This window comes from Erinaceus europaeus, chromosome 8 (genome assembly GCF_950295315.1).
Source record: "Erinaceus europaeus chromosome 8, mEriEur2.1, whole genome shotgun sequence".
Taxonomy (NCBI): domain Eukaryota; kingdom Metazoa; phylum Chordata; class Mammalia; order Eulipotyphla; family Erinaceidae; genus Erinaceus; species Erinaceus europaeus.
The window spans coordinates 102,709,487-102,781,575 of record NC_080169.1 but is presented as its reverse complement, the minus strand read 5'-3'; the positions used below and the strand labels follow the sequence as shown (position 1 = coordinate 102,781,575).

Here is a 72,089-nt window from a genome sequence, read left to right as displayed (position 1 = left end):
TATATATTCATCTTCCCGGGGCAGCTCAGGGGGGTGGGGGGGGGTGATGGGACACAGTTTTTTGGTGGTGGGAATGGTGTTTATGTACACTCCTATTAAAGTGTAGTCATATAAATCACTATTTAATTAATATGAGAGGGGAACATTGATTGTATGTCTCAAACTTTTAAAGCACAGACTGAGTCTTTTTAATATATAGGCTGAGTCTTTGATATGTTGACTCTCTCAAAAGCCTAGATCATGGAGAACAGAAGCAACCAGTGGCACAGCTGTATACAAATAATGTAAAAGGACATAAATTATGGTGGTGTTGTGTAAGATACAGCAAATCCTAACAAAGGGATTTTTCATAGTTAACCCAATTACCGAATAATGTGATTATAACAATAACTATCTATTGTCTTCTTGAACCTTAAGAAAACAGGAACCTCACACTTCCACTATAGAACCTATATTTCACCAAGTCCTGGAACCTTAGGGTGGGGCGCACTTTCCTACATGCTTCTCTCAATTCATACCAAATAATATTGTATCTGCCAATCCCAACCTAATCAATGCAATGAGTGCCACCTCAGCATGCTTCACTTCAGACTGTGTCCAGAGACTTCAGGTGTGCAATGACAACCCTTCAGCTTCATTACTCGGGTGAGGACTTTCATTTCATAGTATTCTCTAATTCCATTCCAGGTGGTTCACTTCATAACAAAGTCCCAAAACCTAGATATAGACCAGGTCCTGTGAGATAGAGCATATATTCACATGTATCCATAAATTAGAGCGAAATCTCTACCTGAAAGCAACAGTACACAATAGTCTGCAGTGAGTACCCCCCAACACTTCATCTGCACTATTCCAGCCTTTAGGTTCATGATTGATCAATAATTTATTTGGTTTTGTATGTTAACTCTTTTTTCAGCCACCAGGTTCCAGATGCTAACATGAGGCCAACCAGACTTCCTTAGACAGATGACCCCACCAATGTGTCCTGGAGCTCCACTTCCCCAGAGCCCCAACCTACTAGGGAAAGAGAGAGACAAGCTGGGAGTATGGATCCACCAGTCAACACCCATGTTCGGCGGGGAAGCAACTACTGAAGCCAACTACTGAAGCAACTACTGAACCTTCCACCTTCTGCATCCCACAATGACCTTGGGTCCGTATTCCCAGAGGGATAAAGAATAATAAAGCTATCAGGGGAGGGTATGGGATATGGAGAGCTGGTAGTGGGAATTGTGTGGAGTTGTGCCCCTCTTATCCTACAGTTTTATTAATGTCTCCTTTTTTAAATAAATAAAAAATAATAAGAAGAAGAAATTCAAAGTAGAAGCAGCCCACTGAAGCCAATGCATCATCTCCTGGAGGTGGAGGAGGGGCATGCTGGTGGAAACCTGGCCACCAAATTCACCTCTGGAGACCCCTGCACCCACTTCAGGAATGACTCCCAAGCTAGGGCCTCTGCTCCTTCTCTGGAAGGGCAGAGTTCTGCAGTATGGCATGTTTCAGCACCCAGAATCCTTCCTTCCCCAGGAGTCCAAAAACATAAATGGCAGTGCTGCAACTTAGTTCTATCTAGCAGATGGTGGGTTTCTTGCAGCTGTGCTTGTATCTTTGCTCAGATAGATATACAACCTCCCACATCTGCAGGTCTTCACTAATCTCCCTCCAAAGAGAGAGACAGAAAGATGCTATAGACCAGGAGTGCACAGGTTTGTGCAAGACAACAGACTCCAGCCCAGGCCCTGGGAAATGGAAGAACAACATTACAAAGGAATCACCCTTGGGCCTCAAGGAAAGCAATTGAAAAATCTAGAAACCCTGGCACTTGGAGCACTAAATCCAGGGTCTTCTTTTTTCTCTATTTCTGTTTTATTGAAGGGGGGAATAATGGTTTACAACTTTATAGGTACAACCTCTCATCTCTCATTATAGGTGTCTACAGGACACTCTCCTCTCCCTTAGCCTAGATCCTTCTCCATGATCATGAGCAAAACCCACACGTCTCTCCACCCCACCTCTTTCCTGCCTTCTCCAGAGCATTTTGCTTTGGTGCAATGCATCATGTCCAGTCCAAGTTTCACCTTAGGTTTTCCCTTACTGTCCTTGCTTCTTAAGTCTTACCTATGAGTGAGATCATTCTGTATTCATCCTTCTCTTTCTAAATCATCTCACTCAATATGGCACCACCAAGTTCCATCCAAGATATAGCCAATAAAATGAATTCATTATTTTTAACAGCTGCATAGTATTCCATGGTGTATATATAACACAACTTTCTTAGCCACTCATCTATTGTCCAACATCTGGGTTACTTCCATGTTTGGGCCACTACAAATTATGCTGCTATGGAAATAGGTATGCTTAAGTCTCTTCAGATAGGTGTATTTGTTTCCTTTGGATATACCCCCAAAAGGGAAATTGCCAGAAAAAAAGAGAACCAGGGAGAACCCACATGTAGTCCTCTTCTTTCTTTAGGCTGAACTGGGGGGATGTTTCTAAGCCTTCTAGCACATAGGCTGAATCCAAAATGGTTCTGTATCCTAGGTCAGTTGAGTGTCTTAAACACCCATTTCTCAGGGGCCATAACCTCCCTTTGTGACCCACTGGGAGCTCCTTGGCAGCCTAGCTGCACCCAAAAAGAAATCCAGATGTGGGTCAACAAATAGCTCACTTGGATAATCCTCTGCTTTTACATATATAAGGGCCAGATTTGAATCCAGTTTCCACAGCATAGAAGAAAATTTACAGTGCCGTGATCTCTTTAACTTGTTCTCCCTTTGACTCTACCTAAAAAATAAAAATAAATAAATAAATAAATAAAAAACAGAAAGATGTAAGGAAGGAAGGAAGGAAAGAAGGAAGGAAGGAAAGAAGGGAGGAAAGAAGGAAGGAAGGAAAGACTAATTCCAGAAGTTATAATTTAAATCAGAAGACCAGTCTGGGCTCTCAGAGAATGGAATTTCCCCGAACCTATTTCATTAGCACCACCAACTCCCATCCACCAGCCCACCCCAGTACCTCCAACTGGGCTGGAAAGACAGGCAAATAGTCAAACAATGTCACCCGGCCCCAATGAAGTTTCAAAGGGTGCTTTCTGCCTGACCATGGAGGGCCTCCAAGGTCCTCAAGGACCACAGAGAATGAGAAATTGAAGAAAGAGAGTGGAATTTTTCCACCCTGCCAGAAGAGTGAAGGTTTGGGGACTCCAAGGCCACCTGTAGTCCCCTGTCTCCATGCCTCTCTAGGCCTGTTCCTTCTGTTTATTAGGTAAATGTGCCCAAGCCAGGAAAGAAATCAAGGGCTGCTTAGCTTTCTCCAGCAGCCCTGTCAATCGTTCAGAGGAAGACAGTTCCCGCCACACAGCTCAGGAAATAGGCCCCAGAGGGTCTCCGGATAGCTCCCTCCCACGAATGTATTTACACAACACAGCCCTGTTCTTCACATTCCACCAGCATCCCAGCTTCCCACAGGGCCCAGGAGGAGGCTTTATCACCTGGGAAGACTCTCAGAGCTGCACTACCAAGTCTCTTCTGGCTCATCACAGTTGACAGATTGTTGGGCTGCACAGAGTCGTCTCAGTGGCTGGCAGAAGGCTCTCTAGCAGTTGAGAGCAAGCTGGGACACAGATTCCCTTCAGGATGTCCTCTGAGTCCCCCACACACACCCTACCTCCTACCACCACCATTACCACCCTAGTTCTGCCTAGCAGAAGTTTCCTGGTTCCTCTCAAGATGGAAGGGAAAGACTCAAGCTCAGATGGCTGTAATCTTGACAAAGAACAATTCTCTTAGGACTGTGGGGGCTGGAAAAGGTACTAGGAGGCATCAAGGCCAAGTCTGAATGAATGGTGAGAGAGGGTTCCCGGGCTGAAGAGGTAGTTTGTAGATCATCCATTGCACACATAGAAAAACTGAGGTCCAGAGGAAAGTAGTGGGAGTAGAACATAGTCATTAAGATTAATGGGCCTGGGGAAAGTATACAAACACCATGAACTATAAACCCCATCTATCTGACCTAGGGCCCATGTCCAGTCACACTTAACACAGCTACCTTTTGTCCTGATCCAGCTTTCTAGCTCTATTTTTCAACTCTGACACTATCTTCCTGTTGGTATGCATGAGACCCTTTCTGTTTCATTTGGTTTAAATCCCCCCTGCTTAACACTATTCTATTTACATAACCACTTCATTCTATTTATATAACCGCTGTTAACAAGCACCTCCCTCCAGGGCATTGGTTCAATCCCCACTGTTTCATGATATGTTTTTGCTCCACCCCCCCTCCTTGTCACACCCTGATCCTCTCCTTGTCACACTCTGATTGTCACCAGTCACTTTTCTCTCCACCCTCTCTATGTCACACCCTGTTTCCACCCTACTTGGCAAGTATATATAAAGACAGCATTGTGAGTTTTAGAGTACTTTACCTTGAGTTTAGCTTAGCTCGTCTTAGATTGTGCTGCGTCCTGCATGAATAAAGAGATACTGCCTACAGCTCAACTGTGAGTCCCTGGTCGTCTGTTACCTGCCCCTGAAGCCAGCCCAGCGAAAACAACCTAACCCGTCGAAAACGACATCTTCCCAGACAGCACTTTTATCCCACTTGCAAGTTAGCTGTCGGGCTCAGGCAAAAATTGATAAAGTCATGGTCCCCTTGGGATATACCTAAAATAGACCTTCTTCCAAAATAGAAACCCCAAGTTTCATCTACTTTATTCTTACCTTTAGGTTTCTGATTATTAAACAATTTGTTCTGCTTTACATCTTAATGATTTTCAGCCATAAAGTTGTAGATGCTACCATAACACCAATGTGAATTCCTAGGGCAGATGACCTCACCAATGTATTCTGGAACCCCACCTCTTCAGCTTATTTCTATCTTTCACCGCTAGGGAAAGATAGAAATAAGCTGGGGGAATCTTCATCTGCATTATTCCAGCCTTTAGGTTCATGATTGTTCAACAATTTGTTCTTCTTTATATCTTAACTCTTTTTTCAGCCACCAGGTTCCAGATGCTATGACCATGATGCCAACTGGACTTCCATGGACAGATGACCCCACCATGTGTCTGTTCCCCTAGAGCCCTGCCTCACTAGGGAAAGAGAGATACAGGATGGGAGTATGGGTCAACCTGCCAATAATGCCCATGTTCAGTGGGGAAGCAATTACAGAAGCCAGACCTTCCACCTTCTGCATCCCATAATGTCCCTGGGTCCATACTCCCATGAGGGTTAAAGAATAGGAAAGCTATCAGGAGAGGGGATGAGATGCAGAGTTCTGGTGGTGGGAATTGTGTGGAGTTGTACCCCTCTTATCTTATGGTTTCTGTCAGTGTTTCCTCTTTATAAATAAAATTTTTAAAAAAATAAACAGCAAAAAAAAAAAAGAAGAAAAGAAAAGAAATAGGCTGGTGGGTATGGATTGTCCTGTCAATGCCCATGTCTAGTGGAGAAGCAATTGCAGAAGCTAGAACTCCCACCTTCTGCACCCCATAAAGATATTTGGTCCATAGTCCCAGAGGGATAATGAATAAGGAACCTAATGGAGGGGATGGAATATGAAACTCTGTTGGTGTGAATTATGTGTAATTGTGCCACTCTTATTCCACAATCTTGTAAATCATTGATAAATCACTAATTATTAAAAAGAACTAATGGGCATAGGAGGTAGCTCAGAAGTAGAAAACAGGACTAGCAAGCCTAAGGTCCCAAGTTCAGACCAGAACATTGTATGTGCCAGAATGATTCTCTCTCTCTCTCTCTCTCTCTGTCTGTCTCTTTCTCTTTCTCTCTCTCTCTCTCCCCCTCCCCCTCCCCCTCTCCCTTTCCCTCTCCCTCTCCCTCCCCCCCCCTCCAACTAGTAAATAAATTGTTTTAAAATAAAGATAATAATAGTTTGGGAATCCATCTGAATGTGTTCACAATCCTAGCTCTGCCATTGGCTTGCTCTGTAATTTTTTTACTACACTAGTCTTTTCTCATATTTAAAGTGCACACCATAACATTTACTTTATGTTAGACTCACATGGGAGAATAAAGTAAAGCATAATTACTAACAATTGTTGTCATGATTAGAATCAATTTGGCCAAATCATGCAGAGACTACATCTTTGACTAGGACTCAAATTCAGGTTATTTTTTGTTCTTGTTGTTTTGTTTTTAGTTTCTAGATCTGTGTGCGGCCTCAAGTGGTCAAAGCATCTTCACAGCTAAAGTGGCATTCTGTGAAGTTTAGAATCTTATTCACATACAGTGACTTAAAGAAATAAGAGTTTGTTTTACCCTATAACTAAAGCCATATGTAAACAGCACAGTACTAGTAAGAGTGTCCTGTGGCTCCTAATTTTCTTCCATCTGAGTTCTGGGATTCCACCATAAAGAACACACCATAGCTGCTGCTGCTCCAGCCACCAGGAGTAGGAAGAGGCAATGAGGCCCCCCTTCCAACTGAGTCAGTGCCCTATCAAACAAATACCTACAGTTGTACCAGGAGCATAGACTAATGTCCTCCCCACTCCTGAAACCTCAGTCTTGCTAAGACCAAGAATAATAAATGCAGAAGGAGCTGCCTAGGTAGACCCTGCATTGTTCACAGCTTTCCTCTCCACATAAGAATTCAGAGATTTGATCCTGTGACCTTGTAAGTCAAATTATGTCTCTTCTTCTCCAAGTTCTCCAAAGGTGACTCCTTTGTCTCACAGTAAAAGCCAAAGTCCTTTACCCTGAACAGCTTAGCCCTAGTCAATTTCACTTGGTACTTCTTTGTCTATGAGATTTTTAAATCTCAGACACTCTGCCATTTATGATGGGTTTCTTTTTATTTCTTTATTGGAGGATTAGTGATATACAGTTGATAGTAAATATAATAGCTTGTACATGTATAATATTTCTCACAACATAGTATTTCCACACAACAATACAACCCTCACTAGGTCCTCTGCCATCCTATTTGAGGACCTGACCTGCTGGGAAATTGTGCAGATGAGGTCACATCCACCATGTTGTCCCCTCAGGATATAGTCCATTCCCACAAGAGCTGTAATTCTAATCCTGGAGTGCCTTGTTCCACCATGTTGTCCCCTCAGGGCATTGTCAATTCCCATGAGAGTTGAAACAATATTCCCAGAATGCCTTTCCCAACAAGTCCTGTCCCGACTCATCACTTCCAGTTTTTGCCCTATGAAGCCCTCCTGCTTCCGCCTCTCTCTCTCTTGCCCACTTTTCACCTCGGTGACTGGACGCAGGGAAGAGTGCTGCACATAGTAGGGGGTGGCCATTTTGCTAGCTCCACGTGGCCCGAACTTCTGAGCTTCCACCCAGCTCTGAGGTGCCCTCGTGAATAAAGATTTGTGCTCCCTCTCTGCTCCGGATCTCCTCTCTCTCCTACACATCAGAGCCCGACACTGAACTATCCCCCCCAACCCCCACCTCAGAGTCTTTTCTTTGGGGCAATACAACTCAAGATCAAGTTCTGCTTAGTGTGAGTGGAATCATCCCATATTCATCCTTCTGTTTATGGTTTATTTCACTTAACACAATTTATTTTTTTTTATTTATAAAAAGGAAATTTTTTCAAGCTCCATCCAAGATGGGTTGAAAACAGTGAAACCACCATTTTATTGGTGGTTTTTCTGTTTTATATTTAATTATTTATTTATTTTCCCTTTTGTTGCTCTTGTTTTATTGTTGTGGTTACTATTGTTGTCATTGTTGTTGCATAGGACAGACAGAAATGGAAAGAGGAGGGAAAGACAGAGGGGGAGAGACAGACAGACACCTGCAGACCTGTTTCACCACCTGTGAAGCAATTTCCCTGGAGGTGGGGGGGGGCTCCAACCTGGATTCTTACTCTGATCCCTGCGCTTTGCAACAGTGCACTTAACTAGCTGTGCTACTGCCCAACCCAAAACCACCATTTTAATACCCTAGTAGTATTTCATTGTGCATATATACCACAAATTGTTCAGTCACTGATCTGTTGTTGGACACATGGGTTGCTTCCAAGCTTTGGCTATTACAAATTGTGCTGCTATGAACATAGCTATACAATTTTTTGTATGGATATGCTTGGTTCCTTAAGATATATCCTCAGAAAAGGAATTGCAAGGTCATAGGGTATGTCTAGCCTTCTGAGAGTTCTCCAAACTCCACTCTGGGGAGTCAACAGTAACAGTGGGTTAAGGGCACATGGAGCAAGGACCTTAGGAATCCTGGTTCAACCGCCCCGGCTCCCCATCTGCAGGGGAGTCACTTCACAGGCTGTGAGGCAGATCTGCAGGGGTCTATCTTTCTCTCCCACTCTCTATCTTTCCCTCCTCTCTCCATTTCTCTCTGTCCTATCCAACAACAAAAACATCAGTAACAACAGCAATAATAGCTAGAACAATAAAACAACAAGGGCAACAAAAGGGAAAAAAAACTGCTCCCCACAGAGGTTAGACCAACTTACATTCACACCAACAGTGGAGGAGGGTTCCTTTGACCCCACAACCTCTACAGCATTTGTTGCTGCTACCTTTTCTGATGTATGACATTCTCACGGGAGCGGAAGTGGTATCTCATTGTTGTCTTTATTTGCATTTCTTTCACAAGCAATGACTTGGAGAGTTTCTTTCATAAGTGTGTGAGCCTTTCACATGTGTCCTGTGGTGAATATTCGGTTCATATACTCTCCCCATTTTTGACTGGGTCATTTGTTTTCTTGTGATTGAGTTTGGCAAGCTCTTTATATATTTTGGTTATTAAACTTTTGTCTGATGTATGGCATGTAAAGAACTTCTCCCATTCTGTGAGGGGTCTCTTGGTTTGGGTTTCTTTTGCTGTGAAGAAGCTTTTTAATTTTATGTAGTCCCATTGGTTTATTCTTGACTTAGTCTTCCTTATAATTGGATTTGTTTCACTGAAGATGTCTTAAAATTTTTACGTAAAAGAGTTCTGCCAATATTTTCCTCTAAATATCTGATAGCTTCTTGTCTAACATCCAAGTCCTTGATAACTTGGAATTTACTTTTGTGTTTGGTGAAATGTAGTGGTTCAGTTTCATTCTTCTGCATGTTTCAACCCATTTTTTCCAGCACCATTTGTTGAAGACACTCCCTTTCTCCATTTAGTAGTCTGGGCACCTTTGTCAAAGATTAGATGTCCATAGGTATGAAGGCTTACCTCTGGGCTCTCAATTCTATCCCACTGGTCAATGTGTCTGTTCAGGTTCCATTATCAAGCAGTTTTGATGACAATGGCCCTATAATACAATTTGAGATCTGGGAGTGTGATGCCTCCAGTTCTGTTCTTTCTTCTCAAGATTGGTTTGGCAATTCTAGGTCTTTTCTGGTTCCAGATAAACATTTGTAGCATTTGTTCTATTCTCCTAAAAATGTCGTTGGAATCTTGATGGAGATTGAATTAAATTTTTATATGGCTCTGGATAGTATATTCATTTTGATGATGTTAATTCTTCCAACCCATGAACATGGAATATATTTCTACTTCTTTATGTCTTTTCAATTTCCCTGAGTAGTGAGTCATAACTTTTAGTATACAAGTCTTTCACTTTTTTGGTTAGATATTTTATTGCTTTTGTGGCTATAGTAAAAGGAGTTGATTTCTGGATTTCAATTTCTTCTAAGTTAGTGTTTGCATAGAGGAATGCCACTGACTTTTGAATGTTAATTTTGTAGCCTGACCTCTTACTGTACTGCCTGATGATTTCCAAAATCTTCTTACTGGATTCTTTAGGTTTTTCTATGAATACTATCATGTCATCTGCAAATAGGGAGAGTTTAGATTCTTCTCTTCCAATTTCTATCCCTTTAATTCCTTGCTCCTGCCTGATTGCTATGGCAAGAACTTCCAACACTATGTTGAATAGTAATGGTGATAGTGGGCAACCCTGTCTGGTATCTGATCTAAGGGGAAATAATTCCAGTTTTTCACCATTGAGTATGATGTTGACTGTAGGTCTACTATATATAAACTCCAGTATCTTCTGGAATTTCCCATCAACTCCCATTTTTTTTGTAGTGTTTTTATCATGAAGGGATGTTGTATGTGGTATTTTGTCAAAGACTTTCTCTGCATCTATTGATATGGTCTTTGGTCTTGCTTTTATTGATGTGGTGGATCACGTTGATTGATTTAAGTATATTAAACCCACCTTGCATCCATGGGATCAACCCCACTTGGTCATGGTGAACAATCTTTTTAATATACTGCTGTATCCACTTGATTAGAAGTTTGTTGAATATTTTATCATCTATGTTTATCGGAGATATTGGTCTGTAGTTTTCTTTTTTGGTTGTGTCCCTGTCTGCTTTTGGTGTCAAAGGGATATTTGCTTCATAGAAGCTGGAAGAGAGTATTCCAGTGCCTTCAATCTTCTGGAAGACTTTTAAAAGCAGAAGTATTAGTTGTTCTTTGAAGTTTGTAGAATTCATCTGTAAAACCGTCTGGTCCAGGACTTTCATTTTTGGCAAGGTTTTTGATAACTGTTTCAATTTCATTAGCTGAGATGGGCCTCTTCATGTATTCTGGTTCCTTTTTACTTAATTTTGGAAGTTCATAGCTATCTTGGAAACCATCCATTTCTTCCAGGTTCTCTAGCTTGGTGCCATATAGTTGTTTATGGAAACCTCACATGATATGTTTAATTTCTGTGGTGTCTGCTGTAATGTCTCCTCTTTCGTTTACAATCTTATTTATTTGGGTCTTCTTCCTTTTTTTGTTTTGTGAGTCTGGCTAAAGTATGGTCGATTTTGTTCACTCTTTCGAAGAACCAACATTAACTTTTGTTGATCTTTTGTATGGTTTTCTTATTTTCAACATTGTTCATTTCTGCCCTAACTTTAGTTATTTCTGTCTTTCTGGTTTCTTTAGGATTCTTTTGTTGTTCTTCTAGGTCTTTAAGATGTGCAATCAGGCTGTATATTTGTGCTTTTTCTTCTTTCCTTATGTGTGCTTGTATGACTATGAACATCCCTCTCAGTACTGCCTTAGCTGTGTCCCAAATATTTTGATAGCTATGTCTTCATTTTCATTGAACTCTTGAAACATTTTGAATTCTTCCTTTTTGACCCAGTAGTTATTAAGTAGTGCACTGTTGAGCTTCCAAAATTTGGGACTATCACTAATATTTCATTGATTTTTAAGTGTTAGTTTAATTCCACTATGGGCTGAAAAGATGCTTGGGATGATTTCAGTGCTTTTGAATTTGCTGGTGCTGTCTTTGTGGCCTAACATATAGTCTATCCTTGAGAATGACTCATGTGGACTTGAGTAAAATGTGTATTCCAGTTTCTTGGGATGAATGACTCTGAAAATGTCCAATAGGTCTAGCTTATCAATCTCTTCATTTAGCTCCCTCATGTCTTTATTGATTTTCTGCCTGGATAATCTGTCAAGTTGAGATATTGGGGTGTCAAAGTCCCCTACTCTGACTGTGTTACTGTTAATATATTGATGTAGCTCTTTCAGTAGACATTTGATGTATTTAGATGGCTTCTCATTGGGTGCATAGATGTTAATAATTTTTAAGTCCTCTTGGTTGACTGATCCTCTGAGCATTAAGTAATGTCCATCCCTATATTTTAAATTTTATTTATTTTAAAGTCTATCATGTCAGATATGAGGATATCTGTCCCTGCCCTTTTTTGTGGGCCATTGGCTTGTATGATAGTTTTCCATCCTTTCACTTTGAGTCTGTGTTTGTCTTGTTGAGTTAGGTGGGTTTCCTGTAGACGGCATATTGGTGGGTTATATTTTCTGTTCCATCTTCCTATTCTGTGCCTTTTAATAAGTGAATTCAGGCCATTGACATTTATTGATATCAAAGATTGAAGATATTGTAACACCATTCTTGTAGAGTTTTAGAGTGTTCTAATATGTGGCATATTTATGGTGGTCTGACTGTTTATATAAGACCTTTCAGAACTTCTTGAGCCTTTGAGTCTTTGATGTTGTCTAGACTACAGAAGTTCTCGGCTATTATGTTCTGAAGAATGTTTTCTTCCCCTCCCTCTCTTTTGTCCTCTAGTAAGCCAATAATGCGTATATTATTTCTTTTAAAGTCATCCCATAGGGCTCTGTTGTTGTTTTCAGTATCTCTTAATCTCTTTTTGAGATCTCTTACTTCTTTTTTAGTTTTCCCTAATTCATCCTCAATCTTGCTAGTTCTGTCTTCAGCCTCATTTATTCTATTCTCTCTACCCCTCTACTGTTTTCTGGAATTCATCTATTTTGTTACCCTGTTCTGATACTGTTTTAGCTTGTTCAGCTAGTTGTGTTCTTAGCTAAGCTATTTCAGCTTTCAGCTCTCTAATACCCTTGATATAATTAGTGTTTTCTTCTAGAGTCTCACTTGTTGTTTCTGCATTTCTGATGACAATTCTTTCAAACTCTTTACTCACTCCTGTGACTCTTTCCTTAAGTAGTTCCTCTTTATTTCATTTTGAGAGTTCATAGGTATCTAGGAAATTGTCCATTTCTTCCAGGTTCTCTAACTTTGTGGCATATAGTTGTTCATATAACCCTCGCATGATATGTTGAATTTCTGTGGTGACTGTTGTGATATCTCCTCTTTTGTTTACAATCGGATTTATTTGGGTCTTCTCCCTTTTTGTTTTGTGAGTCTGACAAAAGTTTTGTTGATATTTTTCTTTACTCTTTGTAAGAACCAGCATTTACTTTTGTTGATCTTTTGTATGGTTTTCTTATTTCAATGTTATTTCTTTCTGCCCTAACTTGTTATTTCAGTCTTCTTGTTGCTTTAGAGTTCCTTTGTTCTTCTTCTTCTAGGTGTTTAAGGTGTGAAATATGTTGTTTATTTGAACTTTTTCTTGTTTCCTAATGTGTGCTTGTATGGCTATGAATTTCCCTCTCAGTACTGCTTTGGCTCTGTCCCAAATATTTTGATAGCTCATATCTTCATTTCCATTGAACTCTCAAAACATTTTTGATTTCTTCCTTTATTTCCTCTTTGACCCAGTAGTTTTTAAGTAGTGTACTGTTTAGTTTCAGTCATTTGGCAATCTTACTAATTTTTTATTGTTAAATGTTAATTTAATTCCACTATGATCTAAGCAGTTGCTTGGGATGATTTCAATGCTGTTTAATTTGCTAACACTGTCTTTGTAGCCTAACATATGGTCTATCCTTGAAAATTACCCATGTGTACTTAAACAGAATGTGTATTCCAGTTTCTTGGGGTGAGTGTCTCTGAAAATGTCCAATAGTTCTAGTTTGTCTTTCTCTTCTTTTTTAGCTCCTTTTTTATTGATTTTCTGCCTGGGTGATCTGTCAAGCTAGAAAAGTTGGAATATTAAATCCCCTACTATTACTGTGTTGCTGTTGCTATATTGGTGTAGCTCTTTCAGTAGATATTTCATGTATTTAGATAGTCTCTCATTTGGGTGTATAGATGTTGGTAATCACTAAGTCCTCTGTATTTACTGATCCTCTGAGTGCTAAGTAATGTCCATCCCTATCTTTTGTATTTTATTTATTTTAAGGTCTATCGTATCTGATATGACAACAGCTGTTCCTGTCTTCTTTTGTGGCCCATTTCTTTGTATGATAGTTTTCCATCCCTTAACTTTGAGTCTGCATATGTTTTGTTGAATTAGGTGGGATTTCTGGAGACAACACATGATTGGGTTGTGTTTTCTGATCCATGGTCTTACTATGTGCCTTATAATAGGTAAATTCCAGCATTGACATTTACTGATATCATAGATTGATTTTAATGCCATCATTTAAAAATTTATAGTGTTTTGATATATGGCATGTTTACAGTGATCTGATTGTTTATAGGAGAACTTTCAGAGCAGGGCAGGTTTGTTGGAAGTTGATTCATTCAACTGTTGCTTGTCTGAGAAGGTTTTTATGCCTCCATCTAGTCTGACTGATAGTCTAGCAGTAGTCTTGGTTGAAAACCTTTTTCACTGAGAGCTTGATATATATCTTGTCATTCTCTTCTGGTCTTTAGGGTTTGTGTGGAGAAATCTGCTGCTAATCTTGTGGCTTTTCCTCTGTAAGTGACTCTTTTGTTTTTCTCTTGCAGCCTTCAGAATCCTTTCTTTTTTAAATTTTTATTTATAAAATGGAAATATTGACAAAACCGTAGGATAAGAGGGCCACTGCTCCACACCAGAACTCCGTATACAATCCCTTCCCTTGATAGCTTTCCTACTCTTTATCCCTCTGGGAGTTTGACCCAGGATCATTATGGGGTGCATAAGGTGGAAAGTCTGGCTTCTGTTATTGATTCCCTGCTGAGCATGGGTGTTGGCAGGTTGACCCATACTCCCAGCCTGTCTCTCTCTTTCCCTAGTGGGGTAGGTATCTGGGGAGGTGGGGCTCTAGGACACAGAATCCTTTCTTAATCCTTACTCCTTTTCATTCTAAATATGATATGTCTTGATGTCTTTAAGTTTGGGTTAATTCTGTCTGGGACCCTCTGCGCTTCTTGAACCTTTATGTCTTTTATGTTGTCTAACTAGGGAAGTTCTTATCTGTTATGTACTATACAATGCTTTCTTCCCCTCCCTCTCTTTCTTTCTCTGCTAGGCCTATAATGCATATATTATTTCTTCTGAAGTCTTCCTATGTCTCTGTTGTTTTTGGTACCTCTTAATCTCTTCTTGAGATCTCTTACTGCTCTCTTAGTTTTCTCTAATTCATCCTTAGTCTTGCTAATTCTGTTTTACCTCAAAAGAGTTAATATTTCCTTTCAGAGTCTCATTTGCTGTTTCCCTATTTCTGATGACATTTCTTTCAAATTCAATCTTAACTCCTGTGACTAATGTCTCAATTACTGTTTGGATGTTGTTCTCATTCTTATGTGCTACCTTTGGGGGGCTTTCAGCTGGGCTTTTGTCCTGGTTAATTTTTCCATTTTTTTTGTTTGTTTAACCATTGTATATTGTGTGTTATAAGATGTCTTTCTTTGTACTTTTCAATCCACTGATCACTCTTGCCTGAATTGACTCATGTCTAAGTGAGGTAAAGAATTCACAATTGTGGAAATAAAAGTTTTTTCAATGTTATTTCAGTCACTGAGTTGAAGCACAGTGGCTGTTAAAACCTCTTTTGTTCTTTTTCTTCCCTTAGGCAATGGTAGCCTGAGAGCTTTTTACCTATAAGTAGGTTTTATTTTTTAGCTTAACCACTCACTCCTGATGAAGAGATAAAGCAGAGTGGAAGAGAGATAGCACAGTGGTTATGCAAAGAGACCCCCACACCTGAATGATCCAAAGCCCCAGGCTCAATTCAGCTTTTCTGCCAGCAACCTGGACCAACCCAGGCAGCACTACTTAGCCCAGTAAATTTCTAAACAATTCCCATTTATAGTCTGTGGTTTTTGAGGCAATTATTCAACGTGTTCTCATCAGGAGAACAATGTGGAAAGGCTCCCACTATACAGTCCCACCTCTAGACCACATGTATGTAGATCTTCTCCTGAGTTTCCCAATCAGTTTTCTGCCCCCCCCCCCCAATGTCAGCTCAGGGTCTCCCTGCTGCTGCTTCAGCCTCCAAGGGGCAGTAGCAATAGTGACACACAACTATATTTTGTGAGCCTTAGGGAAGTCCTCTCCTCCCTTTAGCAGTCTTTCTATTGGTAAAACAGACTGGAGGTGGCTCCTCAACTGGAAAACTGCTGTACTGTTACCCTTATGATGTTTTTGGCCTCTCCTATCTTTACACAGTTCTGAAGGTCAAACTCAGGGCCTCAGGCATGCAAGCCATGAGGTCTACCACCAAACCCCCTCTCAGACCTCCCCTAGGTACCTCTTTAGTTTCCCTTCCACTTTCCCTGTCACCCTGAATACATATACTACCATTGTGTCTTTGCTAGTTCTCAGACATGTCAGGTATACAGTTCAAGCTTAGGGCCTTTGAACTCACTGTTCTGCTTGGAATGCTCTTACACACACACACACACGTGTGCACATGTGCACATGTGCCAATTGGTCCCAACCATGAGACAAATGAAGATATATATATGATTTAATATTGATTTAAAAAATTATAAGATAATAAGGGTATAATTCCACACCTTCCTCATCAACCCACCAATAGATTCTGTGTCCCCATTGCCTCCATTGGAGACTGCATTAGTTCTTCCAAGATCACAGATATAGTTTGACTATTATTTCTATAACTATCTATCTATATTTTATATTTTTCCTGTGGTTCTGCCCTCTCTTCCTTTCAAAGTCATACCTACTACTTCTCCTATCCCCCCCTTCTCTCTCCAGGTCCTGATAGAATTGGAGTTCACAGTCCTTCCACTAACATTTCTTCCCTATGGAAGTATGGACCAAAGTTCTTTATGGGGTACAGAAAGTAGGAATTTTGGATTAATTCTCAGGTAGACATGGACAGTGGCAAGTGTATCCATACCCCCAGCCTGTTTGTGTATTACTCTAGTGGTGTAGGACACTGAAGAGGTAAGGTTCTGGGACACACTGGTAAGGTCAACCACATGAGACTGATTCTGACCACTGCACTGAAAATTGTCACCACCTCAGCATTCTCATCTCTGTCACCCTGCTCTATCTAGCCATAGTATGTCTACTAACTTATCATGTTCTATAGTTATTTTTACTTGTATTTAGTAAGTGTGCCATTGTGTCCTGTGATTTATTCTTGGCTTGTGTTTGTTTATTTATCACAAAGGCAGGGCTTTGGGTCTGCTTCCTTTATAGTTGCTCTCCCAGCACCTACAACAGAACCTGAAACACAGAGACAAATGTCTAATTTTGCTGAATAATTATAATATTAATGTAGCTCTGTCTTGGGAGAAATCAAAATCGCCCATTAGGAAAAACAACTGACAAGGAAAGAATAGATGAGTAATCTGCCAGAAAGACAGAAGTATCCATATAAAAACCAAGTCAGACAAAGGGAAGTCTGAGAAAAGACACTGAAAATTAACAATCTTGTTCCTCAGTGCATCTTTCCCAACTAGATAAATAAAGACCTTATCCTCTTGTTTGTTTGCTACCAGGGTTATTACTGGGGCTTGGTGCCTGTTCAATGAATTCACCACTCTTTGTGGCCATTCCCCCATCCCTTTTTTATTATTTGATAAAGACAGAGAGAAAATGAAAGGGAAGAGAATGTTAGAGAGGAAGAGAGGGAGGGACCAGGTAGTGACACACCTAGTTAAGCACTCACATTACAGTGCACAAGGACTCGGGTTCAAACCCCTAGTCCCCACCTGCAGGGGGAAAGCTTCACAAGTGGTAAAGCTGGTCTGCAGATGTCTCTCTGTCTCTCTCCCTATCTCCTCCTCTCTCAATTTTTCTCTGCCCCTGTCCAGTAATAAAAATAAAATAACCTGAATTCCCTGGGCAGACAAACTCACCAATGTATCCTGGAGCCCTGCTTCCCCAGAGCTCTGTTCCACTAGGGAAAGAGACAGGCTGGGAGTATGGATCAACCTGTCAACACCCATGTCCAGCAGAGAAGCAATTACAGAAGCCAGACCTTCTACCTTCTGCACCCGATAATGATGATGAGTCCATACTCCCAGGAAGATAAAGAATAGGAAATCTTCCAGTGGAGGGGATGGGATATGGAACCCTGGTGGTGGGAAATGTGTAGAATTTCTCTTATCCTATGATTTTATGGATATTTTCTGTTTTTTATTTTATAAATAAAATTTAAAAAAGAAAAAACTAATAAGATAAAAATATTTTTAAAAGAGAGAGAGGGAGGAGGAGAGAAAGAGACACCTATAGCACCGCTTCATGACTCATGAAGCTTCCCTTCTGAAGGTGGTGACCAGGGCCTTGAACTGGGGTCCTTGCAAATGGTAACATGTGCACCCAACCCACTGCACCACTGGCCCCCCTTCACCTGTTTTATAGACACATGTTGACTATATCCACTTAATGGATGTTGAAATGAGTACCTAGGCAAGGGCTGTCCAATGCTTCCCACAGCCCTGCAAAATGACTCATCACTTAGCATAACTCTAATGCCTAAAAGAAAGATGGCTTATACTCCAGACCTGCCTCTGCTGCGATAATGGATCATGTTTTCCACCTATGACTTTCTGTTGACTCTGTCCCTCCACCAGAGTTGCTCTCCCCAGGGGCACCTTTCAAAATAAGGCCACCACCGTGCTGGTGAAAGCAGGAGAAAGGGCTCAATATGGTTCAAGCAACGTTCCCTCCCATTCTACACCTTGACAGCACCATACATGGGAAACTGAGGTGACAAGGGAATAAGTTCTCTTTTCCCTAAATCAACTGGAAATGCGTTTTTCTTTCTCCTGCTGGATAATTTGGAAATGATTTTTAAAATGCTATGCAAGAGAACGGTCTTTTCTTCTTTCATCAAGCCAAGAAATAAGCCCTGTTTCCCAGGGCCTGATGAATGTTACATCTGACCTTTTGCAAAGTTTCTTGTCAGGTTAATTTATGACACTTCCAGACTCTAATGTATCAGGCGGTGGCTGTTTATGTATTTGATGAAGTATGCTTTGTCCAAAGTTGATATGTTTTACCAGAACTTCTGTAACTCACTCCCTCCTTCTCTCTCTCTCTCTCTCTCTCTCTCTCTCTCTCTCCCTCTCTCCTACTTTAATTTTGAGCTTGGGTATTTAATCAATCTTGCTGGAAAAAAAACATGAATATATTTATGAATCCTCAGTCCCTAAGTTGTCATGCATGCTGTATTAGCTTATTACTGTGTCTCCAAGATAATTCCTCCTTCTCATCTCCCTACACCTGTGCTTTTGAGTCAGGGAGATCTCAGATCAACTAAAATTACTTTTAATGTTTGGTTTACTACAAGAACTGCTTTGAGGGTTTCTGCCTTAAACAGGTGTATCTTGCATCCTGATTGCCTTTGCCTTTGTTCTGAAAGAGAAATCTAGTGAACCAGACTTGAGCCCTCTGAGAATTTGCTTCATCCCAGGAATATAGCTAAACTTAATGAACATGTAGGTACATTGATGAAGGAGATGAAATCACATCTGAATCATGTGGGATGTGGGGGAGAGGAATGATAAAGGTGCTTTACCCTTTGAAGGTGTGTCAAATGTTAATTACACAGAAGTTCTGAAACAGACATGTTAGTCTTTCTTCTTCATAGTAAAGAACAGTACATGGCACACAGTAGGTGCTTCATTTTCATTGAAAGAAAAGATGTTGAGATAGCAAGGGAAGAGGGAGAAATAGGAAAACTATGTTCTCTTATTAGCTGCCAGTCCCTGTTCAGGGCACCATATGCCGGGCTGAGCTAGCTCATGGGTGGTAGAGAGATGACCAGGGACTCATGGCTGATCTCGGAAGCAGTATCTCGTTTATTAATCAGATACATCACCTTTTACGCATCTCTTCACCAGAAGTGGCAAGGGAAAGGAAAATGACTAGGAGAGGGGGTGGAGCAAAAAAAAGAGCTCAAACAGAACATAGAAAACTTCCATCTAACCAGTGGGGATTAAACCAATACCCTGCAGGCAGGGCGGGACCCAGGTAAAACAGTGATTATGTAAATAGACCACATCGTAAGTAATACAATCGAACCTAATGTGATGATCAAAACAGAAGGTCTTATAAGCAGAATTTAGAAGCATACCAACAATTAGCTTCAAATATTTTTTCAATTTTGTATTTATTTATTTATTTATTTACTTATTAGATAGAGACAGAAAACTGAGAGGGCAGGGGAGATAGAGACGGGAGAGACAGAGTAGCACCTGCAGATCTGCTTCACCACTCGTGCAGCTTTTCCCTTGCAGGTGGGGACCAGGGGCTTAAATCCGGGTCCTTCACACTGTAATGTGTGCATGTAACCAGGTGTGCCACTGCCTGGTCCTAGCTTCAAATCTTTTAACAGAGGTGTCAGGACAAGAGTTTGAGTCCAGGGAGTGAAGAGGGTTTTGGGTTCTTGATGTATGATGATCGAAAAGATCCTATGTTGTGGGTGAGTGAGAGTGGTCTGCAGACACTTAACACAGGGAGACTGAAATCATATTCAACTGTCAATAGCTGTACTGTAAATTATTAACTCCCTCCCACACATACACACATAATAAAATTGGGGGAGAGGAAGAAAAAGAAGAGTTTATGCCTGTAAAATGATTTTTAAATTATATTTAATAGAGGACCAGAAGACTAGTAGAACTTCCTAAAACATCCCTCCCTTGGAAGCTGTGCTCAAAACACTCCCCCCAGCCTTCTTTGTGCTATCTAACCGATCATTTATGAGCAGGTTCAGATCAGAAGTGTCCGTTGCATTTTAGGTGGATTTATTACAACAGTGAAGACAGGATACAGTTGGTGGTCAGGGGGGATAGATAGCATAATAGTTATAAAAGAGACTGTCATGCCTGAGACTCCAATGACCCAGGTTCAATCCCCTGCTCCACAATAAACCAGAGCTGAGCTGTGCTCTGGAAAGAGAAAGAGAGAGAGAGAGAGAGAAATAGAGTTGGTGGTTTAGGAGTATGGATCAACCTGTCAACGCCCATGTCCAGCAGAAAAGCAATTACAGAAGCCAGACCTCCCACCTGCACCACATAAAGATCATTGGTCCATACTCCCAGAGAGATAAAAAGTAGGGAAGCTTCCAATGAAGGGGGTGGGATACAGGATTCTGGTGGTTGGAATTATATGGAATTGTGCCCCTCTTATCCCAAAATCCTGTTGATCATTATTGAATCAATAATAATAATAATCCAGCTGAGATAGCAAGAGAACATGGACTATAAGGAAACCAACTAAGAGAGTTACGTGGTTTTCTCCAGAAAGAGGCTGGTACCTGGATAAATGCCAAGTGGAAAGGGCTAGCTGAGTTCATCCAAGGTCAAGAGTCAGCCAAGTAAGTGCAGTGCAAGCATCCAGAGAGAACTAGACAGAACCAGAAAGAGCAAGAAAACAGAGCAAGCAAAGCCAAGAGCTCATGATCTCTGCTGTCATTTGGTCTACAAGTTTCAAATTAAGGAATAAAGGATGACTGGAGAGGTAGTGAATAGGACTTACATGCATGAGACCCCTGGGTCCAATCCCCAGGACCACATGTGATATAAAATGTGGTATGTGTTTACTCTTTTTCACTCTCCTAGAACAAATAAACAAATCATACAAAATACCTAATAGACTGTTTTTGTTTTCTGGCCATTTTTATTATCATTTACATATAGCCCAACTTCTTTGTCCTCCCAAGGAGAAAAATGGAAGCAAGACAGAGCCTCCATTCATTCCACCCACTATTAGAAGCTGCTTGTGCAGAATCACAGTTGTATTCCAGGGCTCTGGAGCATATGAGGCTCACTCAGAGAAAAGGAGCCAGGTGTCACCTCTGTCGTGTGGTGTGAAGGGCACAGGGAAAGCAGCACAGCCTCCCTACCCCATGCCTTCTGTCAGGGGCTGCACCAATGCCACAGTGCCTGAAACATCCCTATTATTCACAGCCTAGGTTTACTAGAGAGAAATACTAATAAAATGCAAGTTATGCCAGAAGAGAGTCATGTAGCTTGGGTGGTTCAGAAACTTGAGAGTCAGCTCAGGCTAGATTCAGATCCCAGCTCTCTCACTCTGTAGCACTGCAATACTAACAAACTGCTTAGAATTTCAAAGACCACATCTTTACCTACAAAGACATGAATTCTACCAATCTTGTAAACTTGTCCTAAAGTTAAAATGACCAATGGGTAGAGAGTAACAAACACTGAGGTTAACACAGTGTGATCTGTGAAGGTATGGTAGCAAAAGCATAGACAAGAAGAGTTAAGTCATGGGTTTAGTCCCTACCTTTTATTAGTGAGTTATGTGAGTTATGTGACCTTGATATAGTCACTTTATATCTCTGAGCTTCCATTTCCAAAGGGGTTTGACAGTTCAATATTACTCATTCATTCAGCATTTATGACTGAGCTTCTAATATTTGCCAGGTGATGTTCATCTGATTGCATAAACAATAAATAGATGAATATGTAATTGAAGTAAGGATCAGGAATAAGTAGGGAACTGAAATGCTGTCGTATTGGAGCTTGAGAGGTGGCTTGGTGGTAGAGGGCATGGTTTGCATAAGTGAATCTGTGAATTTGAACCAGCACCACAAAATAAAGGCAAAAATAAATAGAATGTAATAAATCATGGAGTAGTGCTCTACTCCCTTCTCTCTCTCTCTCTCCCTCTCCCTCTCCCTCTCCTTCTCCCTCTCCCTCCCTCTCCCTCTCCCTCTCCCTCCCTCTCTCTCTCTCTCTCTCTCTCTCTCACACACACACACACACACACACACACACGGCACTGCTGACTTCATAGAAAGAGTTAGGATAGAGGGAATATTTCTTAACTTGTTCTATGAGGTCAGCAGTGTTTTAATATCAAAACCTTACAATAAAGGAAAACCACAATCATTAACATAAATGTCAAATACTCAATACTAAAAAGACAAACCTAGCTATCCATAAAAAAAAATTACACACAACAGCCAAGTGGTATTTATTCCAGGTTTTCAGGTTTGGTCCAATATTTAAATCAATTAATGTAAACATCAAGAGATTAAAAAAGAAAAGGTATATGATAATACCAACAGATGCAACAAAAAAAAAGCAATAGACAAAATCTAACACCCATTTGGCTTACAAACATTCAACAAACTAGGAACAGAGAATTACTTCCTTGATTAAAAAATGTAAACCCCTTCAACTAATATGATACTAATTTCATTTTAAAAAATGGATGGTTTCCCACCACCACCCAAGACCAAGAGGAAGGAAAGGATCTCTCATTTCACCTCAACTAAATAGTATCATTTCGACAATTCTTGCGAATAAAGTAAGACTAGAAAAAGCATACTAAATGTGTACAAATGAAGAAAGGAAAAAATAAAATTTCTTGTTTGAGACTTATGACATGATTGCCATGGGAAAAGTCCTAAAGAACTGACAAATTGGAGGGCCAGTGAAATAGCTTAGTGCGTTGCTTTGCCATGTGCATGACCCAACTTTGAGCCCAGCCCCCAACTGCTCTGAAGAAAGCTTTGTTGTTGTGGTCTCTTTCCCATTCTCTGCCCCTCTACCTCTCTGCCTCTGTCTCTCGCTAAGAAGAAGGAGACAGATTACTAACAATAGAGTGTGGTGGAAGTGGAGGTGAGTTGACTATAGCCAATTGCAATATATTTTCTTTTATCTGAACATCATGCTCTTTCATAGCAGCACAATAGCCAAATATCAGTAGCAACCTAGGTGTCCAACAACACAAGAGTGGCTGAGAGAGTTGTGGTCTACATACACAATAGAATACTACTCAGTTATTAAAAATAATGAATTCACCTCATCTTGGATAGAGTTGAAGGAATCATGTTCAGTGACATAAACCAGAAAGAAAGGGACAGATAAAAAAAGAAAGGAAAACTTGGACACAAAGTAGACTTGGACTAGGTTTGATATATTGCACCAAAGTAAAGGACTCTGAGGTGGGGGGTTGGGGCTCTCAGGTCTTGGTGCATAATATTGAAGGAGGACTTAGGCTAGGGGGTCAGAGTGTTTTGCAGAAAACTTACACATGTGGCAACAAACATATTTACTGTAAGCCATTAGTGTCCTCAATAAAAATATTTAAAATCAGAAAAAATTAAAAAGACTAAAATCATATCGGAGGCAATACAAACTAAAAAAAAATAATGATGCAAACTAAAAAAAAAAGCCAATACAAACTATTGCAATACAAAGCCAATACAAACTAAAAAAAAAAGTCTTGCCATAAAAATAATACAAAGAAATGACCAGTTTCAAGTGAATCTCAGCAAGGAATGTTTTCATCTTTCCATTACTGATCTGAGGACTTCATCCCAGGAAGAAGCAATCCAGAAAACCAAGGACAGACAGCCAACAGGAAGTTGGCTGAAGAATGTCATTTCCTGTAGAAACTTCCACATTTATAGCATATGATACAAGCAGAAGACACCAAATCCATGCTCCCAGAACTCTGAAAAGAGGTCAGCTTACTGTTCCTTAACAACTAGAGACAGACAGGCCCAGAGGGAGAAGAGTGAGATTCTTGCCTGTCAGTTCTGTTTAGAAGATGGAGCACAGAAAGAGAAGTCAATGCCTCCCCTCCTTTACTGCTACTGTGATCCCCCTGGAATACAACCTGTAAACTATGTTATGGGAGGTGACACATTAGAAACTGATCTATTTTAGTCATGATAGGGCTGAAAACAACAATCTGGATAAATAAAAGTGCCACCAAAGTCATCATCCATGTCATACGACATTGTCTCCTCTGTGCTAGAGTTCCCTGCTCTCTTCCAAAATGCATACTGCAAAAGTCAGCGTGTCAGATTAAAACATAGAAAAGGGGAGGGGGCCACACTGTAGGGTCCAAAAAAGGTTTTGAATGAGTAAAGTTAAGGTGTTCCATCTGTCTGAAGATCCAATTTATAGGATAAGTTTACTTATGATTTAATGACACAACAGTTACTGACAGGTATTCGTAGCTGACAATCTGTAACACATTAATACAAGTTGCTAATTAGTCATAAAAATGAGGAGATGTGTTGTTAAGCCTTGAAAAAAGGTAGTATTAAAAACTCTGGAACCAATAAACAAAAAGAAAAAAGGTTAATGTAGAAAACCTAATTGTTTTTCCCAGATGTCAGCACTGAACAATTAGAAGTGGAAATTTTTTTTTTAAAATATTTATTTTATTTATTTATTCCCTTTTGTTGCCCTTGTTGTTTTATTGTTGTATTTATTATTGTTGTTGTCATTGTTAGATAGGACAGAGAGAAATGGAGAGAGGAGGGGAAGACAGAGAGGAGGAGAGAAAGACAGACACCTGCAGACCTGCTTCACCGCCTGTGAAGCGACTCCCCTGCAGGTGGGGAGCCGGGGTTCGAACCGGGATCCTTATGCCGGTCCTTGTGCTTTGTGCCACCTGCACTTAACCCGCTGCACTACAGCCCGACTCCCTAGAAGTGGAAATTTAAAATGCAGTACTATCTACATAAGATATAAAAATCTGGAATGCTTAAGTTTAAATCCAACAAACTAAGGGCAAAGATAAGTAAGAAAAACTATGAGAGTTTGATAAAAATTAATGGAAAGGGACCACGTGATAGCACTGCTAGTTAAGCACACACATTACAGCATGCAAGGACCCAGGTTCAAGCCCCTGGTCCTCACCTGCAGGGAGAAAGCTTCACGAGTGGTGAAACAGGGCTGCTGGAGTCTCTCTGTCTTTCTCCCTCCACTCCAAATTTCTATCTCTATGCAATAATAAATCAATAAAAATATTTTTAAATCTACATAAAGGCAGAAATAGGGAACCGGGCAGTAGCACAGTGCGTTAAGCACACATGGTACAAAGAGCAAGGACTGGCTCAAGGATCCTGGTTCGAACCCCCGGCTACCCCCCTGCAGGGAAGTTGCCTCACAAGTGATGAAACAGGTCTTCAGGTGTCTTTCTCTCCCCCTCTCTATCTTCTCCTCTTCTCTTGATTTCTCTCTGTCCTATCCAACAATGACAACAAGAACAACAATAACAATAACAATGATAAACAACAAGGACAACAGAAGGGGAAAAAATAGTCTCCAGGAGCAGCGGATTCATAATGCAGGCAACAAGCCCCAACAATAACCCTAGAGGAAAAAAATAAAATAAAATAGGGAGAAATAGTCCATGTTCAAATATAAGAAGACTTAATATTGCTCCTATATAAATTTTTCCCAGCTTAATCTATAGATTTTATGGAATCCAATACAATCTCAAGCAAGATATTTTGCATATATCAACAAAATGAGTCTACAGTCTGTACAGGAAAATTAAAGATACAGAATAGCCAGCACAATCCTAAGAGATAAAAAAAGTCAAAAGAAAACTATTACCTGACTTGAAGACAACTCTAAAGGAATAATAATCAATGCAGCATGACACTTAAAACGTGTTCTATCCCAAGAATAGATCAATCGGGTATAGCCAAGTTCAGAAATAGACACACAGAAATACAGGCCACTGATCTTTAATAAAGGTACAAAGGAAATTCAGTGAGGAAATATAAGTCTTTTCAACAAATAGACCTATTCTGAGACAATTTGAGATTCTTATACAAAAACTCAATCTAGATACATACCATCTACCTTTCACAAAAATTATCTCAATAGGAACCATAATTCTAAGTGTAAAAATGACAACAGAAAACAACATAGTTGACTTTGAACTTGGAGATGAGCTTTTAGAGACAACTTCGAAAGGACAATACTTGGAAGAAAAAAGATGATTAAATTAGACTCTATTAAAATTTTAAAAACACACACACAAAAATAACTTCTGCTCTACAAAGAACATTGTTAAGAAATGAAAAGGCAAGCCACAGACTGGTAGGATGTTTTCCCAAGACACATATCTGATAAGCAACTGCATCACAAATATCAAAAGAACACTTAAAACTCAACAGTAAAAAAACAAACAACCCAATTTAAAAATGGGCAAAGGTTGTAAACAGCCATATTTCCAAGAGAGATACACAGGTGTAAAACAAGCATATTAATAAAGGCTCAACATCATGTGCCCTTAGAGGATGGCAAGTTAGACCAACAGTGAGATTTCTCTAGACCTCTACAAGAATGGCTAAAATCTAGAAGCCAGACAGCACCAAATTCGAGAGAATCCAGAGTAACAAAGAATCTTATCCAATGTTTGTGGGAATGTACAATGGTGCAGCCACTTTGGACAGTAGTTTGACAGTTTGTTGCAAATCTAACTTATTTTCGCCATAATATCTGACAATTTCACTCCAAGGCATTTATCCAGGGAAATTCAAAACTCATCATGTTTCCATCCTCCGAAGGGAGGCTGTACAACATACTCTATGTTCTGCCTGAGGAAGATGGGTTCTGAAATTGGAGCAGCTTAGAACGTCCCTACCCATGACAACACAATGTGAGCTCAGATCTACAGGGATGCAGAGGTCACTTAGGCTCCTAAGCTGAATATGGGCCCCAGATCATAAGAAATCAGTGGGGTTTACAGTCAACAATGTTTATACCCCTTTCCCATATTTGGGAGCTACTCTCTTCCCTGATCCAGCTTTCTGGTCCTTTTTCCAGCCATGACATCATCTCCCCAGACAATAACTTGGGTCCATCTGCATATCAGATTTCAGGCTCAAGAAAAAAATAAATAAAGGGCGGAAAAAAAGAAAAAACTTGTATAGCCACAGGCCCTTTGGAATATAACTAAAATATGCCTACTAGCTACCTACAAAACAGAAATGCTCCCAGCTCTTCATCTGAACTACTCCAGCCTTCAGGTTCATGATTAGTCAACAATTTGTTTGGCTATATATGTTAAGTCTCTTTTCAGCCACCAAGTTCCAGATGCTACCATTATGCCAAACAGACTTACCTGGGCAGACGACCCAACCAGTGTGTCCTGGAGCTCTGCTTCCCCAGAACCCCACCTCACTAGGGAAAGAAAGAGATAGGTTGGGAGTATAGACTGACCTGTCAACACCCACGTTCAGTGGGGAAGCAATTACAGAAGCCAGACCTTCTACCTTCTGCACCCCATAATGATCCTTGGTTCATACTCCCAGAGGTGGTGGGAACTGTGTGGAGTTTGTACCTCTCTTATCCTATGGTTTGTCAGTGTTTCCTTTTTAATAGATAAAATTAAATAAAAAAACTCATCATGCAAAGTCTGAGTGAGCAGACTTGCAGCAGCTTTATCGCAACTACCAAAACCCAGATATATGAATGGATAAGTAAACTGCATTCCATGTTGTGGAATGTTATTCAGTAATTAAAAATAATAATACTTAAAAAGCCATGGACAGACATGGAGGAAACTCAAATGCATATTGCTAAGTAATAGATGTTATTCCAAGCCTGACTAACATCTGATATTCAGGTGGACCCAAGTTGTTGTCTGAGGAGATGATAGTTGGAAAAAGGGCTAGAAAGCTGGAGATGTCACACTCAGGAAAAAACTAGTATAGTCATGGGACCTTTGGAATATAACTAAAATAGGCCTACTAGCGATCTACAAAAGAGACTCCAATCTTCATCTGCAATACTCCAGCCTTTAGGTTCATGATTAGTCAACAATTTATTTGGCTTTATATATAAACTCCTTTTTCAGCCACTAGGTTTGAGATGCTACCATGATACCAACCAGACTTCCCTGGGCAGACCTTGGAGCCCTGCTTCCCCAGAGCCCTGCCCCACTAGGAAAGAGAGAGGCAGGCTGGGAGTATGGATCAACCTGTCAATGCCCATGTTCAGCAGCAATTACAGAAGCCAGACCTTCCACCTTCTGCACCCCATAATGACCCTGGGTTATTTGACCAGAAGGTTAAAGAACAGGAATGCTATCAGGGGAGGGGATGGGATACAGAGTTCTGGTGATTGGGAATTGTGTAGAGTTATATCCCTCTTATCCTATGGTTTTGTCAGTGTTTCCTTTTTATAAAAATTTTAAAAAATAAAAGAAGCTACTCTGAAAAAGACTGTATTCAGTGTGATTACAACTACACGACATTCTAGAATATGAAACAACTACAGAGACATTAAAATTATCAATGATTGCCAGGACTCTGAGGCAAGGAAGAAGGAACAAGTAGGTGAAGCACAGAGTGGTTAGGGCAGTGAAACTATTCCATGTTTTGGTATGATGATACATGGCATATGTTGCATTTGCCAAAGTCCATAAAACTGTGTAATTCAAATATCAAATATTAGTAGAAATCATGGACTTGCATACAGTTTTATTTATCAGTATATGTTCCTTATCTGCACCAAATATAGCATAGAGTATTAGTAATAAGGGAAAACTGAACCTGGAAGATGGCTTAGGAAGTAGAGGACATACCTTAAGCCATGTGTGGAATCCTGACTTCAATTCTTATAGCACATTATTTTAAAAAGCAGAAAAAACTATGGGGGTGAGACATATGGAAAAATCTCTGAACTATCTACTAAATTCTTTGAATCTAGAACTACACCAGAGAATATTCTAATATCTAAATCACTTAGACAACAAAAGTGTCCTCTTCATACTGTATGCTCATGCCAGATCGGTTGTCTTTTCTTCCCTGAGGGAAATCTAATGACGCACCCTCCTCATCTTGAATATCACCAGATACCATGTGGGAAATAATGTAGAAAACTCTCAAGGGCCCATAACACTTTCCTTCAGTATGGATGGGGGGGGTGCCACTTCTGATCTATGTTACTATGAACACATGATTCCCTTATACCTGCTTTCAAGGGAGTCAGGAATGAATGCTTTTATTTCATTCCTTTTTTAGAGAGGAAGAGAGGGAGGGAGGGAAAGGAGTGAAAGAGAAGGAGGAGAAGGACAGAGAGAGAGAGAGAGACCATGGCACTACTTTCATGAAGCCCCCTTCAGTGTTATTCTCAGTGCTCTATTATGGTGTTAAGTCTTCAACCCAGGGCTTGGACATGGTAAAGTGCACACTCTACCTAGTGAACTATAACCCATCCCCTTTTCAGATTTTTTTATTCATGGACATAAACTCTGTTAGACCACATACTCAGAAAAATAAAATACTGAATACCAGTCATTGCTTCTAATAACTACCATTCCCAGCTTGTTACTCTTTTTCCCTAGTTCAGCATCTTCACAAGGACATAGGACAAGACATTTGTATACAAAGGACATCAGGACCCATGTGTAAGAAGACACTGACTGCTCAGAGAGAGGGATTCTCTGAGTCCATTAATCCTGGTCAGGGATTGCTCTACTTGCTTAATTACTTCTTCACTTTGAAGTCCCTCCTGAAAAGTCTAGCTCTTCTCTGAAGCCTTCCCTTGGCTTCCTACCCTCCGTTTCAGTTTACAAGAGGGAAAAAGTCCAAAGAAAGACAGAAGCTGAGAAGTGTGTGTATTTAAAGAAGTCTGTGTAGGTAAGAAGATCAAGGACCTCGGTGCCAGATTTCACTCTGCTGAGGATTGCTCAGCAAGTGGCCTGACCTGTCTCTTCACCGGCTGCCACAGAAGCAGATGGCAGGCTACAAAAGGCACATTCTCTGTAAAGAATGATAAAGACTTGTTCTGTGCATGGGAGCCAAGAATGCCTTGAGCATTCTAAAGCTGAGAGAAGTGGAAGAAAAGGCATTGATGAGGGTTGTTTGGTGTACATATGGCAAAATTAACTTCAACTAGATTAAACAAAGATAGAAAGAGAGAGAGAGAGAGAGAGAGAGAGAGAGAGAGAGAGAGGAGGTGGCCTACTTCACCAGGAAGTCCTCAGAGTAAGGGACTTGTTTAAGGATTGATCTGAACAACATTATTTGATCTTTCTCTTATCTCATTTTTTTCTTCTTTACTTTTCTTTCTCAAGTCACTAGCCTCTATATGGTACAAAAAGGACTATCTGAACTTGTAAATTTAATAAATTAAATATATGTCAGAAGAAAATAAGAGAGAAAGTGCTTTTTACTACTCGTAATAGTACTAGGATGGGGATTGGGCAGTGGTACACCCGGTAGAGTGCACACATCACCCAAGCCTAAGGACCCAGGTTTAAGCCTCCACCTACAGGAAGAAGTGTCACAAGCAGTGAAGCAGTGCTGCGGTTCTGCAGGCATCTCTCTTTCTGTGTCCTTCTTTATCTCCCCTTCCCTCTCGATTTCCCTTTGTCTCTATCACAAAGAAGAGTAGGGAGAAAAAAATGGCTGCTGAGATTCATTCTACAGGCACAGAGCCCCAGTGACAACCATGGTGGAAAGAAAAAAAATGTACTAGGAGGATACTTATTATTGGTTCAGCAAGATCATGTGGCCATCTCTTAACCAACACCATGGGTGCTGTGTTCTGATTGGATCAACATAGATTAGGCTTCTTATTAGAAAAGATGTTTCTGTTTCTTTAAGAGGGAGATGGAAATTCACTAATGCTCCATGTACCAGAGCCTAGCACAGTAGAGATATAGACTCAAACTTGAGCACACACGCTCACACACCTCTCTTCCCAATAGTCTTTTCACCTACACACAGCCTATCTTGACAATGGGTTATGGTTCCAGGATAATCTGAGTATCTAGAAAATAGAATGGTTCCTCCTGCAGCCCTACTTCCATCCACTATGAAGATGGGGCTTGTGCTGAATGCTCTTCCTGCCAGTACTTGTTTAGTCACCTTCGTAAGATGTAAACATCACCCACCCCATGCTCCACGGAGAGCTCATGAGCTTCTTAAGGAAAGTGCTTTTTCTGCATTTTTCTTTGTTTCTTATTTCATGGCTCAGGCATAGTCATTCAACCAGTGCTGAGTGAATGTCTAGATATCTGGGTATAAGGATAGACACAATAGGTAGTTTCTAAGAAAGCAAAAGCCATGCTCACTCCCTGACTCCAGTGTCTTTACACTTTGTCAAAGCCAAAAAGAATGCCTATATTTACAAATAAAAGCAGCAACAAGTGTAAACTTGTTCTGCTTCATCTGAATGACACAGTGAACCAAGAAAGCTAAGTAATCCAGTCAGGTTTTCCACAGGTAGGGAGTTCACTTGGAAACCTGTTTTTGCTTTTTACTCATGATGCTCAAATCCTAATCATCCTCAGCAATGTGACCCTCAAATGAAAGGGACACATGGTGGATGCGGAGAGCATCTTGGATCAGAGTGTCCTGTGGTGCTTTGAGCCTCCATTAGTACAGAGGAACAACCTCTAGGGGTCTCATTGTTCCCCTTGCTTAGAGAAGACTGTGAGTGCCTCCCTGTCCTGGCCACTGGTGTTCCCACACACTCTAACTATCTTCCATCTGGGAAAAAAGAATGTCTCCGTCTGCAGAGAGCACAAGTCCACCAATCCTTCCTCTGCTGACATATGCAGACTGCATATTAGCATGGTAATGTCTTGTGCCATTAGTGAGTAACGTGCTGAATAATTAGGCTATGAAAACCTAACGGCAGAGTTTTTTGTTGTTGTTGCTGTTTTATTAGCAATATTCCATCCTATTGTGTTAATTTCATCTTGTGTCAGCTGGCTTTCTGAGTAAACAATGATCACAGGCAGACATCATTTCCCAGCACATTGTGCTGTTGTGGGTGACTTTACAGACCAGAAAATGGCTTAAGTTGCCTTTTGTCTTGCAGTCTCTAACTTCTGTTGATGTCACAATATCTTTAATCCCTGGTTCCTTATGGCTCTAGAATATTCCTTTTCATTTTGTCAGTGTGTGTCTGCCCCTGCCTGTCTGTGCTCAATCTATTTCCACATCCATCCTCATTTTTCTTCTTTTGCCTTTCTCCTCTGCATGCCTACCTGTAATGACATTGCACATGGCCATAACCTTAGTCTAATCAATGTATTTTCACATTTATCTTGCAGTTTCTCCCAGCCCACTGTATGTTTTTTTTTCTTTCCTGCACATCTTCCTTCATCTATTACACTTTCTTCCCCAATTCATCTGCTTTGCTTCCCCACTTTGCTATATTGCCATCACTCTTACTTCTTCCCCCTCCTCGCATTCCTCATTCTACTTAGCTCCTAAAATGCTATCTCTCAGCCTCTTGCCATCCCCCACCCAACTCATTCTCTCCTTCCTGCTCGCTGAGATTCCTGGCTGACAGACGATTAATATTTGGCCCAGCCATATTGAAAAGTTTAATGCTTTTTCTGTGATATCCCTTCAGTCATCAAACATCTGCAAGTTTCTCCCAGAGCTAAGAAAAAGTTATGTTACTGAAGATGTCATGGTTGTTCAAGTTACTAAAGCAGCTTCCAATTTCCTGAAAAAGATGGTGGAAGAAGATATTGGTGGTGCTTGCCTGAGTCACCACACAGGATAGATAATGATGGGAGGTGTGTTATGCTGATTGCCAGCCCTTCCTATATACCTTTATCCCTGAGACCAGGAGAGTGTGAACCTGGATTTCTCCAGGGCAAGATAATGTTTACCGGCTCTACTCAAATATCCAGGCCAAAGAATTAGAACAATGAGGTAATAGCTGCTTTAAAAAGAGAGAGATGGCCAAATGCCAGTAACTCAGGATTCAATTTATGCATCCATAGAAGACCAATAACTTGGCAGGCTGCCATCTGGGGCAGCAGTTTGAGACAAGCCAAAGCAATCCATGGTTTTCATAATTAACTCACAGAGTACAACGTAGTTACTGTCTCTTCTAAGGAACATAAATATTATCCCTTTTATTTCACCTACCCTTGACTCCTCGTCATTCAGCCACATTACTGCACCCCTCTTCTACAATTTTCCACAGATACATAGCTTTCTGACATCTTTGAAAAAATCATCTGGCTTAGCAGATGAGATTTTAACCCTCCAGAGCTTGCATGACTGGTGTGAAAAAGAGACCCAACAGAAATAGAAAAAGTTTTTAAAAGGCACCAAGAGTAAAACAAAGCTGGGGTTTTGTGACTTGATTGTGTTCCTAAAACTAAGCAGTAAAACCTCAAAAGAGGAGGTGAAAATGGAAAAAGAAAGGGCCAAGGAGGTACTTCAGTAGAGGATATGCCTTGGTATGTGAGGCCCTGGACTGAATCTCTAGCAGCACATAGAATAGTAGTGGAGCAATGGTCTGCCTATCTATATATCTATCTCTATATCTCTCCCTCACTCCCTCCCTCTTTCTCTCTCCTTTTCTCTTTCTGTCTCTCACATTCATGTGTGTATAAGTACATATATACAAATAAAATTTAATAAACAAAATAAGGGACCAGGCAGTTGTGTACCTGGTTAAGTGAACATAATACAGTGCACAAGGACCTGGGTTCAAGCCCCTGATCCTCACCTGCAGAGTAAAGCTTCACAAGTGGTAAAGTAGATCTGCAGGTGTCTCTCAGTCTCTTTCCTTCTCTATCTCCTCCTTTCAACTTCTCTCTGTCTCTATGCAATATAAATAAATTTTTAAAATCGAAAACCAAAAGAAACAAAAGAACATTTATAACAAGTTAAAGAATAGTGGTAGAACAATGGATAAAGCATTGGACTCTCAAGCATGAAGTCCTGAGTTCCTTTTCCAGCAACACATGTACCAGAATGATGCTCTGGTCCTCTTCATCTCTCTTCCCTTATCTCTCTCATTAACAAATAAATAAAATCTTTTAAGAAACAAAGAATAACTTTTATGATGATCTTTAGAAAATGTAGGCTAAGCAATAGAATAGGAATAGGTGGCTATTAGACTGTGTGAAATGAGCTACACATATAATTTTACTCCAAAAGAGAAATACTTCATGTACTTGCAATAAGGTGATGGTGATTTAAGTCAGGGCTTGAGTTCAAAGCACAAAGCTAGTTAGGCAGATGATCCGGGATCACCAAAGACACAACCCTGCAAATGTGAATAGTAATACCTCCTAGGTAGCAGGAGATTTCTGGGTGTTCCCAGAAGCCATGCTGGAGCTGACACCTACCAACCATCTTCCCAGAACTGGACTGCTAAGACCATCATGTTCAGTTGGACACAAAACAAACTATAAATCAGATATAGAATGGCCATCCCTCACTTCTGTCACATCTTCTTTTAGTGGACAGCTTTCACCACCAGTCCACACTGGACACACCTGCTAACTACTGCACTAGCTAAAATCATCAGCCAAGGAAGGCATTTCCCTGCATTCAGCACATCAGCATTCAGCATCTCTACACTGGACAGTGCCTGAGGCAGCAAAGGAAGAAACCTAAAAAGGCCAGCCAGGAAAATATAATCACTCTCCTTAGTCAGCCATGAGGCTTCTGACTCTTTCTCTTGATTCAATGTTTCTTGCCCAGGGTTTATTCAGGACCACTGTGTCTAGGAGCCTATAAAGATTTACTGCCTTACACTAACACATTAAAAAGAGAAAGAAAGCCCCCTGTTTGTCCACTGTGTATAATAATAACTTCCTCCTCCCTCCAAGAAGCTGATTGCATTTGACAACAACTTCAAACTCTTCTCCATCCTCTTTCATTTGGTGACTAAAAGAGCAGGCCCTAGAGTCCAGCTGTCTGGACTGAGTTCCCCCACAGAGTGTCTGTGTAAGCCTGAGTGAGTTACATAACCTTCTCGGACTTCAGATCTCTCTTCTACAAAGCATGGTTGATTATAGTATCTCTACCTCATCAAGCTAGTGAAGACTAAAAACTGAAATTTTACCAACCACTTAGTACAGTGGCAGGCATACAAAATTACTCCATAAAAATGCTAATCAGACAAACAGAGCCAGTTTTTTCTTTGTTATCGTTACTCATAGTTATATGGTCATAGTTGGTTGCAGGTGATTGAATATGCACCTGCCCCAGAGTCTTTGCATTTGTTACTTCCTCTGATGAAGAACCTTCCCCCAAAATATCCATGTAACTTGTTCACTTCCTGTGAGTTGCTGATTAGGCTTTCCTTGACCACACCCCCTTAAAACAGCACGTTTGTCTCTGATATGTCTCACTTCCACTCCTGCTTCATTTTTCTTTACCAAGATATATCAGACATACTAATATTACTTTCACGTTTTATTTACTTTTTTCCCTTATAGAATCTAAGCTCCATAAATACCATGGCTGTTGTTCACGTCTGTATCCTTAGAGTCATTCAACAGTACTAGGCATGTCACAGATGCTCAAAACAGCTTACTGAATATACTGTCATTGTCACTGTTATAACCATGGATGTTTACTGGAGTCATTTTCTTTCTATCTTACACAGAAATAAACTGAGGCATAAAAATTGCAGCCCACCTATAAAAATGCAAAGGTAGAAAAGCTCAGAAAATAATGAATTGAAAACCAACCCTTCAAGCTATTTCAATTGTTCGACCCACAGGCAGGTGTGGTATTCAAGACACAGCCTTAGGGAAAGTTCCTCTTATGTTGAGGAGAGTGCAGAGTAATAATAATGCATCTCTTCTGCACCCACACAGATGCAGCCTGGGACTCTAGAGACTGATGGTGGGTGGCTAATCCTTAAATTTCCCTTGGTCCCATTGACATCCTGAGAGGCACACTGAAGAATTGTCTCATAAGTTGGCAAGATAGTTCACCTAGACAGTGTGCCTGCTTTGTCATTTGTGCAGCCCTGGTTGGAGTCCGGCCCCCCTGCAGTGGAAGAAGCTTTGGAGTTTCAGTATCTTTTCCCCTCCCCCTCTATCTCTCTGTGTCTTCCCAAAAAAAAAATATATATATATATATAAAGTTGATTGGGAATATTGAAACACAGATAACTCCATGAAATGTCTATCTCACAAGATTAGGACATAGCTCCCCCAGTATGGTCATGTGCTTTTCTAAGTATATTTGTGTCTTTCTAAGGTCATGTGCCTTTCTATGTATATTTGAATCGCAGCATAGGAGTCCCATGGATGGTGGTGAGGTGCTGACATCTCTCCCCTCACTTTCTCTGTAATGTTATTCCTTTCTCCTCTATCTTTCCCTCTCTCTTTTGAGTAAAATTTGTGAAGTAAACTGGTCCTAGGAAGTCACTCAGTAGTGTCACACATGAATGAGGTCCTGAGTTCATTCCTTAATGCTACAACTCAAAAATAACAATAATATTTTGATCAAAGAACTTCATTATATCTCTACACTGGGCTGAGTAAAGTTGTGTGACCAGTGTTTAGATATCCCAGGGTTCATCTCATCTTCTCCTACAGGAGAATGTCTCTATCTTGTCCATGAGCCTCATTATAGTCCATATGAACTCTAAGAAGAGTTAGTGGATGTGAGAGCCAAACTCTTATTTCAGCCAGCAGGTTCTCAATTGAAAAACATAGGGTAAGGGTAATACTGAATCTCATGCAAAGAGTGTGGTTCCAAATTACCTAAGTCTTCAACTTGACCTATTTATATAAGTCCTTGTTTCGGAGCCAAAGATGAGAGAGTACATGGGATAGGCCTCCTCTCAAACTGTGGGAGAAAGTTTTGATAATAGCATGCAGTCAACATGGAAACTCCTCAAGTTATAACTTTCCCAGTGAAGAAGGGAATAACTGGAAGATGGAAGATTCTAAGATTGGGTTGTAAAGTTTTTTCTTTCTAAACATTCTGCCAGGGAAGCTCAGCATAGAACAGGTAAGGAAAGATGATAAGAAGCCCTGATTCTGCTATGGGGGGGAGGGACTTTAAAACCAAGCTCAGGGGTCCAGAGAGAGTTCATCAGTTACAGTGCACGTCGTACCATGCAAGAGTCCCTCAGTTTATATTCAACAATTTCTTTTTTGTTTCATTTTTTATTTGTGATGAACAACGGATTACAAAATTATAAGATTACAGGGTATAGTTCCACACCACACCCACCATCAAAGCTCGGTGTCTGCACCCTCCCATCTTCCAGTGATAATCACCATAATTCTCACATGTCTTAGAAATAGTGTGCTTGCTTCTGGGCGATTTTGTTTGTTTGTTGTTGTTTTTTTGTTGTTGTTGTTTTTAATATTTATTTATTCCCTTTTGTCGCCCTTGTTTTATTGTTGTAGTTATTATTGTTATTGTTATTGATGTCATCGTTGTTGGATAGGACAGAGAGAAATGGAGAGAGGAGGGGAAGACAGACAGGGAAATAGAAAGATAGACACCTGCAGACCTGCTTCACGGCCTGTGAAGTGACTCCCCTGCAGGTGGGGATCTGGGGGCTCAAACTGGGATCCTTACGCCGGTCCTTGCACTTTACGCCACCTGTGCCTAACCCACTACGGTACTGCCCAACTCCCCGTTTTTTGTTCATGTGTATCAGTTCTCTAGATTCCTCATATGAGTGAAACTATCTGGAAGTTATCTTTCAACTCTTTACTTATTTTGCTAAGCATAATTACCTCTAGTTCCGTTCATTTTGTTTCAAATGGTACAATATTTTATTTTTATTACAGAGTAGTATTCCATGGAGTATATTTATTACAGAGTAGTATTCCATGGAGTATGTATCCCTACTAGCTATCTTCAAAATGGAGACCCCAAATCTTCATCTGCAATATTCCAGCCTTTAGGTTCATGATTAGTCAACAATTTATTCAGCTTTATGTTAACTCTTTTTTCAGGTTCCAGATGCTAGCATGATGCCAACCAGATTTCCCTGGACAGATGATCCCACCCATGTGTCCTGGAGTTCCGCCTCCCCAGAACCCTGACTCACTAGGGAAAGAGAAAAGCAGGCTTGGAGTGTGGATTGACCTATCAATGCCCATGTTCAGCAGGGAAGCAATTACAGAAGCCAGACCTTCCACCTTCTGCAGCCCACAATGGTCCATACTCCCAGAGGGTTAAAGAATAGGAAAGCTATATCAGGGGAGGGGCAGGGTGGGGGTGTGGTGTTCTGATGGTTGAAATTGAAGTTGTACCCCTCTTATCCTATAGTTTTTGTCAGTGTTTCCTTTTTATAAAGAAAAATTTATAAATAAAAAAGGAAAAAAAGAATCGGATAGCTATCTGGGAGGGGGTACAGAGTTCTGGTGGTGGGAATTGTGTAGAATTTTTACCCCTCTTATCCTGTGGTTTTGTCAGTGTTTCCTTTTTTAAGTTATTTTTTATTATTATTATTTCCTTTTGTTGCCCTAGTTGTTTTATTGTTGTAGTTAGTATTCTTGTTGTCGTTGTTGGGTAGGACAGAGAGAAATGGAGAGAGGAGGGGAAGACAAAGATGGGGAGAGAAAGACACCTACAGACCTGTTTCACTGCCTGTGAAGAGACTCCCCTGTAGGTGGAGCTCGAACCGGGATCCTGACACCGGTCCTTGTGCTGTGCACCACGTGAGCTTAACCCGCTGCACTACAGCCAGACTCTCCAGTGTTTCCTTTTTATAAATAAAATTTTTTTAAAAAAAGGAAGAAGTCCAGCCTCCCCTGGAGAATACTAGAGCCATACTGTACTTCCTTGAACTGTCTTAATGTCCTACAATCTTTTTTTTTCTTTTTTTTATTTATTTATTGGGGATTTAATGTTTTACATTCAACAGTAAATACAATATAGGGATATATTCTAAAAAAAAAAAAAAAAAAAAACCAAACATATCCATCCAAAAAGATTTGAGTATACCTATATAACAGTCAAAACCTCAAAGAAAATCAAGTATCCAACAACATATGACAAGCTGAGAGAGTTGTGGTCTATATACACAATGGACTACAGCTCAGCTATCGCAAACGATCAACTCACCTTCTTTACCTTATCTTGGATGGAGCTTGAAGGAATCATGTGAAGTGAGATAAGCCAGAAAGAAAAGGATGAATATGAGATGATCTCATTCATAGAAAGAAGTTGACAAACAAGAACAATACACAAAGTAGAACCTGAACTGGGTTTCGTGTATTGCACCAAAGTAGAAGACTCTGAGGTGGAGAGGAGGGTTCAGGTCCTAGAACATGATGGCAGAGGAGGACCTAGAAGGGGGTGATTTGTCATGTGGAAAACTGAGAAATGTTACACATGAACAAATTCCTGTATTTTACTGTTGACTGTAAATCATGAATCCTCCCAATAAAGAAAAATAAAAAAGACTCTTGGGTGTGGAAGGGCTTTCCGGTCCTGCTGCATGATGGAGAAGGAGGATCTAGGCTGGAGATGAGAATGTTTTTATGAAAACTGAGAGATTTTATACATGCACCAACAACTGTATTTTCTGTAAACCATTAATCTCACCAATAAAAAAATAAAAATACAGCTGGGTGGTGACACACCTGCTTAAGTGTACATGTTACAATGCACAGGACCTGGACTAAAGCCCCCAACCCCCACCTGCACAGAGAAAGCTTGGTGACTGGTGAAGCAGGGCTGCAGGTATCTCTCTTTTTCTCTCCCTTTCTTTTGTTTTTCTTTGCCTCCAGGGTTATCGCTAGGGCTTGTTGCCTGCACTATGAATCCACTGATCCTGGAGGTCATTTTTTCCATTTTCATGCCCTTGTTGTTGTTGTTGTTGCTGCTGTTGGATAGGACAAATAGAGAAATTGAGAGGAGAGGGGAAGACAGAGAGAGAAAGAGAAAGATAGACACCTGCAGCCCTGCTTCACCTCCTGTGAAACAACACCCCTGCAGGTGGGTATCCAGGGGCTTGAATGGGAATCCTTAAGCCGGTCCTTGCAATTTGCACCATGGGTGCTTAACCCACCTTGCTACCGGCCAACACCCCCTCTCCCTTTTTATTTCACCCTCCCCTCTTGATTTCTGGCTGTTTCTACCCAAAAATAAAGATAACTTTTAAACATTTAAAAATAAAGATAAAATAAGGGAAACGTGCTAAAGCCTAAGAGCCAGCACATGTGGCTTAGACTCAGCAAGTGGAGTTTAAACTTGGACCAAACACCTATGGGCATCTAATCTTTGATAAGGGGGCCCAAAGTATTAAATGGAGGAAGGAGGCTCTCTTCAATAAATGGTACTGGGAAAACTGGGTTGTAACATGCAGAAGAATGAAATTGAACCACCTTATCTCACCAGAAACAAAAATCAACTCCAAATGGATCAAGGACCTGAATGTGAAACCAGAAACTATCAAATACTTAGAGGAAAACATTGGTGGAACACTTTCCCATCTAAACCTCAAGGACATCTTTGATGAAACAAACCCAATTGCAAGGAAGGTTAAAGCAGAAACAAACCAATGGGACTACATCAAATTGAAAAGCTTCTGTAAAGCCAAGAAACTATCACACAAACCAAGAGACCCCTCACAGAATGGGAGAAGATCTTCACATGCCATACATCAGACAAGAGACTAATAACCAAAATATACAAAGAGCTCAGAAAACTTAGCACCAAAAAAGCAAATGACCCCATCCAAAAATGGGCAGAGGATATGAATAAGACATTCATTTCAGAGGAGACCCAAAAGGCTAACAAATGTGAAAAACTATTCCGGTCGCTGATTGTCAGAGAAATGCAAATAAAGACTACATTGAGATACCACCTCACTCCTGTGAGAATGGCATACATCAAAAAGGACAGCAGCAACAAATGCTGGAGAGGCTTCGGGGACAGAAGAACCCTTCTGCACTGCTGGTGGGAATGTAAATTGGTTCAGCCTCTCTGGAGAGCAGTCTGGAGAACTCTCACAAGGCTAGACATGGACCTTCCATATGACCCAGTAATTCTTCTCCTGGGGATATACCCCAAGGATTCCATAATACCCAACCAAAAGGATATGTGTACTCCTATGTTCATAGCAGCACAATTCATAATAGCTAAAACCTGGAAGCAACCTAGGTGCCCAACAACAGATGAGTGGCTGAGAAAGCTGTGGTATATATACACAATGGAATACTATGCAGCTATCAAGAACAATGAACCCACCTTTGCTGACCCATCTTAGATGGAGCTAGAAGGAATTATGTTAAGTGAGCTAATTCAGAAAGATAAATATGAGTATGGGATGATCCCACTCATCAACAGAAGTTGAGAAAGAAGATCTGAAAGGGAAACTCAAAGCAGGATCTGACTAAATCGAGAGGAGGGCACCAAAGTAAAAACCCTGTGGTGAGGGGGAGGGTGGAAATTCGGCTTCCTGGGGTGGTGGAGGGGAGGAGGTGGGTGTGTGTGATGGGACACAGTCTTTTGGTGGTGGGAATGGTGTTTATGTACACTCCTATTAAAGTGTAGTCATATAAATCACTATTTAATTAGTATGAGAGGGGAAAAATTGATTGTATGTCTCAAACTTTTTAAAACACAGGCTGTCTTTTTAATGCATAGGCTGAGTCTTTGATATGTGGATTCTCTCAAAAGCCTAGACCAGGGAGAACAGAAGCAAGTGGTAGCACAGTTATTTACAAGATGTTGGGTATTGTACAACAAACCCTAACAAAGGGACTTTTCAAAGTTAACCCAATTACCAAATAATGTGATGATGACAATAACTATCCATTGTCTTCTTGAACCCTAAGACAGCAGGAACCTCATATTTCCACTATAGAGCCTATATTTCCCCCAGTCCTGGAACCTTAAGGTGGGGCCCACTTTCCTGCATCCTTCTCTCAATTCATATCAAATAATATTGCATCTGCCAATCACAACCTAATCAATGCAACGAGTGCCACCCCAGCATGCTTCACTTCAGACTGTGTCCAGAGACTTCAGGTGTGGAATGACAACCCTTCAGCTACATTACTCGGGTGAGACCTTTCCTTTCATAGTATTTTCTAATTTCATTCCAGGTGGTTCACTTCCTAACAAAGTCCCAAAACCTAGATATAGACCAGGTCCCCAGAGATAGAGCATGTGCTCACATGTATCCATAAACTAGGGCAAAATATATACCTGAAAGCAAAAGTACACGAGTCTGCAGTGAGTACCCCCCAACACTTCATCTGCACTACTCCAGCCTTTAGGTCCATAACTGTTCAACAGTTTGTTTGGCTTTATATATAAACTCTTTTTTCAGCCACCAGGTTCCAGATGCTAGCATGATGCCGACCAGACTTCCCTGGACAGACAGCCCCACCAATATGTCCTAGAACTCTGATTCCCTGTTGGATAGTATGCCAGCTCCCCGTGGCTTCTGCTTAACACTATTCTTTTTTTTTTTCTTTTTTTTAAAATAATTTATTTCTTTATTGGGGAATTAATGTTTTACATTCAACAGTAAATACAATAGTTTGTACATGCATAACATTCCCCAGATTCCCATTTAACAATACAACCCCCACTATGTCATTCATCATCTTTCATGGACCTGTATTCTCCCCACCCAGCCACCCACCCCAGAGTCTTTTACTTTGGTGTAATACTCCAATTCCATTTCAGGTTCGACTTGTGTTTTCTTTTCTAATCTTGTTTTTTAACTTCGGCCTGAGAGTGAGATCATCCCATATTCATCCTTCAGTTTCTGACTTATTTCACTCAACATGATTTTTTCAAGGTCCATCCAAGATCGGCTGAAAACGGTGAAGTCACCATTTTTTTACAGCTGAGTAGTATTCCATTGTGTATATATACCACAACTTGCTCAGCCACTCATCTGTTGTTGGACACCTGGGTTGCTTCCAGGTTTTGGCTATTACAAATTGTGCTGCCAAGAACATATGTGTACACAGATCTTTTTGGATGGATGTGTTGGGTTCCTTAGGATCTATCCCCAGGAGGGGAATTGCAGGGTCATAGGGTAGGTCCATTTCTAGCCTTTTGAGAGTTCTCCAGACTGTTCTCCACAGAGGTTGGACCAATTTGCATTCCCACCAGCAGTGCAGGAGGGTTCCTTTGACCCCACACCCTCTCCAGCATTTGCTGCTGTTACCTTTTCTGATGTATGACATTCTCACAGGAGTGAAGTGATATCTCATTGTTGTCTTGATTTGCATTTCTATTTACATAACCACTGTATTCTATTTACATAACCACTGTTAACAAGCACCACCCTCCCTTCAGGGCATTGGTGGTTCAGTGATAGGATTCTCACCTGCTCCGCCCCCTCCTTGTCACACTCTGATTTTTTACCAGTCACTTTTCTCTCCACCCTCTCTATATCACATCCTGTTTCCACCCTACTTGGAGAGTATAAAAACAGCTGCTCTTCTGATTAAAGACACTTGGAAATTGCTTTCCGGCTCCGAGAGTTCCAGAGTGTATCTCCTGCGAAGTTAGTGCGGCACGAGTTCCTGATCCCTCTCCCACGCAGCAGCCTAGATCGGCTCCAGTTGAGTTCTCTACAACCCAGAGAGCACTAGCTTGGGAAGAAGTACCCTCAGGCTATCCCGGCACTTCCCCAGAACCCTGCATCTTTAGGGAAAGAGAGAGGCGGGCTGGGAGTATGGATTGACCTGTCATTGTCCATTTTCAGCAGAGAAGCAATTACTTCTACCTTCTGCACCCCATAATGACCCTAGGTCCATACTCCCAGAGGGATAAAGAATGGGAAAGCTATCAGGGGAAGGGATGGGATATGGAGATCGGGTGGTGGGAATTGTGTGGAGTTGTAACCCTCTTATCCTATGGTTTTGTTAATGTTTCCTTTCTTAATTAATCCTTTCATTAATAAAAAAAAATTTAAAAAAATAATAATAATAATAAATAATTGAATAAAAAATGGAAAAAGTAAAATAAATAAAATAAAACTTAGACCAATACCCCGGGTGGCCAGCAGAGCTGCTTCAACATCAACATCAACTGGCACAGTCAGCAACCACATCAATAAGAACTACCTCTCAGAGTGCCTCCCAAATGGCCCTGGTCACACAGGGTCTTGCAAGAGAGACCTGAATTCAACACCCCTTTGAATTAAGCGATCCCAGTGGAAGAGCAATGGTTTTGCACTGAGAGCCTTGCTTTCAACATGGGTGAAATGTGGTCTTTCTGGAGTCTTTCTAGTCTCGGCGTCTGAATTAGAAGAAAAAAAAAAAGGGAGAATTGGCAGGGAGGAGAAGCAAAACCACTCCTGGGTTATTAATGACATGCTCGGGTGCTTTCTCAAGTGTGGAGCTAGTATTAAAGGTGATGGCTAGTGGCTTCATCTCTTCAGGACTACATACATCAAGCAGAATGTCCCGGTGTTCACTGAAAGGCCTGCTCATGTCTTTTGTAGGGTTTGCACCATTTGCATTGGCTCCCTGATGGAAGGAGGTATTGCTAAAGCTGTTGGTCCCAAGGATATAAATTGATTGCCCTGTTTGGTGATGTTCAATTGCTCACTCCTCAGTCTTTCATCCTCTCTCTCTCTCTCTCTCTCTCTTTCTCTCTCTCTCTCTCCCTCTTCCTTCTTTTTTTGTGGAGTTTATACAGGCAATGCCTCAACAGCTGTGGCTCCAGCAGTCATAGCAGCAGTGTAAAACAGCTACCCACTGGCAAAAGAGTTAAGCACAAGCGGAGCACTAGAAACATTCTCTGCTTTTCAATCCAGGAAGTGAGAGGAGCCATGCCAAGTGATGGGGAGGAACTGGCTGCTGGAGAATCATCCCTCTCTCCTCCACTAGCCTGGCACTGGGCACAGGGCTCTCCACAAACACACACACACATCAAACAAGGTGACTTCCAGCTGGCATGGGAGTTGCACCCTCAGCACTGTTAGGGAGGTCTGGAGGGGAGCTGGGAAGAGAGAGGCCAGAGCCAGCTTCTGGTGAGAGCTTCTGGTGAGATGTGGCCACCTTGACAAGAGTGGGGAATCTCAAAGCCATAAGGCAGCACCATGGAGTTTGGACACAGTCTCTAGCAAGGAAATCCGTATGTCCTTGAGACTCAGGGAGGGAGAATCCTTTTCTGAAAGTCACCTGGTGGTAGAAAAGAAAAGCCAAACTTTTCCAAAGAACCCGAGCTCTGCTACAGAGAACTGGAAGCAAAAAGAGTCAGTAAACAGACACAAAACACCAAAGAAGAAAGAGGCTCTCAGCACTCCAGGCCCTGCCAACCTGAACCGTACTTTCAGACGGAGCATCTAACCAATATAACATGTCCTCTTTTCTCATCATATTTGGATGATGTGTTAAGATTTAAAAAATCTTCGTTAAAGAAAAATCTTTAAGCCTTGGTGTGTTTGCCCAGGATAAAAAGCCCTGCCTCCCACAGAAGCATTTATTTGTCTTTTAATTTTTACTAATGATTTAATAATAATGAACAAGCTTGTAAGATAACAGGGGTACAATTCCATATAGTTCCCACCACCAGAGAGCTGTGTCCCATCCCCTCCATTGGAAGTTTTCCTATTCTTTATCCCTCTGGGAGCATTGACCCAGGATCATTATGGGGTGCAGAAGGTGAAAGGTCTGGCTTCTGAAATAGTTTCTTCACAGGACATGGATGTTGGTAAGTCAGTCCATACTCTCAGCCTGTTTCTATCTTTCCCTAGTGGTGTAGGACTCTGAAGTGGTGAGACTTTGGGATATATTAGTGAGGCTATCTGCCCAAGTAAGTCAAGATGGAATCATAGTAGCATCTGCAATTTGGCCGATGAAAGACAGTAAGGTATAAAGCACAACAAACTGTTTAACAAACAGGAACACAAAGGAAAGAATAGAGCAGATGAAATAAGGGGTCTTCCCTTTGTGGGCCTCCATAGGGCCTTGCCCTCAATGTGGGTCAACAATGGTAAAGAATGTTACATCATCTGAAGGGAGGATGGACAACATACTCTTTGCTACACCTGAGGAAGATGGGTCCTGATATTGGGTCAGCTTGAACCATTCCTACTCAACTTATGACCACAGAATGTGAGCTCAGATCTACAGGCATACAGAGGTCACATAGGATCCTAAGCTGAATATGGGCCCCAGATTACATCAAATCAATGGGATTTACAGTCAATAATATTGATACACCTTTCCCATATTAGGGAGCTACTCTCTTCCCTGATCCAGCTTTCTGGTCCATGACATCACCTCCCAGACACTAAGTAAGATCTACCTGCATATCAGTTTCAGGCTCAGGGAAAAAGAAAAAAAGAAAAAACTAGTATAGCCCACAGGCCCTTTGGAATATAACTAAAACATGCCTAATATCTATCTACAGAACAGAGACCCCCCCCTCCAACTCTTCATCTGCACTATTCCAACCTTTAGGTTCATGATTGGTCAACAATTTGTTTGGCTTTGTATGTTAACTCTATCTTCAGCCACCAGGTACCAGATGCTACCATGATGCCAACCAGACTTCCCTGGGCAGATGACCCCACCAAGTGTCCTGGAGCTCCAATTCCCCAGAACCCTGCCCCACTAGGGAAAGAGAGAGACAGGCTGGGACTATGGATCAACCTGTTAACGCCCATGTTCAGCAGGGAAGCAATTACAGAAGCCAGACCTTCCACCTTCTGCACCCCATGATGACCTTGGGTCCATACTCCCAAAGGGCTAAAGAATAGGAAAGCTATCAAGGGAGGGGAGGGGGTATGAGTTCTAATGGTGGGAACTGTGTGGAGTTGTTGCCCTCTTATCCTATGGTTTTGTCAGTGTTTCCTTTTAATTAATAAATATAAGAAATATAAGAAATAAGGGGTCTTTGTGTGGGAAGACACTGGGAGGTCTATTTTAAGTATGTTCCAAGGGACCTATGACTTTAGTAGTTTTATTTATTTATTTATTTTCCCTTTTGTTGCCCTTGTTTTATTGTTGTAGTTATTGTTGTTGTTGTCATAGTTGGATAGGACAGAGAGAAATGGAGAGTGGAGGGGAAGATAGAAGGGGAAAGAAAGACATACACCTGCAGACCTGCTTCACTGCCTATGAAGTGACTCCCCTGCAGGTGGGGAACTGGGGGCTTGAACCGGGATCTTTACGCAGGTCCTTGCACTTGGTGCCACCTGCACTTAACCTGCTGCACTACCGCCCAACTCCCGACTTTAGCAGTTTTTGCCTGAGCCTAATAGCTAACCTGCAGATGAACTAAAGTATTGTCTGGAAAGATGATGTCAGAGTTGAGACAAGGGCTAGAAAGCTGGATTAGGGCAGAGAGTAGTTTCCAAGCATGAGGAAAGTATATAAATACCATTGACTATTTACTCCATCAATCTGAGCTAGGGTCTGTATCTCTTATTGGTTCAAAGGCCATCACTATGAGTAGTTTCCCCTTCATGCCTCTTCCAAACATTAGGACACTGTGATGTTGAACTCCAAGAGAGGGATCCTATCACACCCCTTAACCCAAATCCATCCAAAATGTCTCTCCCCTGCAAGAAAACCAATGAAAAAGGAATCTAGTAACATGGAAGGGGGCAGGGCAGACAAATGTTAGCAGTGAGCTATGGAATCATACAACCCAAATTCAAGGGCTACAAGTTATGTATTCTTGGAAATAAAAATTGACCTTTGTGCAGATAGCCTCGCCAATGTGTCCTGGAACCCCATCTCCCCAAAGTCCAACCCCAGAAGGGAAAGACAGAAACAAGCTAGGGTATAGATCCACCTGTCAATGCCCATGTCCAGCAGAGAAGCAATTATAGAAGACAGACCTCCCACCTTCTGCACCTTATAGAGATCTTTGGTTCACACTTCCAGGGTGGATAAAGAAAAGGTAATCTTCCAATGGAGGGGATGGGATATGGCGGATTCCAATATAGGGGATGGGAGTCATATGAATTTTACCCCTCTTATCCCACAGTCTTGTAGATCATTATTAAATCACTAGTATTAAGAAGAAAAAAGAAGTTTAAAAATAAGAAAACACAAAGCTGAACTTGGACTGTGTTTTGTGTATTGTATCAAAGTAAAAGACTCTGGGGGAGTGTGTTTCAGGTCCTGGAACATGATGGCAGAGGAGGACCTACAGAGGGTTGAATTGTTATGTGGAAAACTGAGAAATGTTTTACATGTACAAGCTACTGTATTTTACTGTTGACTGTAAACCAGTAATCCCCCCAATAAAGAAAAAATATTGACCTTTGTACATCAACTTCTTCATCCCAAAATACCAAGAGGATAGCAGAATCACTGCTGCCCCTGAATTTTAAAGGGCTCAGGTAAAAGGGTGCAGGTCCATGCTTAGCAGGTGTCTGGCCCCTAGCTACTCTGCAGAGAGATGAAACAAAACAGTGGGTTAAGCGCATGTGGCGCTAAGCACAAGGACCGGCATAAGGATCCTGGCTCGAGCCCTTGGCTCCCCACCTGCAGGGGAGTCGCTCCATAAGCGGTGAAGCAGGTCTGCAGGTGCCTGTCTTTCTCTTCCCCCTTTGTCTTCCCCTCCTCTCTCCATTTCTGTCTGTCCTATCCAACAACACCAATAGTAATAATAAAAAAATAGGTATGTAGAATCTGATCTATTTTACATCTCATTGTGTCTGCTGCTATTTTGGTCAAAATTACCATTTTCTCTTGCTTAGGATTTACACTTCCTTCCTAGGTCTCTTTGTACCTCTATCCCTGCTGGCTCAGTACCTGTTAAAATGCTAACCCAGTACATAAACAATCAGATTGTTAAAATAAAAGTTTTTTGGGGCCGGACGGTAGTACAGCGGGTTAAGCATGCGTGGCATGAAGCGCGAGGACTGGTAAGGATTCTGGTTCGAGCCCCCGGCTCCCCACCTGCAGGGGAGTCACTTCAGAGGCAGTAAAGCAGGTCTGCGGGTGTCTATCTTTCTCTCCCCTTCTCTCTTCTCCTCTCTCCATTTCTCTCTGTCCTATCCAACAGTGACAACATCAATAACAACAACAATAATAAAAGCAACAAGGGCAATAAAAGGGAAAATAAAATATATATATAAAAAATTTTGACAAAGTTTTAAATAAATAAATAAATAAAAGTTTTCTTCCTCTCGTCTATATAAGAACGCCTCAGAGGGGGCCGGACAGTGGCATAGCTGCCTGAGCACACACGTTACCCTATCACAGACCAAGGGGCTGGGTGGGTGGTGGCACACCAGGTTGAGTGCAAACGTTACCCTATCACAGACCTGGGTTTGAGCACCTGTTCTCTGCCTGCAGGGGGATGCTTCACAAGTGGTGAAGCAGGTTTTCAGGTCCTCTCTCTTTCTCTCTATTTCCCCACCTCCTCTCAGTTCCTCTCTGCGCTCTCTAATAATAATAATAAAATGTATTTTTTAAAAGGGGGGGAGCTGGGCGGTAGCGCAGCCAGTTAAGTGCAGTTGGCGCAAAGTGCAAGGGATCCTGGTTCGAGCCCCCAGCTCTCTACCTGTAGGGGAGTCGCTTCACAAGCGATGAAGCAGGTCTTCAGGTGTCTATCTTTCTCTCCCCCTCCCTGTCTTCCCCTCCACTCTCCATTTCTCTCTGTCCTATCCAACAATGAACAACATCAATAATGGCAATAATAATAACCACAATGAGGCTACAACAACAAGGGCAACAAAAGGAGGAAAAAATGGCCTCCAGGAGTGGTGGATTCATGGTGCAGGCACTGAGCCCAGCAATAACCCTGGAGGAAAAAAAAAGAAAGAAAGAAAGAAAGAAAGAAAGAAAGAAAGAAAGAAAGAAAGAAAGAAAGAAAATACCATGGGGGTGAGGGTATTTCTACATGAGGGCAGGAGTCCTGGGGACAGGTCAAGGGTATGGGGACTTGGGATATCAATGGGGCTTGGTGCCTACACAATAAATCCATCACACTCTGGCATAATTTCTCCTTTCCCCTTTTTCATTTTTATTTGATAGAACAAAGAAAAATTGAGATGAAAGGGGGAGACAGATAGGAAGAAAGAGAGACACTTATAGCACTGCCTTACCACTTGTGAAGCTTCTCTTCTTACAAGTAGGAACTTGAACTAGGGTCCTTATAAATGATACTTTTTAATTTATTTTATCAGAAGGAGAGCAACAGTCCAGAGGACCACTATGGCATATGTGATGCCAGGGTGGAACCCAGGGCCTCATACATGCAGAGCATGCACTCACAACTGAGCCGCCTCTCTGGAGATAAGGATGTGATTTTGACTGGTAAGAAATACAGGTTACGTACCCTTCTATATAAGCTGACAAATATCCGAAAAATAAATAAATAAATAAATAAATAAATAAATAAATAAATAAAAACTGTCTGTGGACCTACAACATCCCCCCTCCCATGGCTAAGGGCTTTTATTCTTGGTTTGGCCACCTCTTTCAGAGTCACTGAATTCTTGGCCAGAAGCACTGTCATGTCCCTAAAGTCCCTCAGCTCCTTGGTGAAAACAGACCCCAGAAACAGCAGCCTGGAGAAGCTGGTGGGACTCTCCTTTCCCCTCACTACTTCTGTGCCCTGGAGCTCCAAGCATCCACCTCCCCCAGGCCCTCGACACCTGTTAGGGTGAGTGCCAAGTCCCCTCCCACGCTACCCTTCCCTCCATCCAGGGACCCCTCTCCTCACACCTGTATTTGTTAATCAAGTCACAGAGGATGCAGTAATTGCCCAGCAGAAAACACGGGTGCAGATGTTAGGGAGCGCTGGGGCAAAAGTACTAAATGAGATTCTTGTTTTCCAAACAGAGCCCGAGATTTAATTACAGCCTTTCCAAGTGCTTATTAAAAACCCTTATTTTTTTTTTCCCTCCTTATTGTTTTCCTGCACGGCGCATATTGAATCAGCCCTGGCTGTTGTCTTGTTTTTGGAGCATTCATAAAGGGAACCGATGTGGAAAATTGCAAACACAGATTGTACCCAAACAATATCTTCTCCCTTCGCTTTTCTTCCTGCTCTTTCTTCTTGCTGAATAGCAACATGGGGGGATTGTATTCAGTGCACATCCGGGCTCTTGCCCGACAGCCAAAGGGGAGCCATTAAACACACAGGGATCACCACCCCCAACACCAACCTGCTGGAGAACAGAATGTGACCAAAACCAAATTGTTTTGTTCTCAAGCCAGGAGATACATGGGGGAATTAAGGAGGTAGAGATATTGAGGCCCGGGATGTCAGGTGGCCAGAGGCAAAATGGTCCTCAACAATAGGGAAGTTTCCAATGGAGAGAATGGGAACATGCAACTCTGGTGGTAGGAACTGTGTGGAATTATACCCCTATTATTTAACAATCTTGTAAATCATTACTAAATTACTAATAAATAATTTTTAAAAAACAAACATGGTCACCACCTCTCATGATAGATTAGAGGGGACTACTGAACCAGAGTCTAGATGACAAGATAGAACAAATGCAAATGCCAGATGGACTAAAGACATCTTCATGAAAATGCACATTCTGCCTTCATGTGTGGGGAGGGGTATTGGGGGGGTAGCCTAGGTTCCAGAAAGACCTGTGAATTTTTACTTTGATCTTTGAGGTCCTCCCTTTCGGAAAGGAAGCAGATGATGAGCCATACCCCTTGTTAGTCACATCACCACCTCATGGGGGCCAGGGCCAGCATCACAGATAGGGTGCACTCAGGTACTTAAACCACAAAGAGAAGACTAATAGAAGACAATCTCACTGGTCTGTGGGGTTGAAGAAACAAAGTAAAGGAAGAGGCAGTGGAACAGAAATATATTTTTGGTCTACAACTGCAGATCTGACATCACTAAAGAGGGAGAAGCTGGGGGCTAGGAATTTGAGGTCTCTGTACCCTGTAGTGGAGGGAGATGGTACTTTGATGGTGAGTGAGGTGGGCTTACACTTATTCTGGGGAGATGTGATATCCTAGCCCTGAGACAAAACTAACTCATCAAACAGGATATCTTCAATATAAATAAGTCATTCACTTCTTTTTCTAAATATTTTATTTATTTGAATGATAAGAGAGAGAGAGAGAGGGAGAGGAGAGAGAGAGAGAGAGAGGAGCACTGCTCAGCTATGGTGTATGGTGGTGTGGGAAATTGAACCTGGATCACATACCTCAGGCATAAAAGTCATTTGCAGAACCATCATAATATCTCCCTGACCACCACCTCCCAAAAAAAAATACCTGCCACTAGGGCCCTAGTCCGGGAATCCTGAGATTCCCTCTCAGACATGATGGGCCTAGACCTGGAATAGACCTCTCTCTCCATTGTTACTGGTCATCTCCATCAGGAACAACACAATAGACCTCTCTGTGGGCCCCCATAGGACCTTGCCCTCAATGTGGACCAACAATGGTAGAGAATATTCCATCTTCCGAAGGAATGGAACCTGAGCTCAGATCTATAGGGATGCAGAGGTCACACAGGCTCCTAAGCTGAATATGGGCCCCAGATCACATCAAATTAATGGGGTTTACAATCAACAATATCTATATACCTTTCCCATATTTGGGAGCTACTCTCTTCCCTGGTCCAGTTTTCTGGTCCTTTTTCCAGCCATGACATCATCTTCCCAGACAATAACTTGGATACACCTGCATAGCAGATTTCAGGCTCCGGGGAAAGAAAAAAAAAGAAAAGAAAAAAACTAGTATAGTCATGAGCTTTGTGGAATATAACTAAACTAGGACTACTAACTATCTACAAAATGGAGACCTCTCAACTCTTCATCTGCACTATTCCAGCCTTTAGGTTCATGATTAGTCAACAATTTATTCAGCTTTATGTTAACTCTTTTTTCAGCCACCAGGTTCCAGATGCTAGCATGATACCAACCGGACTTCCCTGGGCAGATGACCCCACCAATGTATCCTGGAAATCCAATTCCCCAGAACCCCGCCCCACTAGGGAAAGAGAGAGACAGGCTGGGAGTATGGATCAACCTGTCAACACCCATGTTCATCAGGGAAGCAGTTACAGAAGCAAGACCTTCCACATTCTGCATCCCACAATGGCAACACTGACAAGGATAAGAGGGCAACAACTCCACACAATTCCTACCACCAAAACTCCATATCCCATCCCCTCCCCTGACAGCTTTCCTATCCTTTAACCCTCTGGGAGTATGCAACAAAGGTCACTGGAGGATGCAGAAGGTGGAAGGTTCGGCTTCTGTAATTGCTTCCCTGCTGAACATGGGCGTTGACAGGTTGATCCATACTCCCAGCCTGTCTCTCTCTTTCCCTAGTGGGGAAGGGGTCTGGGGAATTGGAGTTCCAGGATACAAACAAGTTGTTGACTAACCATGAATCTAAAGGCTGGAGTAGTGCAGATGAAGGGTTGGGAGAGTCTCCGTTCTGTAGATAGCTAGAAGGCATATTTTAGTTATATTCCAATGGGCCTTTGGCTATACTAGTTTTTTGTTTTTGTTTTTGTTTTTTTCCCTGAGCCTGAAATCTGATATACAGGTGGATCTTAGTTATTGTCTGGGGAGATGATGTCATGGCTGGTAAAGGAACAGAAAGCTGGATCATGGAAGACAGTAGCTCCCAAATATGGGAAAGGGGTATAAATATTGTTGACTGTAAACCCCATCGATTTGATGTGATCTGGGGCCCATATTCAGCTTAGGATCCTATCCTATGTGACCTCTGTATCCCTTTAGTTCTGAGCTCACATTCTGTGGTCATGAGTAGGAGCGTTCCAAGCTGCCCCAATTTCAGGACCCATCTTCCTCAGGTGTAGCATAGAGTATGTTGTCCAGCCTCCCTTCAGAGGATGGAACATATTCTACCATTACTGCTTGGACTCCATTCTTCTGGTTTCTTATGTGATTTCTTAAAATCCAGTTCTCTGTATAAAATTCCTTTCTCCTTGCACTATCTTTATCTTGACTGATTTCTGTTTCATTATTTTTCCCTGCCTGATTCTAGAAAACATCATAGCCATCTTGCAAGGGAAGTTCAAAGAAGCAAAATAACTTCTCCCAAAGTCCCACAGTGACTTAGAGGCAGATCTAAGGCCAAACTCAAACTTCCTCACTCTAACCTGGAACTGAGAGTAGCTGAAAATAAAATAAGTATCAGGGATGGAGAATGACATAGTGGTTAGCCAAAAGGCTTCTATGTCTGAGGCTCCAAGGTCCCAGGTTCAATCCTCAGCACTACCATAAGCCAGAGTTGAGCAGTGTTATGGTAAATATATATACCAAAGTAAAATAGATATTACTGAATTTTAAAATAACTCACCTAGACAGTGTGCTTACCTTGCCATGTATTCAATTCAGTTAAGACCTAAATAGACAACATAAAGTTCCTAATGAAATAGTTTCTACTTAGACCTAGATACCCTGCTCACCTACTTCTTATTACACTTCCCTCAATTACTCCAAAGCTAACCTTGTCAAAGTAAGGGCTACAAATGCTGAGTAATGGCAAGAGACTGTCATACTTTAATGATGACTCTTTAGTCACTACCAGGCCACCCAATCATCTGGGGCCCTAGTTGGGGAGTCCTGAGATTCTCACACAGACAAGATGGGCCTAGACCTCAAATAAATCCCTCTTTCCATTATCACTGGTCATCTCCATCAGTAACAACACAACAGATCCCTTTGTGGGCCCCATTGGACCTTTCCCTCAGTGTGGATTAACAATGGTAGATAATGTTCCATACTGTGAAGGGAGGCTGGATAACATACTCTATCTACCACCTGGAAGATGGGTCCTGAAATTGGAGCAGGCTGGAACCTTCCTACTCATGACCACAGAATGTGAGCTCAAACCTACAAGGATGAGGATGTTGCATAGTGCCCTAAGCTGAATATGGTCACCAGATCAAATTGATGGGGTTTACAGTCAATGATATTTATATACCTTTCCAATATTTGGGAGCTACTCTCTTCCCTGATCCAGCTTTCTAGCCCTTTTTCCAGCCATGACATCATCTCCCCAGACAATAACTTGGGTCTACCTGCCTATTAGATGCCATGCTCAGAAAAAAAGAAAAAAAACACTAGTGTAGTCATGGGCTCTTTAGAATATAACTAAAATAGGACTACTAACTATCTACAAAATGGAGACTCCAAATCTTCATTTGAACTACACCAGCCTTTAGATTCATGATTAGTCAACAATATGTTTGGCTTTATATGTTAACTCTCTTTTCAGCCACCAGGTTCCAGATGCTACCATGATGCCAACCTGACTTCCCTGGGCAGATGACCCTACCAATGTGTCCTGAAGCCCCACTTCCCTAAAGCCCTACCCCACTAGGGAAAGAGATACCGGCTAAGAGTATGGATAGACCTGCCAAGGCACATGTTCAGCAGGGAAGCAATTACAGAAGCCAGAACCTTCACCTTCTGCGCCCCATAATGACCCTGGGTCCATACTCCCAGAGGGATAAAGAATAGGAAAGCTATCAGGGGCGGGAATGGGATACATAGTTCTGGTGGTGGGAATTGTGTGGAGTTGTACCCCTCTTATCCTATGGTTTTGTGTGTTTTTTTTTTTCACATGGGTGCTGGCAAGTCGATCCATACTCCCAGCCTGTCTCTCTCATTCTTTTTATTTCCGGTAGGGTTATTACTAGGGCTTGGTATCTACAAAATGGAGACACCAGTCCCAATGGTCATCCCATCCTCCCCCTTTTTAATAGAGACATAGAGAAATTGAGAGGAGGGGGAGATAGGAAGGGCATTTGAAATTTAGAGGAAAGAAGACATCTGCAATACTGCTTTACTGCTCGTGAAGCTCCTCCCATCCTATGCAGTTGGGAATTGGGGACTTGACCCAAGATTCTCATACATGGTGATATATACTTTACTGGTTACACCACCACTCACCCCACAACTTACTTTTGAAGAGGTGTGAAAAATCACTCCTTATTCACTTACAATGATGTAAACCAATGTTACCTCTTCAAAACTATTTCTTTTAAGGAGAAGAAGGGGGGAAATACTGCTCTTCCTTTCTTCTCTTTTTCTTTTTCTGCCTCCAGGGTTATTGCTGGGCTTAGTGCCAGCACTGTGAATCCACTGTTCCTGGCAGCCATTTTTTTCAATTTTTTCAATTAGGACAGAGAGAAAAGGGGAGAGATAGAGATGAAGAGAGAAAGATAGATATCTGCAGGCCTGCTTCACTGCTTATGAAGCATCCCCCCCCCCCGCAAGTAGGGAGCTGGGGGCTCTAACCTGGATCGTCTCGTGGGTCCTTGTACTTAGTACTATGTGTGCTTAACCAGGTACACCACATCCCACCCCCCTTTTCTTTCTCTCCCAAGTCCTGGTCTCCCAGTCTTAGCTCAGTGGTGTGTGTGCTCATGAGTGTCTGTAAGTGCACAGGTACACACCAATGTGGTACAAGTGACTGTGGAGTCACACTCCCCCTACCCCTCACCCAGTGCCACAAAATGTCCAAGTGACTCAGCTGCTGCTTTTCAGCCATGCTTCCATTAAAAGTCCTTTCAGGGAACAAGTTTTCATTTCATGGGCAATTCGAATCTCCATTCAGAGGAAATTGATGTTTTGCCAGGCAGTTTCCCACTTGAGAGATGGTCAGAGCTCACAGCAAGAGCAGATAGACAATGTAAGTCAGCAGCTCAGAACAACAAATAAAAAAAAGCTGAACTGATGAGAAAAGGCTCTGAAGGTGATGCAGCTAAAAGTGTGCATCCCTCTGGGTAAGCTGTTAACAGCCTGTTATCTGGAGCCTCAGGGTAGTCCTGCCAGTGAGAGAGAGAGAAGAGAGAGAGAGAGAGATCGTTCATATCCACTGGCTCCCCTGGAGTTCCAGGCTTGGGCTTTTCAAGAGGCTCAGCCTGGACTTGAAGAGGTTGTAGCCAACTCAAAGGTATGGGCAGCATTGCTTTCCAGAAATAGAAAATGTGTAACTAGGGATGTGACTCAGTGGCTAAAGTACAGAATTTATTAACAAGAGACTCCAGACTCAATCCCTGGCCAGGATGGTGTTCTGGTCAACCTCGCTCACACACAGAAAGAAAAATGTAAATAAACCTTAAAGAAGAAGGAAGAGAAGGAAAAAGAGAAGATGATGACTTAGGACAATAGCAATAACGATTGCAAGTGAGTGAAATAGCTCACTTTGCTACATGTGTGACACATGTTTAAGCCAGGCTCTCACCTCAGTGAAGGAATCTGGGGTACTATCATATCTCACTCTGACTTCTTGTCTTTCTTCTGTCTCTATCTAAAAAAATGACCTTTGGAACAGCAAACAGTGGAAATCTAGGAGAGGTGGGTGAGGGATAGAAAGAAATCTCATTGGGGAGCTATGCATTTGAACTATGGGGAATCCATTATTGCTTTCCCACAGTTCTTGCCTGAGTCTAAAATGTTCTGCATTCTAGGAACCAACCTGACCTGCTTTCAGAATATTCTCCAGCTCTAACAGTGAATGGAGCTAAGACTGACCATAATTTAGGTTTTTTTTTATAAAAAGGAAACATTGACAAAATCATAGAATAAGAGGGGTACAACTTCACACATTTAGTTTAAAAAAAAAAAAATGCCCTCCTGTTGCATACTAGCTTGTTCCTTTATCTTCCCTCAGTAGCTAGTCCCCAGTGCCTTTTTCACAACACAGCAGAAGAGCCAGGTCTAGGACACCACAGACCCTAGTCACCTTCCTAATAAAACGATGGATATTTGATACCCCCTCAGACTCAGTGGGGTCCCACCTTCCTTCCCACCTACACCTTCTCCTTCCAGAAATAAACCAACAGTTTAAGCAGAAGCCCACTGGAAGCCACCCCATTGCCCATTAAAATGAACAAAAAAAGGCTATCAGTGAGTGAGTGAGCTACGATCTCTCTCTCTCAAAAACAATCTTGTCCTATCTTAGGAAAGTTCTTGGTGCTAAATAAGTCAATTCCTAGTTGTGAGACATAGCACATGTATAATTGGCCTCTTCTTAGCCTTTTCCCTGGCTCCTCACTGTCTACAAGTCTCCCTCTGCTGATACCATCTAACACACACACACACACACACACACACACACTTTATCCTTATTTGTGAATCAAAGGCAAAATCAGTCAAAGGAAGAGCATTTCTATAACTTGCTTCCCTCTTGTAACCACCAATGCCACAGAAATCTTCATTGTTGCCCCATGTCTAAGCATCAGCCTGAATTTTACAATTTCCTCTCAGACCAGTTCCTCCATCACCCTAGGGTCCCAGTTCTCCAGATAGAATGTCCCCTGCCTGCTTTGTGAGCTTTTCCTACTCTCACCCAGCAGTCAATCACACTAGCAAGTAGCAAAGTTGTAAGGTCACACTCCACATTCTTTTCAACTTCCCCAGAGAACAAATAAGTGACTAGGCCTTTCTAACCCACTTTTATATATCAAACAAACATTAGATGACTTAATGTACACCAAATTGTTTATTTCAATGAAAGAAATACAGAGAGAGAGAGAGACAGAAGAGCACTACTCAGTATGGCTTATGGTGAGGCTGGAGATTAAACCTGGGACTATTTTTTTTTTTTTAAGATTTGGCATTCTGTGATTTTTTTTTTTCCTTTATTGAGGGGATTAATGGTTTACCATAAAATTAAAACACAGTAGTTAGTACATGTGTAACATTTCTCGGCTTTCCAAATGTCACTCTAACCCCCCACCCAGGTCTTTCTCCACCATCACGTTCCAGGACCTGAACACTCCCCTAACCCCACTCCAAAATCCTTTGCTTGGGTGCAATACACGAAATAAGCCTGGGACTTTTTTGCATAACAATTATGCTAGCTCCCTATTCCCTAACATTCACTGCTATGATTCCATAAAACAGACACAGAAATTAGGTAGCTTATCTCAGTTTATACAGCTAATAGATGATAAAGTCAAGGTTTGGACCCATCAATATGCTTCAACATCTGTGTTCTTAGTCCCATTCTTTTACTTCTCTCAGTGGAAACCTAAAAGCCTTCTAAGACCCAGAGGCTTGGACAAAGGTAAGACTAAGGAAGGATTGAGATAAAGGATATTTTCATGCCAAGGAACCTCTTTAGTCTTTTAGTGACTGTAGAAGTGTATGAAAGCTATTCCATGAAGCTATTGTTACATCACTACTCATTTAGCACCCTCTTATAGTGAGCAAATATTCTAGGAGGACACCAAGAAAACTTCTCAAGGCATGCTAGAAGGTTGCAACAGATCTTGGTAGAGTTCTCTCTCTCTCTCTCTCTCTCTCTCTCTCTCTCTCTCTCTCTCTCCCCCCCCCCCACCCGTCTAATTAACTGTCCAGGTCATTATCCCAGATCCAGCTTGTCCTTTACTTAGTCTTTAAAGTACTCCCAGGCATGTTTTAGGGAATTGTAAGACAGCCAGTGACCCAAATCAAGTCTCTATGAAGTTAGAAATGTGTGTTCCCTGAGAAGGAAAAAACTCTGTGGGTGCAGCATTTGGTGAGTAAAGCAGTCTTGTGTAAGTCCCCCCCCCCATCTTGTCCTACAAACATATTTTTTTTACAGTAGACAATGACATGTTTATTTAGGTGAAGAACATTCCAGAAACAAAGACTTTGAAGTGGGAAAATACTTTGATATAGAGATGATGGAATAGATAGATAAATGATGGATGGACGGATGAATGGATGGATTGATGGATGGATGGGAGAGGTTTTGAAGGTATATTTTGATGACTGGATATAGATGAGAAGTCAAGTTGAAGGAAACAATACTTGTTTAGTTTAAAGAATAGAAAGATAATAGTTTCTTTTTTTTAACTTTTATTGATTTATTTTTCCCTTTCGTTGCCCTTGTTTTTATTGTTGTTGTAGCTATTATTGTTGTTGTTATTGATGTCATTGTTGTTAGATAGGATAAAGATAAATGGAGAAAGGAGGGGAAGACAGAGAAAGGGAGAGAAATACGGACACCTGAAGACTTGCTTCACCGCCTGTGAAGCAACTCCCCTGCAGGTGGGGAGCTTGGGGCTTGAACTGGGATCCTTATGCCAGTCCTTGCCGTTTTGCATCACGTGCGTTTAACCCACTGCACTACCACCCAACTCCCTCCTTTTTTTTTTTTTTTTTTTTGGTGCTAAGCAAATTGCAAGATAGGCTGGTTTGTGATAGGAAATGTGGAATTTGAGTTTACTGTGTTAACTTTGAAATGCCTATTATCTAAAATGAGGTATGGATAAGTCCTTTGTTTAAGAGCATATACCTGATGGAATATGGAATTAGTCAATATAGAAATGGTACTCAAGGGGGCTTGGGCAGTGGCACACACATTACTATGTGTAAGGACCTGGGTTCAAGCCCCCACTCCCTATCTGCAAGAGGGAAGCTTCACAAGTGATGAAACATGTCTGCAGATCTCTCTCTCTTCTTTTTAAAAAATTTTTATTATATCTATTTACTTACTGGATAGAAACAGCAAGAAATTAAGAGGAGGGAGGGGGAGAGAGAGAGATTGAGAGGGACCTGCAGTACTGCTTTACAACTTGTGATGGTTTTCTCCTGCAGGTGAGGACTGGGAGCTTGAATCAGGGTCCTTGTGCATTATAACATGTGCACTCAACTAGGTGTGCCACCACCTGCCTGCTCTTTATCTCCCCTACCTCTCCCCCCCTCAATTTCTATATGTCCTGTCAAACAAAAATTTAAAAAAGGAAAATTGGTCACAGGGAGTGGTGGAATCATAGAGCCAACACTGTTCCCCAGCAATAACCCTGGCAGCCAAACTCAATCACAAGAAAACAAATGACCCCATCCAAAAATAGGGAGAGGTCATGGACAGAATATTCACCACAGAAGAGCTCCAAAAGGCCAAGAAACACACGAAAAAAATGCTCCAAGTTTTTGATTGTCAGAGAAATGCAAATGAAGACAGCAATGAGATACCACTTCACTCCTGTGAGAATGTCATATATCAGAAAAGGTAATAGCAGCAAATGCTGGAGAGGGTGTGGGGTCAAAGGAACCCTCTGTTGGTGGGAATGTCAATTGGTCCAACCTCTGTGGAGAACAGTCTGGAGAACTCTCAGAAGGCTAGAAATGGACCTACCCTATGATCCTGCAATTCCTCTCCTGGGGATAGATCCTAAGGAACACAATACACCTATCCAAAAAGATCTGTGTACACATATGTTCTTGGCAGCACAATTTGTAATAGCCAAAACCTGGGAGAAACCCAGGTGTCCAACAACAGATGAGTGGCTGAGCAAGTTGTGTTCTGTATACACAGTGGAATACTACTCAGCTGTAAAAAATAATGACTTCACTGTTTTCAGTCAATCTTGGATGGAGCTTGAAAAAATCATGTTAAGTGAAATAAGTCAGAAACAGAAGGATGAATATAGGATGATCTCACTCTCAGGCAGAAGTTGAAAAACAAGATCAAAAGAGAAAATACAAGCAGAATCTGAACAGGAGTTGGCGTATTGCACCAAAATAAAAGACTCTGGGGTGGGAGGGAGAGAGAATACAGGTCCAAAAAGGATGACAGAGGACCTACTGCTGGTCCTCTATTGTATAGAGGACCTATGGGGTTGTATTGCTATATGGAAAACTGGGAAATGTTATGCATGTATAAACTATTGTATTTACTGTTGAATGTAAAACATTAATTCTCCAATAAAGGAATTTTAAAAATAATAATCCTGGCAGCAAAAAGAAAGAACAGAAAGAGAAAGAGGAAGGAAAAAGAAAGAAATAATGAAAGAAAAAGAGAGAAAATAAGTACTTATTTGTGATACTAAAGGAGTTCACCTAGAGAGAGTGAAAGAACAAGCACTGAACCTCAACTGTTTGTAGATGGTTAAGAAGATGGAAAGAAACAGACAAAAAGGCCTGAAGAGAAGCAGGCTGTGCAGGAGGAGGCATTCAGACACCACCAACTAAGAGTGGAGGAGGGGTTGCCACTTAGAATGCCAACTGCTACTGATGGAGTAAGATGAGGAAGAACCCCACACTGGCCTCCAAATTTCTTTCCACCCGCTACCCACAGAGGACCTGCTTCCTTCCTCTTTGTGCTTCTGTGCAACAGAACAGGCAATGAACTAAATACCTGCTCCCCCCACCATGGCAATAATTTGTTGAGCATTTGCTATGTGCCAGGCACAGAGACAGGCATGTGGAATTGCTTTCTATTTTCAATATAAGGCTCGTTACTGTCAAGGGGTTGGGCAGTGAATTGAGTGGGAAGAAATTTGGAGGCCAATGTGGGGTTCTAGCCAGTCAGCTCTCCCTCTCTCTCATATCTACTGATTGGCTTATCTACCTAGGACTTGTCCTCTGACCATCCTCGAATACTTTGGCACACTCCTTGCCCTTCTGATCTCAAATATATCCGCCAGATTCAGTAATGCTTAGACTTGTTCTCCAGAGTACCAAGACCTTTCTAGTTTCCATGGATACCACACCTCCACCCAAGATTCCTACTAGGTGAGAAGTCAGAACTGGTTGCCCATGGGCTCTCTGACCTTACTCCCCACCTGACAGGTAGATGTCTCCAGGCATGTAGGAACAAGCTCCTTTCCCTCCATTCTGTGTTAGGACTGGCTCAGAGTCCAAATGCCTTTGTTCACTGCAGTATTTTTTGCCTCCATAGCCTCTGACAGGCCAGGTCAAACTCAAGCTTGGTCTGAGTTGCCATGGTAACTCATTTCATAATGATGCATTCCTTGACCCAAGAGCTAAGGGAAACCTTGCCTGCTCTGGGACTTCTTCAATACCTCAACAGTAAAAATCAGCATAAGGGGGCCCAGGTGGAGCGTCTGATAAAGTGCACATGTCACCAGTTGGTAAACTGAATTGGACTAGTAACAGACAAAACCAGAGGAAAGGATGCAGTTTCAAGAAATCTTTTCTCTGGGGATGGGTGGTGGCCCACTGGTAATACATATGACTAGGCACACATATTACCAAGCATAAGGACCAGGGTTCAAACCCCCACTCCCCACCCAACGGGGGTCCACTTCACTATCAGCACAACAGATCTTCCGGTGTCTGTCTTTATCTCTCCCTCTCCCTCTCCCTCTCCCTCTCCCTCTCCCTCTCCCTCTCCCTCTCCCTCTCCCTCTCTTTGTCTCCCAGCCCTCTCTCAATTTTGTTCTGTCCTATCTAATAAAAACATGGGAGTTGGCAGATTGATCCATACTATAGGGATGCAGAAGTTACATAGATACTTGTGCTGAATATGCACACCAGATCAAATCGATGGGGTATACAGTTAACAATATTCATATAATTTTCCCATATTTGGGAGATACTCTCTTCCCTGATCCAACTTTCTAGTTCTTTTTCCAACTATGACATCATCTCCTTAGACAATAGCTTGGGTTCATCTGCATACTAGATGTCACGCTCAGGACAAAACTGATAAGGTCATTGGCCCCTTGGAATATACCTAAAATATACCTACCACCTTTTTCCAAAATGGAGACCCAAAATCTTTTTTTAAAACACTTTTTTTATTTTTTTATTTACTGGATAGAGACATCCAGAAATTGAGAAGGAATGGGAAAATAGAGAGGGAGAGAGACAGATAGAGACATGTGCAGCCCTGCTTCACCACTTGTGAAGGTTTCCGCCTGGAGGTGGGGACTGGGGCTTGAACCCAGGTCCTTACACACTGTAATATGTGGACTTAACCAGATGCACCACCACCAGACCCTGAGACCCCAAATCTTCATCAGCAATAGATAATTTTTATAATCAAGTTATTTGGGAATTTGGCTTACTTTGAAAATCCCATGGTTAGGATTTACTGTACCATACAAGAGCTCACCATACCTACATCATTTAATGCTATTTACAAACAACTATATTTTTGGAGACTGCTGGTGGTGCAACTTGTTGAGTGCACATGTTACAAATAACTATATCTTATGTACTGACAAGACCAGTTGTTTCTGGTCTCCCTGTTGTAACTTTATAATGATTTAATATTTGAAAAAACAAAGTTATTATTGCAAATGAATTAACAATTTAAGCCAAATCATAACAACACAAATTTTAATAAACCTGGAAGCAACCTGGGTGTTCAACAACAGATGAGTGGCTGAGAAAGTTGTGGTTAATATACACAATGGAATACTACTCAACTAATATGAATGATGAATTCATCTTCTTCACCTCATCTTGGATGGAGCTTGAAGGAGTTTTGTTAAGTGAATGAAGCCAGAAATGTATGATCTCGCTTGTGGACAGAAGTGGAGAAAGAAGAACAGAAAAGGGAACATAAAATAGAACTTGGACTGGGCTGGGTGTGTTGGTTGGCCTCAGGGAGGAGAGATGATTAGGTCCTGCTGCATGATAGGGGAGGAGGACCTAGGCTGGAGTGAATGTATTCTGCAGGAAATTAAGAAATTTTACACATGTACCAACAACTGTACTTACTGTTTACTGTAAACCATTATTGCACCAAATAAAAAAATTTTAAGAAAACAAGTATCCACAAAAAAAAAAATTTTTTTTTAAGAAAGTTCTCATTTTGGTTCTTAAAAAGGCTCTCGCTCTCCTTTTTCAGCTCCTTTGCTCTAAATATTTATTACATCACAACTCATTGACATTCTTCTTGGGGAATCCTTAATAAACATGCTGAAAGCAGAAACCTCCACCTGAATATTAAACACGAAATATATAAGACAGATAATCCTCCTCATTCAGTTGAATTTAACTCTGTATGTTTGATTAAGACAAAGTGTGGAAAACAGGGTTGTGATTACTGAAACCTAGGCACACAAACGCAGAACTTGGTCAACTTTGAGAAACCTGTACTCTCATCAGATTCCAGACATTCTTATTAGTGATTTAATAATGATCAACAAGATTGTGTGACAGAAGGGGTACAATTTCACATAATTCCCACCAACAGAGTTCTGTATTCAATCCCTTCCCCTTGAAGGTTCCCTATTCTTTATCCCTCTGTGAGTATGGACCAAAGATCTTGATGGGGTGCAGAAGGTGGGAGGTCTGGCTTCTGTCATTGTGTCTCCACTGGACATGGGTGTTGACAGGTAGATCAATACACCACCACCACCACCACCCCCCGAGCCTGTTTCTGTCTTTTCCTAGTGGGGTAAGGCTCTGGAGAGGTGAAGCTGCAGGACACAGAGGTCATCTGCCTAGGGAAGTCAGGTTGGTGTCATGGTAGCATCTTCAACTTGGTGGCTGAAAAGCATTAAGATGTGAAGCTGAACAAATTGTTTAGTAATCAGGAACCTAAAGGGAAGAATAGAGCTGATGAAATTTGGGGTTTCTATATTGGAAAAAGCTAGGAAGTCTATTTTAGATATATTCCAAGAAGGCCATGACTTCACTAATTTTTGCCTGAGCCTGACAGCTAATGTGCAGGTGGGCTAAAAAGTATTGTCTTGGAAGATGATGACAGAGTTGGATGTAGGACTAGAAAGCTGGATCAGGGCAGAAAGCAGTTCCCAAATATGGGAAAAGTATATAAATAGTGTTAACTGCAAATCCCACAAATCTGACCCAGTGCCCATGTCTATTCATATTCAGCACAGGAGCCTGTGTAGCCTCTGCATCCCTGTTGGTCTGAGCTCCCATTCTATGGTCACAGCTAGGAACAGTCTAGGCTGCACTCATTTCAGGACCAGTCTTCTTTTAGTGGCAGAGCATTTTGTTCCAGCCTCCTTTCAGAGAGTGGGGCAGTTTCTACCACTGTTATTCTACATTGAAGGCAAGGTCCTATACAGCCCCACAAGAGAGTCCACTATGTTATTCTTGATGTAGACAATCAGTGATGGTGGTGAGAGGGATCTGTTAAGAGTTCTAGGCCCATCATATCTATGTGGGAATCCCAGGATTCCCTGACTAGGGCCCTGGATGTGAGATGGTCTGGTAGTAACCAAAGGGGCTTCACAAGTGTTGAGGCTTGTCTGCAGGTGTCTATCTTTCTCTCCTCATCACTGTCTTCCCCTCCTCTGTCCTAACAATGACAACAACAATGAGAAATACAATAATGAAAAACAACAAGGGCAACAAAAGGGAAAATAAATAAACATTAAAAAAAAATGAATACAGTGGTCCGGGAGGTGGCACAGTGAATAGAGCATTAGATTCTCAACCATGAGGTCCTGAGTTTGATTACCCGGCAGCACATGTACCAGAGTGATGTCTGGTTCTTTCTCTCCTCCTATCTTTCTCATGAATAAATAAATACAGAAAGAAAGAAAGAAAGAAAGAAAGAAAGAAAGAAAGAAAGAAAGAAAGAATACAGTGAATGCAAGAGAGTTAAGTGGACTGGAGGCTGATGAAGCCCCAAGAAAATACAGCTGAATTGGCAGGATGATGGGGTGATGCTGGCTGTGGGAGCCGGGCCATCTCAGAGCTGCTGTGATCTCCCCTCCACAGGCTTGAAGAATGACAGCATGTTCCTCCCCCCCTGCAAATCCCCCCCAGAAACAGACAGGAGGTGTGGAATCTGCAGCAGTGCCTCATAAATATGCATGGAACAATCTGGAAGGAAGCACACCTAAGTGTTCAATGTGGTTATCATTAGGTCTCAGACTTGCAGGAGATTTTTATGTATCTTCCCCGTCAGCCCTCCCCCTTAATTACCTGATTCTTCTTAAGTGTCTGGAGGCTCTAAATCCTAAAGCCAGCAGGCTCATGGTGCATTTTAAATGACCAGTCTGAAAGCATTTGTCAATAACTTCCTGGGAGAGAGTGGAGAGCAGGCAGACAGGACTAAGACAGGGCTACAACCACAAGAAGCAACTCCAGACAGACCTGCAGGAAATGAGGGTGGGGGGGTGGAGGAGTGTACTGGCTGGACAAGGGGCTGGCTGACCATCTCCCTGGAGCTGTGTCTAGTGTTCTGTAGCTGGGAAATTGAACTGCAGGTGGAAATCATACCAAGGAAGTAAGACTGCTAAGAACAAGAGACCCCAAGAAGGCCAAGAAAGCAAAATATGGCACAGCTAGCAGAACACACACATTACCATGCACAAGGACCTAGGTTCAAGGGCCCAGTTCCTACTGGCAGAAGGAAACTTCAGAGCAATGAAGCAGTGATGCAAGTCTCTCTCTCTTTCTGTCTCCCTCACTAGCTCTCCTTTCCCTCTCAATTACTTTCTGCCTCCATCAACAAGGAGAAAGAAAAAAATGGCCACCTAGAATCATGGACTCATCTCACAGGCACCTAGCCCTAGGAATAACCTTGGTGACAGGAAAAAAAAGAGAGGAGAAAAATAAATCTCCTTGGAAGGACCAGATTGTGGTACACTCAATTAAGTGCACAAATGTTGCCATGCACAAGGACCCTGATTTAAGTCCTGGTCCCCACCTGTAGGGGTAGAAGTTTCATGAATAATAGATATATATTTTTTTAATATACCATATTATAATATATATATATATTCACCAGGAATGGTGAAATGATGCAGACACTGAGTCCCAGAAATAATCCTAGTGGCAAAAGACAATCCCCTGAAAGGGGACCAGGTGGTGGCACACCAGGTTAAGTGCACATAGTACAAATTGCAAGGACCCATGCAAGGATCCCAGTTTGAGCCCCTGGCTCCCCACCTGCAGGGGGATAGCTTCACAAGCAGTGGAGCAGGTCTGCAGGTGTCTTTCTCTCTATACCACTCTATCCTCCCCAACCCTCTCAATTTCTTTTTTTCTTTCTTTATTTAATTTTTATTTATAAAAAGAAAACACTAACAAAACCATAGGATAAGAGGGCTATGACTCCACACAATTCCCAGCACCAGAACTCCATATCCCATCACCTCCCCTGATAGCTTTCCTATTCTTTATCCCTCTGGAAGTATGGACCCAGTGTAGGACTATGTGAAATCTTGGTAGAGCTTAGGGGAGCTCTCCCATCCTTGGATGGAGGTCTGGAAGGACAGCCCACTTGTTAGCCTCTCTCCTTATAGAGATGAGCCAAGAGGGAAAAGTCTCCCAGACTCAGTTTCTGCTTGTTAATCTCTCAAGCTCACAGAAAGCCTACAAGCCTCTCACACTTAGTTTCCCCTGCTAGCAGCAGGCCAAATGGTTGCCTGCTTTAAGGTTCACTCAAAGTTCACACACCCACGTCACCTTTTGATCATAAAGGAGAACACACTCTATCATACACCTCGCCAACACCAGGCAGTAAGACCCATATTCTATTTCCTTGTGCCCTTTTGATATCTGTTGCTATGCTTCTAATTCTGCTCCTAAAACCCCTTCTGTTTCATTGGTTTAATCCCCCCTTCTTAACATTGTATTCTATTTACATAACCACTGTTAACTAAGCACCACCCTGCCTGCAGGGCATTGGTTTAATCCCCACTGGTTCACGATGTCTTTTTGCTCCACCCCCTCTTGTAGTCACCTTGATTTCCACCACTGTCTTTTCGCTCCACCCTCTCTACATCACATCCTATTTCCACCCTACTTTGCGAGTATATATAAGGACAGGATTAGATTGTGCTGCATTCTACATGAATAAAGAGATATTGCGTACAGCTCAGCCATGAGTCCCTGGTTGTCTGTCTCCCGCCCGCGAAGCTAGCCCAGCAGATATCTGTTATTTACATCAAGCTTTGTTTTTCTTCTTCTCTACCTCACCTTACTGGTTTAGCCCCTATGCTTCTCTCAAATACCTTTGAATAATTAACTCGCCTGCATCATGGAGACTAATCCTTTTGACCTTTATGTATCTCATCATATAGGGGCAAGCTGACCTTTAAGAAACCTGTAATTTCTGGCATATGTGAAAAAATGTTCTTTGTTTAACTCGGTATAAAGACCTGTACTCTTCTCCCAATAAACGAATGTTCATACCAGAATATGCCTCTTTCTGAGTCGCGCGGCCTCTAGAGCCAGCAAGGGAGGGTCTGAGGCTTACCCCCTGGTTGGAGTCACTCCATTTGAGTGCCAGTAGACCCAGGATCATTATGGGGTGAAGAAGGTGGAAAGTCTGGCTTCTATAATTGCTTCCCCACTGAATATGGGCATTGGCAGGTCGATCCATATTCACAGCCTGTCTCTCTCTCTCTTTCCCTAGTGGAGCAGAGGTCTGGGGAAGCAGGGCTCCAGGACATATTGGTGTGGCCATGTAAGTCCAGTTGGCATCATGGTAGCATCTGGAACCTGGTGGCTGAATAAAGAGCTAAGATATAAAGCAGAACAAATTGTTGGCTAATCATGAACCTAAAGGCTGGAATAGTTCAGATGAAGAGTTGGGAGGTCTCCATTTTGTAGATAGTTAGTAGGTCTATTTTAACCCCTCTCAATTTCTCTCTGTACTATCAAAAAAAAAAGTGAAAAAAAATGGCCAAAGGAGCAGTAGATTCATAGTGCAGGCTCTGAGACCCAGCAATAACCCTGAAGGCCAAAAGAAAAAGAAAAAAGAAAATTCCCTAAAAGGAGACTCTAGGAACAGGAAGAGTACAGAAGCAGGAAGGGGGAAGACAGGTGGAGAAGTGGGGGAAGGGGTGCATCTGTGAGGGGAAAGGAATTAAGAATGTAGGAGTGGAAAGATCTGAGGTAGACATGAGTCTTTCTTGAGCTCACTGACAATCTCATCAGAGCCAGCTCCAGGGGCAGCCCTCTAGCCCCTCAGGGGATTTCCTCTGAGGCCCCCTGGTCATTTGTGTTGACTGATGCTCCAAGGAAAATGATGTAGACACCTGGGCACCATAAGTTGGGGATAACATAATCACAACTCTTCCTGGGCCTTTGACACCTAGGCACAGAGCATTTGTGCAGGATGGAGCTCATTCTGAGCTGAACAGAGTACCCTTCCCTGGAGTCAAGGCTCTGAGAGTACTGGGCAACCTTGCAGGGTCCCTGGGTCCTCTCAATGGCTCCTTTCTCACCTTTCAGTCTCCAGGCAGAAGCAGATTTAAGACACAATGGAGGAAACTTGAGGACCACCCAGTGTTCTCCCTCACCACCCATGTGGACCTGTGACAGCAGAGTTCATTGGCTCTGAACAGTGACACCCATGTGGACAAGCTTACCAACACCCTCCTTCACCATCAGAGATCAGCGATTGTGTTAAACTTAGTGTCTATCCGTCCTACATATCTTTACTGCACAGATATTGCTGGGCTATAGACAGAAAAGATCCTGCCACTGCTAAGCTTCCTTTCATTCAAATAGAAGAAGGGGGGAAAAATCACAGGCATAAACCATGTTTTATCTCCCCAACCTTGTAGGTTTAGAGCAACCAAAGACTCAAAGTCTGGATCTCCTCTCCATCCATTGACAACTCCTCATACACACATTTCTAGAACAGGTGTCTACCCTGAACTCAATACTCATTACCAAATGTCTACTTAATCATCCCATCTGTATATGTACAAGTAATCGCATAATTTAACATATTTGACACCAAACTTCTAGCCCTTTCCCAGTTCTCTATTTATTTCCCACACAAATCCCTCAACAAGCCTTTCAGTTGCCCATATATAAAAACTTGAAGTCATCCTTGACTAAGCTTTGCTTCTCACACCCAAGATCTGGGAAAATCCTACTGCACTACCTAGAGAACAGAGTGAGAATCTAGCCACTTCTGCCCAGTCCAGACTGATAATTCTAAGTTAAAATATCACCACCTTTTTTTCACAGGGGACACTTCAATAAACCTTTTAAAGGCCTTTCTGGGGTCCACCTCATCCCTAGTGTCAGTTTTTAACTTGGCAGTAAGAAGGGCCCTACATTGTGCGTGTCATGTCTTGAGACTCATCCAGGCACAACTGTTGGGCAAACTGGGAGGAACCTGGCTCTAATTTCATCCCATAGGGAAGACCAGGACCTAAACAGAATGTTTCTGCCTTGAGGACCATCAGAAAAAATTCTGCCTAGAGGAAAGAGAAATGAGATGTTCTAGGGGAAAAAAGTATAATGGTCTATGGTCATTTCACCCTGAACACACCCAATCTCATCTGATCTCAGAAGAATAATATAGAGGACTGTGCTCAAGTGATTCTCAGTAAGCAGGAGAGCAGCATGGGAAGGAACAGGACCTTAGAGGAAAGCATTATCTCACACAAAGATGTGAGCTCTTGGGGTGTCTTTAGACCCATCTTCTTTCAAATCCTTTTCACAAAGAGGGGGCCTAAAGGAAAGAAGGAAACCACTGTTCTTCCCATAGTCAAAGCTAAAGCAAAAAGTATTGAGGGTCCAGAAAGCAATGCTTAAAATGATCCATAGCCACAAGTAAAGAACACTGATACATCGCCCACCTTCCATTGGCCCAAGACACTGATTCCAAAAGCAGCCAAAATATCCTCAGAAAAGCAACCCCAACAGAAATAAACTTGAGCACTCTGCCACCATCCAATTCCCCCACCACTGGATCAGCTGTGAAGAAGATAGAAGACAGTTGGAAATTTGTGTTAATTGTGGATGCCAAGAGCAACAAGTACCAGATAAAATAAACTGTCAAGGAGCTCTGTGACACTGCTAAGGCCAAGGTCAACACCCTTTTCAGAACTGATGGGGAGGAAACTTAGATTCAAGAGGCTCTTGACTTGATGCTTTGACTGTCCTGATGAAAACCAGACATCCCTCCCTGATGTTTATCCAAGGAACTATTATCAAGGCTAAGACCAAAGACATAACCAGTTCCAGGGGCTGGGAAGGGGCAGGATATAGGTAAAGAGAAAATACTAACCTCTGACATTCTGATTCTCATTTCTTGAAAACATGAAGGGCCAGGCCTCCTAACCTTTCCTTTGATGTGGTTATCTATAACTGAATACAGAAGGTATGGGATGTATATTAAATGTAATACTACTTTTCCATTACAAAAGATGGCATGTGTCTTTCAAGAAAAAATGGGTGGAACGTGAGGTAATTTTGCTAAGTGAAATAAGTAAGAAAGTAAAAGACAGCTAGTGCCAGATAATTCAACTCCTATATGAAATATAAGTAACTAAAACAAGTGGATTTGCAAAAATAAATAAATAAGAATAATAACCAATTGATTATTATTTTTTTAGATACCAGGGTTACCACCAGGGGTCAAGTGTCTGCACAATCACTCCACCACTTCCAGAGGCCATTATTTTTCTTTTTTCTTTTTAATGTAGAGACAGAAAGAAAAAGAGAGAAGGGAGGGGGGAGAGAAAGAAAGGTATCTGCAGAGGTGGGGCTATGGAGCAACAGCAGCTGTGTTTCTCTCCTCTTCTCTCCCAGGTCAACTAGGAATAGCA

General features: G+C 41.8%; 1 pseudogene; it reads left to right on the top strand.

Moving 5' to 3' along the window:
* The first annotated feature begins 18,982 nt into the window (after positions 1 to 18,982).
* LOC132539833 (N-acylneuraminate-9-phosphatase-like) lies at positions 18,983 to 32,766 on the top strand (annotated as a pseudogene).
* Positions 32,767 to 72,089: the final 39,323 nt, after the last annotated feature.